The sequence below is a fragment of the Ciconia boyciana genome, chromosome 7, assembly GCF_034638445.1.
Source record: "Ciconia boyciana chromosome 7, ASM3463844v1, whole genome shotgun sequence".
Lineage (NCBI taxonomy): Eukaryota > Metazoa > Chordata > Aves > Ciconiiformes > Ciconiidae > Ciconia > Ciconia boyciana.
Window position 1 is genome coordinate 43,485,636 of NC_132940.1, and position 71,755 is coordinate 43,557,390.

Below are 71,755 nucleotides of genomic sequence, written 5' to 3' on the forward strand. Positions count from 1 at the left end.
CCAGCACCTACTCGTTACTCTCACAGGAAGACAGGTGACCCATATATGTCTCCCTGTTTTAGTTAATTTTGAAGGTAAAATTAATTGATCCTTATTACCAACACATACAAAATAATATATCATGTTTTACCGCATTGTGTATTTCAGGTTGTTTGCGTTATTAAAATAATCCAGTTTATTTTTATCATATTCCTTTGGCGGGTTGGGGGGGGGGTCAGGAGGTACCAGCATATTACTAAGTACATGGCCCTACAAAACAGCCTAGACTCTGCTGACTGCCCTTCCGCTTCAAGTCAATGGGTCAGATAGATGTGAAGGAACACTTTTAGGACGAAAGCAAGACTTGTCCAGTGCCATCAAGGCATAAAGTCCAGGAGATTTCAGAGCTGAGTCCTCCTGCCAGCTCCTCCTCCTGCTGCACTGCTGAGCCCTGGCACAGAGACACCTCCTTAGAGCAGCCATCCTCAAGGGGCTGCTGCTCCCACCCATGGGGAAGCCCTTTTAACTCTGTCTAGACCTTTGCCACCCATGCATTGCTATTCCCTGGGTTTATGTTGTGGCACCAGGCTGTCCCCCAGGTTCACCCTCCTGGCCACAGCTCAGGGTCTGAGTATCACCCTCCAGCTGAACCCCACAGCTAGACACAGCTGGGTCCAGGTTTCCATAGCCTGCCCACATCAACACCCCTAATGTTTCCATGGGGGAAATTGTGACAGATGGAGTGAGGGTGCACTTCACTCATAAGAGAGAAGTAAAAATATAGTTTATTGATACAGAATAGGGAGTTAACAAAGTTCAATGCGACAGTGTTTTAACAAGATTCGATGGCGAGGTACACTTGATTATTTACTGCATAGAGGACAGGGTCAGACAAAACTGTCAGGGAGACCCTCCCGTTGAGTCATGAGGTTCGGAAGGATCCCCTTGCTTTCTAAACTCCTTCTCAGAGAGGAGTCTAGGTGCGGCTAGATCCAGTCCTAGTCCCAGACTTGGTCAACGCTTTATATCTAAAGGATTATATATGCGCAATCAATCCTTTATATCACTTAGCTAAGATTTCAAAGTTTAGCATGCTATTAGTCACTTACCGAGGATCTGTTGCGGCAAGGAATCTCTCAACCTTGAGGAGTAACCTTGAGAGGCGTCCCTGCTCAAGGGGAGATCCTGGCGTGCAGCCCACTGCCGTGCAGGAGAGCTCAAAGGGCTCTTGGGCTGCTCACTATTTATGGGGATAAGATGATTGACCCATAGTCATATTTGCATGTCGACCACAGGTTTTAGTTTCTTCGGTGGGCGCATTGCACAATAGCCCTAGGCTATTGTGTTGTTATCATCTGTCTCCTGAATTCACTTTAAGCTGATGCAGCCATCGTGACCAGATGCATCCATTACAATCACCGCTGGTGGTTATCACCTAAGCAGGGTTACAGGAGATAAAGGTCGGGGGCGGGGGAAGCACACCGTCACAGAAATGCATTTGTCCTTCAGTCAGCAGCCTAGAAAAGGCTGGGGAGATGGGGAGTGGGTTGACCCCCTACATGTTATTCAAATGCTCCCTAGGACTGGGCTTTTTTCTTTCTAACTACTGAAAAATCTCCAAAACGGCCTCCAAGCTCTGCCCAGGCAATGCTCAGAGCGCTCCAGGAGAGTGTGGAGGAGTCTCCTCTGCCCACTTACGCAGTTTCCCCTGTGACCTACGTCTGCCTTCAGGGCACCCACGGCTGCTGCTCAATCTGCTGTTGTCACCTTTGGGATTGCAAGCTCAGGAGACATGAATTAATGGGACAAATCCTGAGGGGGTCAGAGTCTGGCTCCCATCAGCTGGGACTGTAACTGCTGCAGCCAACAACCAGCAAAAGCCATCAAAATTACTATAAAATACCACTGGGGCATGTTCTTAAACATGTTTCTAAAGGTCCTGACACTTACGGTGTGCTCACTGCCACACCGGTATCTCTCACATGTGCCCAGTTGGCAGTGACTGTCATTACCAGCTTGGGCTTTCCAGTGATGCTGATGAGCAGTGTTAGACACCTGGCTGTTTTACAGAGGATGAGCAGGCCCATAACATCTGTCACCTTTCTTGTAAAGACACTGAAAAGAAGCATGCTGGGTCCCTTCGCCCTGGGCTCACTGTCATGGGGTGCACGAGCACTGATGTGCCCCCTCGGAAAGGCCATCAGGCCCTGCACTGGTGCCTGCCTGGGGCATGCTCTGCAACCACACCGGAGGCTGCACAGGCTGCCATGCTCCCTGGGGGACCTTTCGCTGCCAGAAGGGCAATTTGCAACCATTATGGGTTTTACTTCAAAAATTATTTGTTTTCCCACGACTGAAAATATTAAATTTTAATTGCTAGTTTGTGTGAGGTGAGTGGGGGGAGCAAGACTGGGTGGAAAAAATGATGGTGAAGCATTGAGCTGATATGAGTAGAACAACAGAGGGCACCAGAGACTCGACCATCCCCGAAAGTAGGTGATAAATGAAGCACTTTTGGGGAACAAGAGTTCAGTTCTGTTTCAGTGCTCCCAAGCTGTTGACAGCAGGCTCCCAGCCAGCTGTGCCCTGCACGGAGCAGCACACTACACCGGCACCTGCAGCCCCGACAGATCTCCTCTCCTGCCAGGACGCCTGTGTCTACACTGCAACCTTTCTGAGTACTAAACCCACCTGACGGCCCCACAAGAAGCAGGTAATTTAATTCTTAACCAGGTCTTTTAATTCTTTAATTCTTAAGCAGGTAATTTAATTCTTAACCAGGTCTTTTAATTCTTCCCACACCAGTGTGTGGCAGTGTGCTCTGCTCAGTACTTCAGGGTGTGCTTTCTCACCTCTTAACTGAAGCACTAGCCAGGACTGCCTGCTTGTTAACATACAGGTCAATCCTCAGCTGTACACAGATGCCTCAGTTTCCTCCTGCTTTCACAGCTGTTATGCCTCACTGTTTTGCAGCCACATGTATCACTCAGAGGGGTCTTCACCCCTCGCTGCAGTTTCACACCAGTGCTTCTTACCATGCCTCTTCTGCGAGCGTGGAGACACCCAGCTCCAGGCACGCTGCGGCACGGGATCGTGGGAACAGCCACCAGCTCTGTGCTTACATGGGCGATTTGATGGGGCTGGGATGCCCAGCCCAGCCTGGAGGGCTCAGTTGCTCCTCGGGACAGTGCTATGCGTGCAGAGAGTGGCTTTTTCACTGCGGGATGACCGCAGTAGGCTGGCAGGGAACAGCTGCAGGGTAGGTGGTACCACAGCGCAGCCAAAGCCCTGTGAGCCTGAAAGCCCAAGAGAGCCAGGACACCGGCTGTATGTTAGTTCCTCCATAAATTCCACCCTAAAAATGACTGTATCCCTGTGGTTCAGTAATGCCATACCAGTTCTGGTGCTAGGGCAGGTGCTGCACTTTCCTCTGTGGTTGCCAGATCCATCTCCCAGTCTCGGACACTAAAAACAGTTCACTTAGTTCATGCAATCAGACATTTTCATGACAGTTTAGATGTTGATGCTTAGAAGCTGCTGACTTATACGGCAATGCATTTATAAGCGATTGTAAGAATCTGGGCATTTTCCTTTCCTGTCTCACTGTAAACACTTCTTTTATGAGCTGCAGACTAAGTCTGATTCATCCTCCGCAGCCTCCTTGCTGCTAGCGGATGCCCTGAAACATTTAAAGGAATACCAGGAGATAGTCTAAGTTTTTGGATTCGTGTTTTCTGCTCTAGCAGCATTTTGGCTTCCTATCTTTGAAGGTTGAGATCAGGCATGTGCTCACTTTCCTTTCTCTCTTTGGAGACCTGTTATCTGCTAGGGCTGGTGGTACCCATGCTGAGCCATTCCTCCCCAGCATCCCACAGCGAGAGGAGCAGGTTCATGTTTGGGGACAGCCTGCCCACAGCAGGCACCCACCCATCAACCTGCAGCAGCATTCCCACCACCCCCAGGAGTAAAGCTACCTGAACTACCTTATGGCTGGAAGGGCTTAAGTCCTGTGGAGGTTCGCATGCCTGGCAAGACCCAGAGCAAACCCATGGAGTGGCTTCGGCGGCAAAGCAAGGGCCTTGGAGGGCAAAGGGGGAATGCTACCCAGCTCTGCTTTGGGCTGCCCTAAAGCTAGTGGCTCTCTGATAACCACAGCAGCAGCAAAGATAAGGGACCACAAAAATTATCATTCTGCTTTGCAGACCCTTTGCTATTACCCAAACTGTGCAAACCAGGACTGGATGGAGGGCAAGGCAGGCTTAACACCCTGATACCTGCAAGCGAGGGTTGCCTCTATGTTTTTGTGTTAGCTGGTGGGGAGTGACAGTGTTACTTTGATGGCTGAGGGACAGACGGTGCTGAAGAGCCACGAGCCCCTGCAGGGGCTGCCTACATATGCAGTGCAGGGGTGCAAGGAGCCACAAAGCCATGAGAGCAGGGCCACTGCAGCAGGACCCAGCCCAGAGGACCTGTCCCCAAGCTCGGTCTCATGCCTGCACCCTTTCCTTGCAGACACTGCCCAACATGGGGAACTGCACTGAAGACAACTACACGCTGCAGAATGGCATTGTGCTATTTCAGCTTATCGTCTACGTCCCAGTGCTCTCTTTGGGGATCCCACTGAACATGATTGCCTTCTGGGTCTTCTGCTGCAAACTCAAGAGGTGGACCGAGACCAGGGTGTACATGATCAACCTCATGGTCGCAGACAGTTTCCTGCTTTTTGCCCTGCCTTTCCTGATATATTTTACCCAATACAACCATCCCATAGACAAGCTGTGTTTCACCATACAGAGCATCTATTTTACAAACATGCCTATGAGCATCTTTATCATCACCCTGATTGCAAATGATCGATACATTGCAATCAAGTTCCCTATAAAAGCAAAGATTCTTCGATCCCCACTGAAATCGGTTTCTATCTGTGGGTTTCTTTGGATAATACTGATACTTTATTCCTCGTTGCATCCAATATTTCATGAAGAAAAGGAACAATTCTGCCTTCAGAAACAATCTATTGAACCTCATTATTCATTGTTATTCTCCATTATCTTTTGGTATTTTATTCCCTTAGGGATTGTGATTTTTTGTTCAGTACAAGTCATCAAATGTCTCAAAAAGAAGATGGCCACAAGCCCTCATGAGACAAAGATGTTCCAGAAAGCAATCCACATTATTTCTGTGAATTTGTGTGTGTTCATCGTATGTTTTTCACCTTTCTACATCACACTGCTCTTGCGGTTTGCAGTGGATGTTGCTGGAGCTTGTTCTCTGCTCTCGGAAGTTAGAGCCTCTATTCATATCTGTGCATGCTTAGCAAATTCTAACTGCTGTTTGGATGCATTTTGCTATTACTTTGCAGCCAAGGAATTTCAGGAATTTCATTCGCTGTTCCCCACTTGTATATCAATGAGGTCCAAGATGAAACAAAGCCAAGAGTCACAGCCACCCATAGATCAAGTCATGACACAAACAAGGTGTAGTGCACTATAGGTGTTAAGAGCCACAGTGCTGCTGAAGTTTCGAGGCAGAGGGAATGGGACCGCCTACAGTATTTGCAATCATTGTAGGTATAGGCATACCTGCAAAAAGGGGCAACCCCCTCCAAGGGGTCTGATATTAACTTGAATTTTGTCCTTCTGTCCTCAGTGACTTTACTCCAGCTCTGACTATTGTCTTGGATCGTTGTATCACAACTTCAGGCATCTCCTGATCAAGAGGGAGAGCCATGTGATACGGAGAACAGATTATAAGGCCCTTGTTTCCGCCATGCGCTTATTTGTACATATCATGCAGCTAAACATAGGAAACTGAGCACCCTTACAGCAATACACAAATCCACTTCTAGTACAGGTATATATGGTCCCTTAAAAACAAGAAAAAGCCCCTGTACTACAATGCCAAACCTAACACATCTGTGCTGCTCACATCACAGAATTTGCCCGTACAGTGGTAGTTTCCTGACAACCTATATAATTTCGAAGCTTGCAGCTATCGCCAGGATGCAGCTAGTGCTGTGCAAGGAGTAAACTGCAAGAGTCAGACAGTGGCCTGAGACTATTGCCTCATTCCTGCCATATAAGACTTGTATTAGCTTGTGGCAATACCTTGGCATTTGTGAGACTAAAATCATTGTGGGTATAAATAAAATCATTACTGCATGGAAAAACTGAGCTACGCAAAGCATTGTGGACCACAGAACAGACCCTTAGCATTGTGCATATCAAATGTAAAGCTCTGAAGATCTGATCTCACCCAAGTGACTACCGTAAGCCCTGGTGACATGTTCATTGTTGCATTTAATGGGATCAAATCTTCAATGGATGTCTTGTCTGGTGAGAGGTGATCGCCTGAGTCATCGCAGCCTCACACTGCAGGAGTGTTGATGCCCAGAAAACAGCAGTGAGCGATATGAAGCAGATGCAGCCCTGATCCCTCCCTCACCATCCATGAACAGTTTTCAGGGGAGATTTGGTGAGAGTAGGGTGTGTAAGGCCCTTCTGCAGAGATAGGGCAGACCCACGGCTGACGGCTTCTCAGTATTGCCCTGTGTGATGCAGCATTCCTTTGGATTTTTGTTTTTTTCTCTTTCAGTTGCTTGGACAGTGCACAGTAGGCATTCAATAGCTCTCCTGCACCTCATTTTGAGACATTTAACTCTTTCCTTGCATTATACAGAGAGCCTTGATCTATCCTAGCTGGATCCCAGACCAGGCATCAGTTTTAATGTCTGGCTTTCCAGGTACCTAATTCCTCTATGATATCTGTGCTTGCTGACTATGCACCACATATCCTCCCACCCCACAAGGAACTGACAACAGAGCAGCTCAAAACAGTCAAGCCACAAAGGGAGGTCTTGGGGTACCAGAAGGAAGCCACCCATAGAGAAACCGGGGCTGAGAGGAGAGCCAGTGCCAGGGCATGACTACTTCGTGTTTATCTGCATATAAATTTCATCTAACATTTTACCACATAGTCACTTCAATAACTTAAAGTCAGCGTAGGAAACATTATAGACTTTTTGAAATGCGTGTGATAGCTGTATCTTGGTTGGCTTCAAGGTCCTTGACTTTCAGTGTTTTCTGACTTGTAAACCCCTAAAAAATTCCTCCAGGGAATGCAAATCCATATTCTGCTCATTTAAACCTACAGACAATTAACTTTCTTAGTGACAACTTACAGATAGTTCCCCTACAAGTGGCCTGTCACCTTCTAGTGTCTGCTGACCACATGCTGAAACCACTGTCTAGACATTGGCCAAACAACATAGGAACCGAATATTCCCACCACAGAAAGTACTCCCCATCCAGATGTTAGATCTACCTGCTTTGTGTCAAGACTTTGCAGAGGTCCCAGCATGACGGAAGCTGCAGTGAGCAACTGCGTCATAAAAATGGATGAAACTACTCAGGTCGTTCCGTTGATCATTTATGTCCCAATTTTCTTCTTTGATGTATTATTTAATGCTCTGGCATTACTGGTATTTCACTGCAAGCAGAGCAAAAGGGCTATGTGTGTACATGACCAGCTTAATCACTGCATGCTGTTTGGCCCTCATTCTGCCTTTTAAAGTCTCTTTTCAAAGACATGAAAAGATACAAGACACAAATAGTGCCTGAACTTAAAAACCATCTATTGCTTAAGGAGATGCATGAGTGTTGTCACCCTTGTAGCTGTCAACAAATACGCTGCAATTAACTATCTTCAGAGAGCAAGAGGCTTAGGGTCCCCATTAGCCCATTCTCCTTTATGGTGTGCTGTCGATCTTCATGACAGGCATCACTTACGTGTCCAGGCAAGTGATGTTCAGCAAGGAAAAAGACTTCTGTTTTCAGAAACAGTGCAAAGGGCCTTCAAAAACACTTTTGGCTCTGGGATCCCCTTCTGGGATTTTGCATCTCATTGGTTATAATGAATGCGTGTTCCAAACAGATTATTATGAAAATTTTTATTATTTTGAAAAAAGATGAAGGTTGATTCATATTAACCGGTTATCCTACTGTTAATCCAGAAAGCAAACAACTTACTTTTTTTGCAAAGCCAGTCATATTCATGTTAACATGGGGCACCTTGTCCAATTTACAATGGGCTCCAATTAGGTCGTCTACTCTGAAATACAAAACAGTAATGCTTTTGTGCATGTGGCCTCATGTATAAGCCTTATAGTATAGCAAATACTAACTGCTGTTGAGATGCCATTTGCTACTGTTTTGTAACCAAAGAATTTCAGAGCACTTTCTTCTTACCCAAGCCTATAGTTTTTAAATCAAGGAAGGATCACAGACAAGGCACTTCATTAAACTAAACAGCTGCCATGGTTTCACCCCAGCCAGCAGCTAAGCACCACACAGCCGCTTGCTTACTCCCTGTCAGTACCAAAATCAGTGCAACAGCTGTGCTAAAGAATGTATAGTTGGCATTCCTATACATAGCCAAGCTTACCGCATATAGAGCTGTGTGAAGTGAATGTTTTTTTCTTGCAGGAAGCAAACTGAGGTCTCCCACCATTCATGTTCTAAATTTAAAAAATTAAGTGTTCCTCTTTCTTATTGTAAAGTGGAAATTTGTTGACTTCACAATCCCTGTCATCATGAAGTAATATTTTTTTGTTGTTTGTGCTGAACACTACAAAAACAAAAAAGGAAACATTATTTTGCAAGTGAAATAAAGCTATCTCATAGTAATATATCTATAAATAAATATTCATTTATTACCATTATACATCAGAGTCGTCTATTATTAATGCTAAACCTATAACCTATACTGGAGAATGTGAGAGGAGACTTAGCTTCTATGATATAAGATCTGCCTTACAACAGCATATTTATAGTGCAACCCAAAGATGAGGAAGGAACTTTTTGACTACCTGAAAACATATGTACTACCTTGGACAAAAATTATTATCATCTGGTTTATGTGTCAAGTTACAATGATGTTTATGATGGGTTTCTGACACCTTTCTTCAGTCTGAACAAAACCTCAGCTCCCTGAGTGCTCCCAGTAAATGGAACAGATGAGTTATCAGCACCTGGGCCACAATGAACTACCAGCCATCATACAGCACTGGAATAGCAATCCATGAGGACAGCGACATGGTTATCCACAAATCTTTCCCATTTCCTAGCACAAAAGTCTGTAACGATAGTGGGGAGCAGCAGCCACAGTCCATCAGCAGCTCCAACAAGCAGGGCGGGACCACTGCATTCTGCTAACATTGCAGCAAGATATAATCTCTCTGCCCCTTAAAAGAAAAAGATGCTAACAATGGCTTAAACTTTAAATGAGCAAATTGATGCTGCAGCAAAATTTAGGCTTGAGAGAAGAAAAAAAAAAACCCACAAGGAAAAGCCTACAGAGTAGTCCAGAATCTTGCTTCTAAGTGAGTAGCCATCAGATTTAGCATTTTTGTCCCTTCTAAGCAGGGAAGGCAGGGGCTGGCATAAGACAGTATTTTGCTGTTTAGTGGCATTTGGGCAGGCCTGAAATGTGAGTTCTGACCAGAGGTTTGGGCTCCAGCAGCACTCCTCTCCCGGGAGCTGAAGGACACATATTGGGGAGTTCTGCATTTTAGCGAGACAGGTGCTACTTTCAGGTTTTGGAGGTATCTCCGCATTTTGGGTTTCTCAGTGCAGCGCAGTTGTTCCTATTGCGAGCATTGCCTGGCAGTCTCCAGGGGACTCTGCAAGCACCGAAGCAGCAGTAGGCAGCCGGGAAGCACAGGCTTTGCCATGCCCTCCCCGGTACATTTGCACAGAGGTACACGGCCGATCCCTTCAGTGTTGATGCTGAGGGAGTACAGAGAAGCCTATAGCACAGAGAGCCCTGCAAGTGCATTATCTGCCATGGCTCAGTTCATGTGTGGTGCTAAGGAAGGGGAAACAGTCTCAACAGCTAGGGTTGGTCATTGTCTGAGGTTGATGCAGTTAGCCTAACACTGACATTTCACAGGCGTTCCATGCTAAAGATAAGACTGACAATCCCATAGTTTTGGTCAAGATCTGCTGTTGCAACATCATGTCTTCCCGTGAGAAAGCCAGGAAAAACACCACACGGGGCAGAGGCACTGCAGAACCCAAATGCTGCAGGGTAGTGCAGTATCCTGTGTCCCCCTCGCATGTGTGGAGGGGGTACCAGTACCTCTCTCACCTTGCCAGAGGCCCTGTTCCACTGTGGTATGCCAGCAGTTGTAGCCAGAAGGGCACAGCCTCTGGGAGGCAGAGGAGACTGAGATCTTCACTGGCAGGGAAAGGAGGCAGGAGTCCATCAAACCTGAGCTGTCCTATTAGCAATCAGGAGCACAGGAAAACCTCATGATTTTCCTCACTTTCTATAGCTGGGAAACAACCTCAAGCAGGACATCAGGCAGAGCTTACAAGGGAAGGAAAAATGATTGTGCAGAACAGAAATAAGTCTTAGAGATCAAGAAGTGTAAAGATCAAACGGGTCTTAGCAAATTCTTCCCTTAGATATGAAAAGCTACCTATATACACAAATTACAAGCAAATAAGTGAGATCACCCAGTACTGCTGCTGATAAAAACCAATAAAATTGTCCAGGTACGTCCAGAAAAATACCTGATTACTTTGTCACAGCTTTCAGTAAGGATGAGGAACCCGAGAAGTCCAGTATTTTAAAGGAATTGGCACATGAAATCTCACGCCAGCAACAAGGCTTTTAAATAAGTCAGCCAAAATAGGATCAGGGGGCGGAGACCACCACACACAGACCCTTCTCTAGGATGGGGGAAGAAAGGGAAGAGTTGGCCAGTAGCAGCTCTACTATGTTCAGACCTGAAAAATGTGCAGTTTCACAACACAACTGAATAACATTAAACAAGAGGGAACAAATATAAAGGCAAAGGTTAAGTGGTGCTTCACCTTACAGGAGTATTTTGCCTCACTGGCTTCTTTCACTAAGAAAATCAATTCTCCAGCTAAGGTGTGGTAGACATTGGTGTCAGTAAAAGGTCCTTCGGAGCACACCGCAAGCAGTGATGCACTTTGTACAGGCACTGGTACTGAGCGGTCCCGTAGGCCTGCCGGAGAGCTGCCAGCAAGGAAGTGAGAAAACAGCACAAGTGTCACCTGTGCTGCGCCACGTGGTGACAGCACTCATGAGACCGAGAACTGCGGAGGCAGGGGAAAATACCAAGTGAGCATCATTGGTCCATGGCAGAGACGATAAAACCTGTGACTGGATGGACGAAGGGGGCCATAAAGCAGCTGCAAGAGCCTAGAGGGTGGCTGATGGGGAGCTGAGGTGGAGAGAAGAGAAGCATGAGGATCCTGACCCAGCGGTGTCCAGGAATCAGACAGGGACCCAAGAGCCCCACCAGGAGACATGTTAAGTTCTCCGCAGATATCACTTCATCATAGCTTTGCCTACTGGTAGTTGTGTTGAGTTGCTCTGACATATCCTGGTGAACCTGCTGAGCACAGCCAGCTGCTTTGTGCCTGGTGACACAGTTTGTCCCTCCCTTGAAGCCTCATCAGGCTGAAGGGAAACATAGCTGCCCTTGTCTGGCAACCACAGCACCAAGCTGTGGATGGGAAGCATCACACTGGAGAGATGCTGTGAGCTGAGCTCCCTCCAGGCTTGATTTTGACTGCTCATGGTTAATACCAGTGGTGATTGCCTTGACATAGACAATAGGAGTGTGTGGACAACACTTGAGGATGATGCAAAGTGTTTTCTGTACAGTGGTGAAACTATCACAACCCAGGAGCTGGATGACTTTGAAAACTAAAGTACTAACAAGGCCCACAACATGAAAATGATGGTGGTTGGGGATCAATGAGCTGGCTGTATTAATAGGTCAGTAACTACTTATAAGCATCCACAATAAAGGCAAAAGCAGTCCCTGGAAACTCAGGAGAAGTATCTAAGCTAAGCTCTATACTGACTATACACTGGCAAGGAATTAATCTCAAAGGCTGGTTCATAATGCAGACAGATGATGCAGAAATACTCCTGAAACTGTTCTAAGATGACCTGGAAAGCGTGAAGGGGAAATGTGTTTGCCCAAGACAGCAATTCAAGGTACTAACAGCGGGACCTTTAGAGCTTGTTGATCAACTTGTCTGAGCTCTTCTTGTGAATAGGTTGCAATGGACAGCCAAGGAGGAGCCGCTGGCCAGCAGGCGCCTGCAACCACAGAGCAGTCACAAAGTCAGCAGGTCACAGGGTCACGGTGCCACGTTTTCTCAGAATTACTTGCTGATGAGAACTATGGAAGATGAGAGAATTACCGTGATTCAGAGTGAAACTCAGTTATAATAATCACAAAACTGCAAACCACAGCCCTCACTGCTCCAACAGTTCTGTGCATGGGACTGGTCGCTCTCCAGGGCTGCTCTGTCCTGGGGCTCAGCAGTGTGACAGCAGGTGGCAGTTCCTGCTCCAGCCCCAGCAGGAGTAGCAGTCTAGAAGGCAGAGAGAAGACCTCAGGACCCTCCAGGGCAACAGGTCCCCTCCAAGCAATGTGCACAGCCTGTTGGGTGAGGAAGGTCAACAGGCATTGCCCTGTGAGACATCAGGCACTGGAAGGTAAATCAAAGGAAAAACCCAAAGCTGTTCCATCACCAGAGGAACTGCTGCAGGACTGCATGGCAGATGAGTGTTTCACCTCACTGCAGGGCTATTGGAGGCTCCTTAGTCAACAGGGGGTGGTATGAGCCATGCTAGTGGTGACAGAGGAAGCTCAACCCCGGGGAAATGCATTGAGGAGGGGCGGGGGTGCTTCCTCCACCAGCGTTGCTGCTGTCACAGCCACCAGCAAATGGTCATCGCAGGACACCTCGCTGGTCACATGCCAGGAGCACCCCTAGGAGAGCTCATCGTGCCTGCACGCCGCACTGCAGCTGCTCTGGAAGAACGTTCACTCTTTCCAAGGACAGCGAGCGAGCAGGTAATTCCTCCTGGCTATTTGCTGACCTGGTTATTTGAGCTCTGCAAGGCACTGCCTTTCCCCAGCCACGGTGGGACACCAAAATGGTGGTAGAAAAACTGAGAGAGGGCTGGAGCCTGTGTATTTTCAAAGGCTCATTTTGATATTGGCCACATTAGACATGTTTTGGATGCTTAAGGGCTGTCTCAGCCCTTGCTAGATCTCCCTGTTGTCTGTTATGATCTACCCTTATATCTTCTGGGCTCATAACTCATTCCTCATGTCCAAAGCACAGAGCTGCTGCAGTTATCGGCTGTAGCACATTCCCTCACCTCCGAAGAGGTCTCCCGGCATGATTCCCCAGCAGCATGATTTTCAAAGCTAGCCAAGAGCTGCAGATGCATGTAGATGCTGCAGCACTGCCCTATGGTTTGCTGACTCAGGATGCTTTCAAGCCCTGGGAACCTGTACCTGTGGAGCCATGTTCCCCTTGCAGGGAAAATCCAAAGACATCTCAGACCTCCCAGATCTTTTCTGTCCATGAACAGTTGCACCTGGAATATAATCCTGCATTAACTCCTCCAAAGCAGGAGGGCAAACAGCAATATTGCCCTGAGATCCATCTAGTGGGGGATAAAACCACCCACTAGACCAGATGCAGCTCATCTCTCTATTCCACGTGGCTGCTGGTCATATTTCTTGCCATGGCATTGGTGGGGTTTTTTGTCCTGGAATTGTGGCAGATTGCTCTAATACTTCTGAGATGAAAACCAACTTTCACGATCCTTGAAAAGCAGCATGCAGACCCCAGTACTCCGATTCTTGCTGTAGACCACTAGATGCTACCACTGAGTACAGGAATCAATGGCCACTAAAACTAATGAGAGATGTACTAATAATTGCTCTTATCAGTAATGAGAAGCGATGCAGAGACAGGTCAGGACTGAAGGAGAGGACAGCTGTCCTTCTGCTGCACATATTCCAGAGCATTTTGAGCTGTGAGGATGCTGGCTGGCTTCTCCTGAGCACCACTATAAGGGAAGGGATAGAGAGCTGGGTTTAGACATCCCCTTCCATTATCAGATGGTTGGAACAGCTTACATAACTCCTAGCTGCAGGAGACCTGCTGCTGCCTTATCCGAGTCTGGCCCAAAACAGAGGCCCAAGCATTTTCCCCTGCTGCTCTCTGCAAGCAGTCTTCCCCGCATGGGACCCAGCGAGAACCTGCGCTTTTCTCTCTTCCACAACTGATCAGTCTCATGTCCTGCTCCCTCCCCTTCCCACTAGGTACCCTACAGCCAGCTCTGCTCTGCAGTGTCACCTCCACAGTCTGGTTTTCACTGTTGGTAAAGCCCTGAACTATCTAAATTAATCACCAATTCAGTCAAGAATCTAGCTTGTAAAAGGTTTAATCTGCTTTTGCAGGAACTGTGCCTCTTAATACCCCCAAAATGAACCTCAGCAGCTGCAATATCACAGCCTATGAAAGCTTTCCACTGGTCCAGCTGTGTGTTTACATCCCAGTTTTGCTTTTGGGCATTTTGCTGAATGTGTTGGCACTGTGGGTGTTCTGCTGCAAACTCGGCAAATGGACAGAAACCAGAGTATACATGGTCAACTTGGCTGTGGCTGACTGCTTGCTGCTCTTTACTTTGCCTTTTAAAACTTTAACCCAGTTGCATCAGCTGAAGGTAGGTAGATGGTGCCTGGTTCTGGAAGGTGGCTATTTCATAAACCGCTTAATGAGCATCAGTATCATCACTATCGTAGCAGCTGATAGATACCTTGCAATCAAGTACCCTTTGAGAGCCAAGGTGCTGAGGTCACCGCTGAAGGCAGCTTTTGCCTCTGGATTTCTTTGGATAGTCATCATCTGTGTGATGACCCTCATTAAAAAGTTAGAGGACCGTGGACAAGATGAACTTTGCTTTGAAAAATCTTCCGTTAAGCCCTCAGTGATCACACTGTGTGCTATTATTATAGGGTTTTTCATACCATTGATCATCTTGAGTTATTGCTCCATACAAGTCATTGCAGAACTCCTGAGAAAGAAGAATGAAAACTGTCACAAGGAAAAGTTAATCAGGAAGGCCGTCTACATTGTGTCTGCAAACATGGCTGTGTTCATCATATGCTTTTTACCTCTTTACCTTGGGCATCTCCTTCGCTTTATAATGGACTCCATCGGCTCCAACTGCTCTGCAATACAAAGGGTTAATAATTTTGTTCACCTCGCCTCAGTCCTTGCAAGCACAAACTGCTGCCTGGATGCTATTTGTTACTACTTTGTCAACAAGGAATTTAAGGAAGCATCTCCCAAGCTAGCAAAGTCCAAATCTGAAGCCAGTGAAGAAGCTGAAATTCAGCTCCCATGCATAACACATTAGTGCAAAACACATACAGCACATGTTTTTTACTTGCTATGTTCAAGTTCAACTGGGACTCAATAGCCGGCTTTCACACTTTCTTTTTGTGTGAGTGGGATGGAAGGACTTTCTGCTAATGGGAAGGACTCAGACACATGAAAATTAGCCCTGATTCAGACAACCACAGCAGTCCAGATCCTGATGTAATGATCTAGGTTGCCACTGATAATTCCCTGTCTTATGCAAATTTGAGTAAAATGATAGCTTTCCCCTGCAAAAACTGTCTTACATTTTCCCAGAAAACCCAAAACAAGTACAGCTGGTGGTAAAGGGGATTTTTGTCCCTCCTCCTCACCTTGGATCAGTTTTTATGCAGCTGTAGCTGTGACAAAGAAACAGAGATTATTCCTAATATCCAAACAGAAAAAAAAAGTCAAAGGGAAACCACTGCAGAAAAAGGAGGATGTTCTTATAAGTCACAAATGTCCTGTTTTTAAGTTAGTAATAACATGCCATCACAGTAGCAGAGGCAGATTTAGCCTGCTTTAGACAAGTTTACAGCACCATTCATACTACATAACGGCTACAAAATGGTAATCAATTGCCATACAAGGTCAGAAGAAATTGCAATTGCTTGTACTGGGGAAAAACTTTACATCAAAAGCATTTGAGTCATATAGCATTGAAGCTACTACCCAAAGAGCTGGGGTGGTGCAATAGAATAAGAACTCTGTATTAGCGGTCTATTCAACCTTATAATGTAAAGGACTGTCTATGAAAGTGGCAGTGAGTTGTTCCAAAGCATCCAATATAAATAAAGTCGTGTTACTGGCACAGAGTGTAGTCTCTTAATGAATTAAATGGAAAAGGCAGGGGACTGGGTGGTACGGGACCTGTTCTGCTGTCTGTCCCCAAAAGGGACAGCTCATGTCCCTAGCTGTCCAAGCAAGGGACAGGGGGTATAAGCTGCAACGGAGACTGGGATTTTCAAAAGCAGAACAGTGCCTGCCACCCTGCGATGCACTTACCCACAAACAGCTAAGCAGGTAAAACCACTAACTAGCCCCTTTGTAATGATGCTCAGACAGCACCCACGTGCCCCAGGATGGGACATACCAGGCACATACCTCCACCCATGTTTCCTGACCCCAGGCTGGGCTTTCATCTGCCTGCATGTGCTGGGCCAAACCCTGCTGCCACCTCAGCAGCCTTACAGCCTCACTTCCAGCTTGGCCTTTGCATCTCCTCCTGCTCAAGGCACATGCCAAAAGGAAGAAACCCCTTAAAGAGAGACCTTGCTGCAGGCAACTGCTGAGCAGAGCCCTCCATCCACCTGCCCAGCAAAGCCCACGCCACATGCACAGGATAGTAGCAAAGCCCTGACAGCTTCTCAAGGGGACACAGGCTTCTCAAGGGGACATAGGCTTCTCACCGTGCTTGCCAGAGATTCAGGCAGAAATGGGAATATCTGCTCTGTTGTCACCAAAATCTGAGAGCAGGATCTGGCCTTTGTTCACTGCACAATGGGGAGGGGGAGTAGGAGAGGCTCTGGTTGCAAAGAAGACCTTTTAAGGAGATTGGTTTCTCCCCTGTTCTACCCCTACATTTTCTTTGAAAAGCTCAAAGCAGCAACAAATGACGCTGTGCATGCAGAGATGGATATCTCCTCGCAGCTCAGCCCAAGGTGTGGCACAGCCCTTACAGTGATTTCATGCTGCTCAGCCCAGCACAGCAGGGCTCACACTTTGCCTTCCCCAGCCCTGTGTGACAATGGGTGTCCGGCATCGCTGTAGTAACATATGCACCTTTGTGACTTTAATTTGATGGGCTACTCTCAAATAAGGCTAAACATACCTTTAAGATTTCCTCCCCGGTATGGGATTTGTGTGCTGACAGCACAGTGATTTGAAAGATTATCTGATTGCCAGTGTGTTTTTTCTACACCTCCAGTCTCACCAACATGGGTGAGAGCTCTTCAGAGGTGAAAGCTTTGCACAAACCAAACTGCTATTTTAGATGCACAGGAAAAAAATATTTTTCCTCCAGTAACCGCTAATTAAATGGGTGGAGGAGATACAGAGATGCCTACAAACAAAGCATTTCCGAGCAGATTCTGCTAAGCTGTCTCACTCCAAGTAATGCCCCTTCCTCTAGCAGCTGTTCACCCAGAAATACACACCGTGAACGCTTGGCCAAAGACAGCCAAACTTTCTCACCACAGAAACTTCACACCAAAGCCCCTGTACAGCAGTAAGTCCTCAGGTGCTTACTGGGTTTTGGAGAGGGAGGGAGCATCAGAGGGGCTGTGGAGGAGACAGTCACCCAGCTGTGCCAGGATGGTGCTGGGCAGGGCATGCAGGGATGGTCCTCACTGCCACAGCTGGCCTCCGCAGCAGCTCTGAGCAGGACTGCAGCTGCTCCTAATGACTGCTCAGGAGCAGCTGGCTAACAAGGGCAAAGAGGCAGGAAAGCATGTTTCACTCTCAGAAAAGATATGTGATAAACTATCCCTTTGACACAGGACCAAAACCTCTGTTCTTCACCATTTGAGCAGGGTCTATCCAAGTACAGGGCAGTCAGGGATTCAAATGTGCTGGGGCTGAAATATGTGGCACATAGGCCAAGAAACTCCTGCCAGCTCCCCAGCAAGAAAACTGGATTATGCTGTTCTGTTTACTCCTTTTTTTTTTTTTGCGCTTTTTCCACCTGGAGCTTTTGAGTTGATTTAGTAGAAGGAGAGTCCTCTAAGTTCATAACTCATCTGGCCAAGCTCTCCCACACCATACAGAGTAGAGCTGTATGCTCTTCTTCGGTAAGCTGAGGGAAGAGCTAAGGGATGAATTAAGCAGTGAGGAGAGGCAGCAGCAATCTACAGTAGTAGACATTTCTGGTGGACTCAGCAACCTCTGGGAGAGAAGTGGGGATCTGAGCACTTGACAACAAGATATGGATTCTTCCACCGCCGCCTGGAAGGCAGACAGCCCCCACCCCATGCACAGACAGACCATAACTATCCAGGTGGAGCAGGCCTTGCCTGCTTGCTTTGATCTTGCTGCAAAAACCTAGCTATCTCATAACATCTACCAAGCTTTTGAATATGTACAACTTAACCTTCTTAGCACAGGAGGAGCTCTGTCTTCCAGACTTCCCAGATTTCTCTGGAGCCAAGTCTGGACAACATCAACCTCACACTTTCCAAGTGATGAGGGTACATGTGTGAAGAGAGCTGGAACCTACACCTCGCAGGCTGGCCGAAGCAGGTATCTCCCACCATGCATGACCACATCCTGCCCTCATCAAGCCACACTGCCCTCCCAGCAGCTGCAGGACACAGGTAGGCACAAAACATCTTGCACTGGCATTTCCTACATTATATTAATTCTAATTTTACGAACTGACAACAGAGATGGACGCAGCCAGTTTGATACCCTTCACAAGCACTGAATGGACTTGCTACAAAAAACGGATCACTTGAAAGCACGAGTGGAGCTGCCGCAGTGCACTGGAGGTGGCTGCACAGGTGGGACACACACAGAGCGTAGGAACACATCCAAACCTCCCTCTAACTTTCATGCTGTTGCTTACAGAGGTCTGGTTATGTCTCACACCAGTTTTCTTGCTTGGGGCTCGCCATTTGCTGTTGCTGTCATATCTTAACTGAACCCTGCTGCCAAGTACTGAACCAGGGCAGCTGACCAAAAAATGATAGTTCATCTGAAATGTCAGCTGCGGGGGGAAAGTGTGAAAGCTGTCACCAAAAAACTGTGACATACTTCAAAGATGCTTTCATCGAAGACAGAAAAAGAGGGCACTTCTGGGGAAGTGAAAATCAGGGTGGTTCATTATCATTAGCTTGAGATGAAGCATTCCTATGTCTCTCAGTTTCTGCATGAAGGCTCAGAAACATCACTGAGTCACTCCAACAGGATAAGCTGTCCCGTGTGGGCACTGCACGCACCAGCTGGGGACAGAGTCTGACACCACGCACTCCTCATCCTCAAAGGTGCTAAAAGGCTGCAGCATCTGCAACCCTGTCCATCAGAAACCCTGGCAGCAGTCTGCCAGTAGCTTTATTAACTTCAAAACTCCCATTTCACTTTTGTCTGCTGACATTTTTCTGCCAAGATGAACACTTCATACTTCTGCCTTTCTGGCCTTGGCTTTCAAGCCAGGCTCGCTGCTTTGGTTTGGTAAAAATTTGGCACAGATATTTCAAGCCTCACTTTTATCAGCCTCAAAATTGCAACAGCAAGTCTGTCGGTCTCTTGCCCTTGGTGGGTGCCACAGCCCGCACTTTTTTAACCCTTGCCCTATGTTGCTACATAAAAATGGGCGCCAGAAACATCACACTTCTACTAGAAGTCACATTGCACTGACCAGGGACCAAAGGACCAGCTTTTCTCAGTGCCCCAGCAGAGAGACTCTGCATTATGTCTCCACCACAGAGATGTCACATTTCAGAAGGGTAGGACACCATCATGCACACCCCATGTGGGTCACAGCTCCTCTGCGTTGCCGCAGCTATTTTGCGACCTCCTTAAGCTAACACATTTACACTTCTGCCTGTCACAAAGGTTATTCAATATTTTCTTCCGAGAAGAGCCCCAGGTGATGGAAGGAAGGGGACTGCATAATCTATTCTGGTTTCGCAGCAGAGAGGCAGCAATGGACAATTGCTCGCTAGCCACTGCGGGCAGGGCAGCGCAGGCAGAAGAAGGTGAGGAATGAAGAGATTCTTGTTTAAGCTATAATTTAATGGTAAATTGGATCTTTTACTGCTGCTCACTTCCTTTCCTTGCTATTATTCTGGTGAATGGAAGAATATGCAGCTGATGTTCAATACTTTTGTATTATCCCAATGGCAACTGAGTAATTATGAAGAATTAAGCCCTTTATTTTATCACTTCAAGGCTGCTCCCTTTCATGTTCTGGGTACTGACCATATCAGACTTAAGCAGCATTTAACATGTCCCGAGCAGACCCTGGCAGTGCCACCCTGCGCTCAGGGGGCCAGAATGAGGTCTGTGCCTGGGAGGAGCACACCCGCCAGCCGTGGCCCTTCACCATCACTGGGATCTTTGCTCTCTGCCACTGCAGTTACACGTTTCCATCTCAAGTGACATGGCTGTATTCACAGTGTTTTAGCAATTTTAGAGAGGGGATAGGTTTTGGCTTCTGTTTTGTTTTTAAAGAAACAGAACTTTGAAAAATTTCAAAGGTGCAATAAACTGTGCAATGATAAAAGACATATCTGACTTTAATAACATACCTGGAATTTTTCTCTTTTACCAGCTGGCTGGACCCAAGTGGTGGATTTTGTCCCTTTTGGAACAGCAGGTGATATTTTCAGTAGGCAGAGAGCAGCGAGGCAGGATCTCACCTCCGGCCTCCTGGAGGGATGGTGGTCTGCAGCAGTCCCAGCTCTGGCAGAAGGGACAGGGGAGCTCAAATACAGCAGCACTGCTCTAGGTGTGAATGTTTGGGGTTTCTTTGTTTTGTTTTTTTTTTAAGATTCTTCTGTTCTAACCTCTCACATCAGGGACCTCAGAGCTATTTCAATCCCAGCAGGGAGGTCTCAGTAGAGGCAGATTCTTGACCAACTTCCTGGCTAGGTAAAGCACAATCTAGGAAACAGAGGCCCTGCCAAAAAGCTCCTTTGGAGGCAATGCACTCCCCTGCATCCAAGTGCTCACCTCCTGCTGGGCTGCCCAGGGCAGGGCCACCCCAGCACCCACCTCCCTGGACACCCGCTGCCTTCCCCCAGCAAAAGTGAAGTGGATCCCACCACCTGCCTGCCTGGGACAGGGATCCTAACCAGGCAGCATCCCCCACTGATTTTCAAAAGAATAAAATAGAATTTAAAAAAAAAAAAAAAAAAAAAGAGAGAGAGAAAAGGCCTCCCATGGAGATGAGAGCACAGCAGAAAAAGCACTCCATTTCAAAAAGGGGTTTCCCAGATTTTGCATTTAAAGGCATACCCCAGGTTCAGACTGTGCTGCTGGTGACAATTTATGTACACGATCATTGTGAAGCAGATTTGAGGTGACAATACTGAAACCAGTTACGAAATCCAGCATATTTCTGGGTTTTGGTTAATTCACATTGGCTTTATTTTTTGCCAGTAAACCCCAGGCTGATTTATTTCCACTGGTGTATTTCAACACTTTCCTCATCCTCATAAACACACAAATCCCTCACATCTTACTCCAGTTTCCCTTGAAACATTTCCCTATTTAACTTCTTAAAATGGTGGGATTTTTTTGGTAAAAGTGACCAAAGGAGGAATTGCTCTTCTGCTTTCAGATAAGGCTGTGTAAGCCAGGGGCTAAAGAGCATGCATCACTTTTGTGCTTGGCCAAGTTTCTTCAATTTCCAGCTGCACAAAGGCACAGCACATCAGTCGGCATATACAGAAGAGATAAATCACAAGAGCTTCTTTTTGTGCACTTAAAACCTCCCCCATAGTGCTGGCAAACGCCCCGATAGTGCGAAGGTTTCTGCCTGTGTCAGAGGAGCAACGGGGACACGCAGCTTCCTGGTGCAGAGCACACAACTGCAACAAAACAGCCCTTCTTTGCTCCATTGCTTTTGGCGCTGATGGTGCCGGTTTGCAAGCCCTGTCCCCAGCACAAGGATTGGCCTGTCCTCTCCCCCTGTGCAGTTTGTACCTGAATCTGCACTGGAGGCATCCCACAAACCTCTCCTCCATGGTGGGATGTGCAGGGGAGCTCTAGGAGTCTTTCAGGCCCATCTGTGATGCAAGAAGTGCCCTCCCTTGGCTCCAGGAGGTGTGCATATACCTCCCCTTCCTCCTCCAGACTCTCTGGCATGGGAATCCCCCACCCCAGCGCTCCTCCCCATGCCCAGCCTGCCCCAGGATCCTGCTGCAACTGGAAACTGCCTTTATGCCTCATATTGCTGTGACAAAGGAAAGAAATGGGGGTACAAGACCCACATGAAAAATCTAGCTTTAGAAATTGCTGTATTAGCAATTACCCTTTCCAGAGAGTGAACTGTGCTGTACAGCCCTGCTTTCTTTTTACCTCTTGGAGGCTTTCCTTCCTCAGGTGGCTCTTGTCCTCAGCAAAACCCAGTGCTTTGCAGGATCACCCAAAGTCTCTGACTGTCCAATGCCACCGCAGTATGCTGGGCTGGCCGGCCTGTGAACAGCCACACAGGATCCAGCTGCTCAGCAAAGCACCCAGCCTCCCCTGCCATCAGCTGCAAAAACAATAGGTTTCCCCTCCCCTGGGAAAGGCTGGACATGACCGCAGTGAGGTGATGAAAGAGGACAGGCTACCATGGCTGGAGGAGGCAGGGAAGGTCTCAGGCCTGCAGGGCAAGCTTTTTCCAGAAGCCTTGTGATATCCCCAACCCAGCCTGAGGGTACCCAATGCAGTTCTCTGTGAGGAAGCACATGCACCACAAGAATTTCCATAAACACAAGGAGAAGAGGTAAAGAAAGAAAAAAAAAGAAAAAAGAAAAAAACCAAACAAACAAAACCCCAAACAACACAGAAAACTAAAAAACCTCAACAACAAGCAAACTAACCAAACTACTGGCCATAGAAAAGGTGACTCGTGTGACAAATTCTTGGGTGTGCAGAGATATGGCCACCAAACAGGGAGGTAAGAGGTATGCCTTAGAAAACATGCCACTATTTCCACCAACCATTTGGACTCATCCTTTCCAGATCTTGGGCATTTTTTTTTTCCTCCTTTTTTTATTGTCATCTTCTCCTGTAAATGACCCCAGAAGCAGCTCAGCCTTTCCAGCAGTCATAGGGGCACATTCTGGTGGCCAGAGCTGGTTGCTGCCACTCTGAGTTATCCTGACCAGTGCTGAGCATCCAGCCCCAGTATGGGCCAGTCATCCTTGCCCAGGGCATTTTTTGGTGTGTTATCAACTACAGCAAAAATGATCTGATAGAAAAGAAGAAAAAGTTTCATGACTGAAAAGAAGAAAGCTAAGGGAGGAAGGTGAGTGGCTAGTAGACCCCAACCAGCAATACTCTTCCCCAAATGGAGCAATGATTATTCAAGGTCTGCTCTTCCAACCTGTCCGTGCAGGAGTGACAAGCCCAGCAGGAGAAAGTCCCTAGCCCCAGGAGCCAGGTCCTCCCCCTCTGCATCAGCATCCCTCACTAACCCATTTTATTACCAAGCTCCATAGATAACTTGGCACCGACCTGCAAAATGCAGGAGGAACCATCTTTCACCTTCCTCATCTGACCTTTTGCTTCTCCACCTTGTGCCAGAGTAGCCTGTCTCTGATCAGCAAAGCCTACACCATTAAATGATTTCTAGCAGATCTGACTCAGTAAGTGACCCATACAAGAGCAACAAACCCTAGATGTCAGTAACTTAGGGAAGGTCAATCGACCAGAAAGCTGTCACAAAAAAAAGGAAGGAAGAAGAAAATATTTGAAGATTCATTTTAAGACAACAGCTGAAGAAAAAGTCTCCATGAGTCATTCTCTATCATTTCTAAAATCCTGATTTGAGAAGAAACATTGTGAACAAAACCCTCAGTCTCCAGTTGAAAAGTAAATAACACATCAGTCAGTGTAGAGACAAAATACTCCCTTTTTCTGCTTTCTTCCCTGTGCTGGTGACAAAATGTAGCAGTGGGACATAAAGCATGTAAGGGGAACAGAAAGCAAGTAAGCATCTAGGAGAGACACAGAAATGGAGAAATGGCAGTGGCTGCGGCATGCAGGAGGGGAAAACAAAAGTTTCTGAATAAATTTAGTTCCTGATGCATTAGGCTTGTAAAACTAGACAAATTAGGAATTCCCCATGACTAATATTTCTGAGCAGAGAGCACGGGTAGTTTACTATATATATCTTTTTTTTTTTTTATAAACTGCTTTATTTTCTTAAACTCCTGATTCTAAGATGTTCTGTGTGAACCAGAAGGTTTAGTAAATATTCTCCAGATGGGAATTCCAGACTTAAAGTAGGCTTTTTTTTTTTTTGCAATACAGTGATTAATCTCTGTGCTAAGCTGCCTTTTGAAGTATCTGAAGGAGTTACATTCCCACACTTCTCTCGGGGTCTTTTGAAAACAACTGTCTTCAGTCACTGGTAGCTAGAGCTTCTTCCTTTGGCTCATATTTAACTCTGCTGCACAGTATTAGAGATTTCTGTGAGCCTCTGGGCTCCCCTATCAGTACAGAGGTCTTGTTTGTAGGCAGCCAGAGAAAAAGTGCAAGTGCATGAACTCACCACCTCTCCCCATGCACCATGAGGAAGATTCTCGCATGGAATCAGCCTCTTGCAGTACAGGTCATCTCCTCACAAGGTTTTTTGCAGTTGTAGTAAGGCTGGTAGGAAGCAGAAATCCAGCACGCTCCATGCTGTCCCAGTCCTTGCTGCAGCTGCAATGCTGTCTATCTGCAGCACCTGAGCCCAGAGAAGGCTGGATTTGCAGGGCCCTGGCACTACACCGCAAAGCTGGAAGACCATCCTTACTGTGGCAGGCTGGAAGCCTGCCAGATAGTTTCACAGGTTACTACAGCCTGTATTTTAGGAACCTCCTAAACCAGAGATTGCTTCTTTATGTAAAACGGCCCATTCAGGGGCTTTTCTGCCTTCCATGAGCACACAGAATCACTTTTTATACCTGTAAAATTATTTAAAAAATTAAAAATCTAACCACACCATCGACATTTAGCTTTCACAGCATAGACAGCACGTCCCTGTACCTGCCAGAGCTTGGTGCAGCATTGCACCAGGCAGAGCAAAAGGAGCCAACTGCAGCCAGCGCCCACCAGGTAAATCCTGAGCTGGATAATGCTCTGAATGGAAAACACCTGCACCCACCTAGAGCTGCCAAAGCTAAAGATTGCTCTGAAACTCCAAAAGGCCCAAGTTATGCTTATACTACAGGGCTGCACAGAAAGTGTCAAACCACTAGAGGGAAACCTGACCAAAATCTGCCACAAAATCTCCAGCACACCTGGGAGAGGAAGGGCAGAAAATCACCTTAGAAAACAGGACAAGGTGTTTTGGGCCAGACTTCTGCTGGGCTGCCCAAGGGAAAGTCCCTGGGAACTTACACCTTTGCTTGGATGTCTGCAAAGACATTTAAAAACAGTCATGCAGCAGTATGTCTAACATATCTGGAAGATAAAAATCACTTGAAAACTTATTTCCTAAATGCTTTTCCTCATCCCCCTTTAGCAGTTTTGTCCCTCCCACAGGTGTTTACGTAGGTAGCTTGGAGACCTCAGCTCACCTCAAAGCCAAGCAAATGGGATCTGGGGGGAGAAGGAAACCCAAGCTGGGGTTAAATGAAAGGGAGGGGGAAAAGAAACACGGGTGTGAGGCAAACCATCTATTAGTATCAGTTTTGATACTTTTGAAATGCATTCAGCTCCTCTGAAATGCCTTTATACTCATGCTCTCACTCTACTTGCTTCCATGGGTGATGGGATGGGAAGCAGGAACTAACCTTAACCAAGAAATGTCATTTTTCAGTGGAATTCTCATTCTGCTTCAGAGGGCTAATCTAAAAAAAGAGAACAATTCTCACAGACATGTTTCCACCCTTGGTGATAAGCAGGAAGATTCTAAGTCCCCAGTTCCCCATCCCTCTCTGGGGGCCGGCATTCACTGCAGGGGCAGCCCTCCTCCTGCAGCACTCCTGCTCATGGGGCAATTCTCCTTCTGGAGACATCCTCCTGGAAGGATGCAGCCATTTCCTCAGGGTAACACCTCTCCCATGTGCTATCATTACAACTGGCCACACACTTCCCCCTTTGTTGGGGGAAGAGAGGAAAACCTATGTGTTTGGCTTCTGGAAAAGCTTTGGTCTGTGATGAAAAACATCCTGCACATAGAAAAAGAAACACTGGAGTAGTTTTGGGAAGGCCTGGCATGTTGCTGTACCTCAAGAAAAGCCTCACAAAAATGGTACTTTCCTGTTACTGTCAGTCATATGGGCCATGTATGCTATTAGAGATATCAGGGATGTTGGAGTTATTGGAGATAAAGACTTTGAAGGTAATATTTTAACCTGGCTACTCTTCTCAGCTGAAACCACTGCAGCAAGCTGAAGTGATGCATGCAGCCCTCAGCTAGCACCTGTATCAGCAGCAGCTCGGGCCAGAGGCAACAGCACTGGCTCCAGAGGGCTGGGGCCACCAGATCCAGGAGGCTTTGGCCACAGGTGAGTACGATGAATTGCAAAAGTACCTGGCCCCAGGGTGTTTTGTGGCAAGCAACTTCACAAGATGAACCACTCAAACCAGCGAGGTGGTATCATATCCTTTGTATGTGCCTAAAGTGATACTGATAGGGTTAACACCCGACAATGCACTTCACACCTGCTTCCATCTCATAGTCCATAAGTTTTTTTTTTTTAAATAAGTAAATAAAAGAAGTCTTCTTTCTTGGCTTCACAAGTTAATAGGGGGAAATACTGGCAGTGATGTTTCCAAGCCTACCGAGACGATGGCTTGACCTGTGACACCCAAGACCCCAGACACCCACCTCAGCAAAGTGACAAGCCATGAGCCAGGACATGCATTTGACACCATGTGCAAGAACACAGCCCCAGACAGACAGCCGTCCTGCCTGGCCTCGGTCTGCCCACAGCCAGACACCCGCCGCCCCTGCCCACAGCAGAGCCTGGCCCCAGTGCACACAGCAGCCTGCACTTGCCCATAACCTAATGCAGCACGGCTCTCAGTGGAAAGCTTTCAGGTGAGCTACTAAAGTGCCTTTTCCACAGCGCTGCATCTCCAGCCCTGAGGCTTAGGCAGCTCTCAGCGCTGTAAACCAGTGACCCCTGCTGACAACAGCCCTGAGCCGGCATCGGCCCTCCACACGCTGCCAGCACCAATACAGCCTCTGCTGCTGCACCTTTCTCTTCCCAAACGCTCACCCCAGCTCTAAGCCTGGCTCTCCCACACGTTTGCCTAAGAGCTCTTGGGCCTACAACACTCCTTCATGTGGTCTAGATCTGAGGGTATAGCGAAGATGCTGCTCAAATACTAGAAACGCTAGATGATGGGGCAATACTTAAAAGTAATGCTCTGACCGCTGTTTACTTGCAATGCAAGCAGCACACTGGGGCAAGCTCTCATCATTAAATTTCAGTACAACAGAGCAGAATCTCACAGTGATTCTCCTAAACAGTAAAAATAAGACATTTCTTTTACTGATAAGCAGGTATCTTGTTGGTATCTATTTACTAGATTCTTTTCCATATCAGATAAAATAAACTGTGGACAACTAGAAGAGTGGCCTAGCCAACAATTAGTAGTAAGCCCCAGGTTTGTCATCTGTATTAACTGCAGATAGATGGCATTTCTACCCTTTTCTTTTACAGCACTAGTGATTTTGACAGCATAATGTAATATTTAAAAACATTTAGACATTGTTTAGTCAAATGATACAAAATTATATACAAATGATCTACCTTCTTTTGCCAGACAAAGCTCCATGCAATGGATATTACCTTTTGTAATATCAGAATTAGCAGGGAAACTTAGAATACCCTTTAGCCAACTCCTGAAAATTATAACATGAAATAAGATACAAGCTCCCTTACCTCAATTTCCAGCCAATAACCCAGAAAGGACTACTTCAGTGAAGCTTACTCTTGCCTACAGACGATGCATGGCAAAGAAGCATCTGAAGAAAATGACATTAATTCTTTTCACATCCTTTTTTCTTTTTTCCCCCTTTTTTGTAGCTCTTTGTTGCTGGGTTTCTTTTTATAGAGTGTAATAATGTATGGGGGAACTCCTAACTTTCAGTCAGCTGTGGCCACTGCTGAGATCAGGGAACAAATATATGCTAAATTAGCCATGGAGTAAAGCAATCTAGTGATTATACCACCTGGTAAAGGGCTAGTGTCAACTTGCAGAAAATAAGGAGGACTCATACCGAGGTAAGAGTTTATGCCACTCTGGGATTACATTGATTTGAACTCAAAGTGTGCAATCAGTTAGGGTCTTCTCTGCTCCCCTCAATGCTAACGCATATGTAGCTGCCACATTATCCAAGGTGATTTCTAAGTCACCTCAATCTTTTGCATGTGAAAGCACAGACTTGCAGAAAAGGCAGGAAGAGATCATCTAATGAAAGGCCAGCTCAAGTACACCCATGTTATAACTAGCAGAATTTTGTCTAACCTGCTTTTAGTGACACCTCACAGCAAGGGGTTTTTCTAGTTTCATGTATCTTCAGCATTAGAAAGGTTTATTTTAATTTACAGGCAGATCATTTCCAGCTGCAGTGTAAATCCATTATTTCTTTTCCCAGCTGCAGTGGATATAGCAAACTATTTATTCCCTTCCCCTTCATAGCTATCATTTATGTATTTGAAGACCTATTTATGCCATCCACACTTCAACATCTGTGCTCTAAATACACCCAGCTACTTCTGCACTTTAGATGTAGCTTGTTATGTTTGCTCCTGTTTTCTAGGCTCTCTCTTGGATTGAGCTGGGTTTTTTCTTTCTTTCTTTAATTTTTAAGAGAAGACCCAAGACTGAATATAGTTCTTCTAAAGCCTTAAACAATTAATAAACCCCATAATCATGTTGACTTTTTTCTACAACAGCATAATCTTCCATTTCATCTCCAGTCATACTCTATTTGCAATCTACTCTAAGCTCCAGATCCCCTTTTTCAGATCTGCAGCATATCAAGCTCACCCATATCTCACATTTGTGCTCACAACTATTCCTATGTATGTGCAAAACTTTGCATATGTCTTTATGCCCCATTGGATTATTTCTTTTCCAAACCAATTATCCAACTTGTCAACACCATTTGAAACACTTAATTTCACTTCCACTGGCTTGTAGATTCTCTAATTCCTGCAACAACAAATCATGTTGTAAATAGAGTTAAGTCTGAGGTTAGGAGACCGCAAACAGAGAAAGTAATTTTCATAACACTTATAATAATATAGGGAAATATAATTCTAAAAGAGTGTGTTCATACAGTCAAACTACAGCCATTTTCTTTGTACCATTACGAATCATTGTAGTCCCTATTAGTAGACAGCCTACACAAAAATCTGGAAATACTACTGCTCTCTCGTGCAAGAACACTGTTTTATGCACCAATTTCTCGACTGTAAGTTGTCAGAGATCTATGAAAGGCAGCACGAAGGTAAAGCCCCTTCCCACTGGCTGCAAAAGCTAGGCGTTTCTACCCACCACTGTGTGACATCAGGAAGACACCTCTGCAAGCCGCAAGCTATGCAAACACAAGCAATACTGCTGCGATGCTTCAGAATACCACAGCTGAGAGGCAACACAGTTTGGTTTTAAATTAACTTCAGTTTAAGACTTTTTTTTGTTAAACAATGGGGAACGACATGCATCGCAGAGAGGCAGCGTAATGTCACACCCAGGCACCCTGAGGCCTCTCAGGTGGCTCCTATTTCACCCCACACCTGACAGGATAACTCTGTCAGGGCTAAAGTGATGACCAAATTGTGTCTTTATGTTTAACTAGTGACTGATTAACACATCCCCCAGGCCAAAAGTGCCCTCTGCTGCTCTGCACTAGAGGAGGCCCTGAACCCTCTCCCACCATGGCCCCAGGCAGAGCTCTGTGGGGCTCCATCATGCTGGCCTTCTCTGGCAGCACTGCAGGCTGCAGCTTCATCCCATGGGAGCAGAGGGTCTGACCCTGAGAAGACCCCCAGCACCCATTCTGGCAGAGTGGCAAAGACCTGAGTTGTGACCGGACTCTGGCAGGCTGCAAGTCCCTGGCTCACTAGCTGAAGGCATCTCCAGGGAAGCTTTGCTCTTTCAAGCTGGGAGATGACACTCAGGCTGCGATCCGGGGTGTAAAGCCTTGCTGCTTGAGGAATACTGCAGATTTCAGGTGGAAATGGAGAAATAGCTGCACATCTGGCCAGTTGCCTTTGTATATCTAGGTGCTCCAGAACAATCCCAATTGGAGATTTAGGCTCAGTGAAATGATTTGCAAAGGAACTTCTTCCTCTGGCCTAGAAAATTTAAGTCCAGCATCACATCTAAAGCCCCTTTTTGCAAAGGCCAAACAGGTCACACTTGATGCATGCATATAAGGTAATCCCTGGGATCAGTGAGGAGTCCAAAAGCACAAGACTTCAAGGCAACAATCAATTAAATTCCTATGTGATAACCTATCTTCACAAGTTTCTCGGCCACCTCAGTACAATCCCTGTACAACTACCCTGGTCTTAGCAATCACCCTTCCCACCCAATGCAGGAAGAAATGGGGTTTATTCAGAACAGCCTATTATAACAGCACAATAGGTTTTTTAGTAGAGGCTGGCACTTGCACTCAGCTCACGTGCCCTTCATCCTACTCCAAACAGATAAGGCAGTCCCTTAGGACAATCCTGGTTTGTAGCATAAAAAACAGAGGCAGTCCTTCTTGAAGAAAGCTGGCTAGTCAGCATACATTCAGGGCCTTTATCTGACTCCTCAAAGGCCCCCATGCCCAGGACACTGCAGCACAACAAAACCCTACATAACATATGGCAAGACTCATCCCTGAAAGCAGCCACGCTGGTGTCTGACCTCCACACCTAGCACAGGCCAACACACCTCTAGCTGGATGCAAAGTGATAAAAGTGCATTTTTAAAGTACAGAGCATCCTGGCTGCCACAGAGACAGACAGACAGACACACACACACCCCTCACCTCTACAGGCAGGCTGGACCACTCTGGGCTTCAGATAATTGCTGGGTCTTTCAGAGGCTGTGTCCACAGAAATTCAAAAGTTGTCATCTCAGGCTGATATTTCAGTGACCTGGTAAGGTTACTTGCCAATACTTCTGTCCCTTAAGATTTTTTTTTAAATCTTATCTTTTCTCTTTGTCAAAAAAAAAAAAAAAAAGTCTGCATCTGATTGTGTGATAGTTTCTGCCATTCTAGCATTAGTTAATTTGAGAGGCTTTCATCTGTTTGAGGTTTTTCACTTTCCTGCAAATTGCTTTCTTGATCCCTTTCATGTTATGAGGCTTTTCTATAGAGGCTATTTATAGGAATGCACCTGTGCTAAAGTGAAGGGACCTTTTCAGCATTTCAAATAAATCTCTAGCACTTGGTTTGAAGTGGAAAGCTAGAAAGTTATCATTGTAAGTGGCATGAGCATACTCAAATGAAGTGCAGTTTTATTTCCAAAGCCATTCATTGACTCTAACTTGTGTGTAAAGACACTTGGCTATGGCAGGTAGCCTGAACAAAGACAACCATATCGACTCAGCTAGACTTACATTATACATCAGAAGGAAATCAGTATCTAGCCACCATTAGGCTCAAACACCACAACCTCTCTGCACACAAAGGAGGATGAATTTCCACACTCAGCAAAACAAGCCAGAGTGCCTTTCCCCCTTGGGAGCCAACTGGGCTGGCAGCACATTGCAGCATCCAAGACCCTGAGACCAAGACCCACCAGTTATATTTTAAATACTAACCATATGCTGATAGCAAGGGCAGATAACCTACATCAAAGAAGAAACAAGCTACAGCTGATTGAACTTACCTCCATTACTGTCCTCTTCAGATGTCAGATTCAAGGATAGCCAGTTCTCTCAAGGCACAGACCCCTTCTGCACTGGAATAAATAAATAAATTTGCTCAGTTGCCCTTTCCAAGGGAGAACAGACAAAGCCATGTTTTCACATAGAGACATTTTTTCAGCAGCATAAAACAGAGCTCTCCCTCTCAAAGGCTGACTGTGTTATTAAAATAAAAAGCAGTCAGCCAGGACAGATTAGGAGAAATGAGAACAAAATAAAGCTCATAAAGTAAGTGTGCATGCAACCCACATGTACAACGTAATGAATGTTAATAAGTCATTATGACATTGACACACAGAAAAATATATACACACACAAATATACACACACACACATATATTTTTTATATATATACACATATGGGGAGAGAGCGCACCACACAAAGGAAAAGTCAAGTTCCACCTTGATGCCTCTTATCCAACTTACAGACATAAACTACCCCAAGATGGCACTGTCGGGTAGCGTTTCCTCTACCAGCACCGGCAACCACTCAGAACTATGTCTTTGAAGTAATTGCAGGGATCCCTATAAAGATTTTCTTAAACATTCTTTCTTTTTTTTTTTTGTCCATCTCGCTAGCTCTTCCTGGGCACTTTCTATTTTTTAGCAGCACTCACTGCATCTCCACGTTAAGTTACTTAGTGATTCAAGTTGAGACTTTGGTACCCTGGGATCTGTCAGGACACATTATAGAAGCAGCGAGGTTGACAGCAATTCTCATACCCTCAGATCTAAGTGCCAAGATGAGGGCGCACAGGCTAGAGAGTCTGCACTGACAAGTGCACCCTGCCAGTAGACTTGGCTGTGATGGAGCAATTCATGCTATAGTCTGTAGAAACCTCAAGAAAAACACCAAGCTAAGCAAACATGCGAGCCATGGGCATGCTAACTGCCATCATCCAGGTGAGACAATACCAGTATGAGAAACAATCCCCAACTCATGTCTCAAATAGCCTTGTCCCTGGGACAGCAACATTCATTTTGGCTATACTGAGAGGGGCCAGAGCTGGTCCCGCTTCTCTGCAATCCTTTGAGACATCCTGGATCAGCCTTATTAATGCACAGCTGAATACACACTGGTCTGAAAACAATAAAAAGGTAGTGGCAACTTGTCAATACATAAGTTAAAATGGGAAAAACCCAGAGTGCAAAGATGACACGCATTAATTAAACAGGGCACATCTCAGATCTGGAAGATGTTACTTCTAGGCCAACCTGTGATTTTCACTGACTCTAATCCATTGCAGTTATAGGCTTGAGTGTGTAGGGCTTCCTGTCCAGAAATACCAGTCCCTACACTGGGGAAAGATAGATGAGGAAAGGTTAAAGGAAATGGAAAAAAGGCAGTTTCAACATAAGTCAGCTCTTTTTCAGTCCAAGCCATTCGACAGAAATGGGTCTTTCAGAAAGTCGTAGCACTGAGAGTGCATAAGCCCTGCAGATGAGGCAGCTCCCACCCCTTTATGCAGGGCCGTCTGAGTGAAGGTATAGGAATGACTGTGCAAGGCACAAGTGTGCAGTGCAGCTGCTGCTGCTTTCCTGCACTGGCGTCCCTCCACGCCAGACTGTAGTGATGGTTGTTGACTTCCATCAGTCCAGATGGAAGATGGTGATGGTCCAGTCAACAGTGCTCAGGTAATACTCGGTATGATGAAAATACAAAGGGAATAATTTTCATTATGTGTTTCATTACCGAATGCAATGCAAAGACTGAGAAAAAAAAGTTTTTCTAAGAAAAAAAAATAAATCTAGATACACCATTTATCACATTATTATGTTCTATGGTGTAGATGCGTGAGCATAGCATGACTCTCTGATCTGATCTGATCACTGCCTGTGTCAGGAAAAAGAATAGCGTGTAATAACCACACACTGCCCGCTGCAGTGGTGAGACAGAGCGGCAAAATATCTTATTTCACTGCAATATGATGTTATAACCCATAAGAGCCTGAGTGCTCAGGAGGCCTGTCAAGGAGCCATGTGGTCTCCCAGCTCAGGTCCCAGGTTTGTATCCACACGGCTGCTAACCATTAGTTCCTTTTACTGGATGATTGTGAAATTAGCTGGTGGTTTCCTTTGAAAACTTAGTTTTGTGCACACCTACCATTTCCTTTGGTAGTACCGCTGCTCAGTGAGCATGGTATGTTCATTAAACAAAAGCTTTTCTCTGTTTTAAGAGATCAACACAGCAGCCTCGCATTTTTCCCTTTACAGAGGGCTCCTCAAAAGATACAGTCTGTATATGTCCCATGGAAACACCTGTAAGAATTGCATGCATCTTGGTGGATGGCAACTGCTGTGGGCTATGCTTCACCAGCACCAGCCCAGCTATGCCAAGCAACCACAAACCTTCTTGACTCGCCACCTGGCACAGGTGGGGTCTGCTGGTGAATCTCATGGACCAGACTGCAAAGCACATTCATGCAGCAAGCTCTATATCTATTCTTACACAGTTTCACTAAAGCTGAGCTCCCAGCTTGACTGGCTGCTCCTTCCTACAAATACCCAAGAAAAGTTATAGCCTATTGGTACACCCACAACCAGAATTGCTTTTGGCCAGACGCAAGCTGCTCTGTCCTTGCCTTGGAGGAGGGATGGACTGGCCATGAAACGCATGTCCTCACTGGCACCTGGCTGACACTGGCCGTGTCTAACCAGCCTTTTTGGCTCTGGAAGACCAAACTGAACTATGGTGAATTAGATAATTTCAGCTCAGCTGTAGACTGTGGGTCTCTGAAGTTATGAAGAAGATGCCACCCTGCATGCTTGGTGTCCTGTTGGTGAACTTCTGAATCAGATACAGCTGAAGATATTCTGTACCTTAAAATACTACTCCCACGGTTCTGCTCACTCAACCATACTAGCATGAGACTAGCTGCTCACCAGACTGGCCAGTTCCTTTCCTCTCAACATACAACACTAAGAAACCTTTGTAAGGTTTCTCAAATGTAGTCAGAAACAAACCTAGACTCATAGCTGGCCAGCTCCAAGAACAACTGCACTTTTTGTTCTGTCCTGGGCTGCCTTTAAAGGTCTCTGCCTCATCTTGGAGAGGCTGAATGTGGCTGTTCCCCATAAAATACAGCATTTGCCAGGTTTCCTGATTTCCAGTTTTGCAGTCTCCTTCACCTGCTGCAAAAAAGTGGCTACATGAGAAAAACACAACCCTCCAGCCATCCAAAGTTCCCAACCGTGCAATTAAGATAGCTCACTGTAAGCCAGGCTCTGATTACTTCTGAAGGTGAGGAAAAGAGTACTGAGCAACCCAAAGCGCACTAGTGTGATGCCAAAGGCCTCCAGATAAAGAAAACACTGTTTGTATTCCAACCCAAGTACAAACAGCAATTTCTAAGTCACCAATGAAAATTGAGCTTGTTCTTTAATTTACCTGTTCTTTAGACAGAAAGAGCATCAAGGTATATCTTCGGGTAGCTGATAGCATCACGAGCTCTTTGTGTAGTTCTCCTTTCCAGGAGTGTGCTGCTGCTCAGCTGGGGTTAGATGAAGTCCCCAGCATCTCCCTTCTTAAAAGAAGGAGGCCAATCCCTTTTGTGGTAGCAAGCTGTGCTAGCCTGCTGAGAACAAGACAACTTGTTAGCTTAACTCACTTTGGCCATCCATTTTTTGAAACCTTTAAACACACACAAAAATATCAAAAACCAGTCACAGCACAACACAGAAGATAACTCAGAATCAGGTCTGGGCTGATAAGCCTTCATTTCCCCACTGCATCCAGCACTCTTCACAAGAGCAAAGACAGACAGTTTTTCACTCACCTCCTAGCTCTCTACTGGGCAATGTCTTTTCCTGACTCTTTTTGCTCTGGATGATTAAGTCTTGTTATCTGAGATGATATTTTATAGCTGTCTGGGAGAACAACAAGTCACACATGCCTTCAGAGTGGCACAGAAACACGTTGGACCCCGCCTTTGAAATTTGATTCATTTGCACTTGAGCATCCTAATTCTCTGTCTGAGACCAAACTTACTCCATTCTGGCCATTAAGTACAAGCAAACATATTTTAGACATTTGTGAAAGCTGAACTGCAAAGCTGCTTTGATATATTTTCCACTAAAAAAAGAACAGCAGAATTCATGATGCTGTAATGCAAATTAATGTGGTTTTGCACTGTATGAACATGTTTCCTCTGAAACAGATTCAAATTCCTTGAAAATTACAAGTGCTCCTTGCCGTTGCCTGACTTAGCAACTGCAGCACTTACTGCACCTAGAGGATAAAAGATGGAGAAAGCTCACCAACCTCTACAAAAAAACCCCAAACAAACAACCCACTCATCTTTGCCATAAGCATTATAAATTTTTTGCACATACACTTCCTTTTAGTTACTCAGAGTTTGGTTTAGGTTCTTCCAGACACTATTCATTTGTTAGCTGGAACACAATATTGGGAAAAGGATAAGGTTGATAAGATTGTTGCCTCTATGCAGGGCAAACAATATACATCCAGCACATTTCTGTGGTTAATTAAAAAACAAAACAAAACAAAACAAAACAAAACCTGAAATAAACAAAGCCCTTCTCCTTCCTGTTGAAAACCTCAGAGCCATGCAGCCACCTGGGTCCCTGGGATTCATCATTTAGCAAGTAGGAGTGCTGGGCGATAAAGGCACTAGGAGCACAAAGGACTCACCAAAATAATTCCTGCTGAGCATATTTATGTATAGCACCTGGTGGGAGAAATTGCAAAAGCAGTCACCAAAGAGAGGGGGGCAAACAAGCTCTAATTTCTCAGCCAATAATCTATCTGCAGATGTGGGAGTGAGTAATTCATAACTTGCCCTCATTAAATATGCTCTAGATAAAAGTTGTCCTAATTTAAACCAAAAAGGCCAACCTGCAAAAGAACAACTTATACGCACACCAACAAATTACATGCTTACCTACAAGCGATGAACCCACGCATATCACAAGCAAATTGCCAACTTAGCAAACATGCGGTTGATGTGTGCAGAAATGCTGATTTTTTGTTTAGCTCTGCTGCACCAAGTGATACTAAGTGGGAAGTTCACAGAGCCACAAGGAATGAACCTAGTGCTGGGAGTGAAGGCAGCACAAAGTATTAAAATTCATTTTTAAGCTAAGTCTGAAATATGATTGCAGTGAGAGGATTAAAGAAGCAACCCCACTTCAGCTGCAACATGACACAGAATAATTCATTCAAAGGTCACACATAATTGTAAGGTATTTGTTTTCTGCTAATATTTAGTTGCACTCTTAGATTTATTTTCGTGACTCCAGTTTCATTACAGTCCATTGCTGAGACTTGTAGCTAGCCCACAGCTCTGAGAAGACAGAAGTTGAAAAGCCCTTGAAACCTTCCAATTCCATAACGTGTTTCCCAAATGATATGAATCATGTTGGCTTCATTTCCTCTGCCATGTGATTTTCTTATGAGGTTTACCCAAACTTTGTTTGTGTTCTGCTTTTTTTTTTTTTGCTTCAAATCTCGTTTTTAGATGAGACAACTAGAAAAAAATGTGTTAAGAAATTGCAAGCTTTTTCTTCTCCAAGTCCTGTGCTACAAATGCTGGTGCTACTTTTTCTGCAGGAAGTGCAGAATTTCCCCAGAAAGACCAAATTACCTCCAAAGCCAGGTGGCAACTTGAAAAATGTCACTTAGAGCTTTTGGTTTTTTTCTGTATTTACTGCTGCAGCAAATGGTTGCGGTGTCTAAGGTAAAAGAGCAGTCCACAAGTCAGAAGAGTGGCTATCAGCACTAGCAAGCAAGTTTCATGCTTCAGCCAGAGGGCTTCCAGAGAGAGACTATTTGCACTCATCCGTATTAAGCGTCCATATGACATACACATATGAGCCCCTACTTAGGATTTTATTCTTCTGCCAGTTTTGTTGCTTGGAGATAAAATTATTATGTATGAGATTGTCACATTGTCATCAAATGGCAATTAACTTTTTTTCAGTAAATTATGTCCCTTTATGTAACCACGAACATCTGTTTGATGCCAGTCCCAACCAAGCCACAGCTAGCCAGGGCCTGAGGAGACCAGCGGCTTTGGGTTCTTTGCTATGTTCCACCCTTGTCTGCTATCTCCTGAAGACAGCAGTGGACAAATGCCCCCATATTCCTGCTGTTCACTCTTTGCAAGCACAATTACCTTTCCAAAAGGTGTACATTGCATGACACCTCCCAGAGCAGAGGAAGAGCTTCAGATTCCATCAGGAAAGTCCTGTTGATGGAAAAGCCTTGAAAGCTCATTTCAAGATAAGTGTGTCTTGGCTACTGTATGACACACACAAGGCACTAGTTTAGTGCTCCATGTACCTCACTCCTCTTACCAATAAGCATTTGTTTGCCGACTTGCAGTCATGAATCAAACACCTGAACTGGCTAAAACTGGCACATGCCCTTAAAATAGTGTAACAGCTGCATGCGTGTAAGTAGCTGTATCTTTCAGAAGCATCTGAGTGCTAAACTACTGATCACCAGCATGCAAATTGAGCAGAAACTGGGGGAAGAAGCCCTATTTCTATGACAGCCTCTCCTACAACTTTCCACTTCCCCATCTCCCCTCCAGCTCAAGGAATAATTGGAAATTTGGAGGTAGCCACCACAAGCCCGTAAAAGCTCTCAGCTGCTTCACACCAGGTAAAGTCCAGTCCAAAACCAACCCTGGCTTCAGAGACAAACTGCTCCCCTCCCCACATTCACTACTGACTAGAAACAGCTGAGGATTCAAGTCTTTACACTCTTTCACCTTCACTTGTCTATATAAAGAAATGCAGAGTGTGTTTTGAAATAGGGGAAAAAAAAAAAAGAGAGAAGAAAAAGAAGGATGTGGTTATGGCATTTGGTAAGAGTACTGGTAGGGTATGGTCTGTAAGCAAATGCTCTCATGCTCTATAGAACAACCTGGACTGAAGCAATGCTGCTGATCTGCTTGCTGGGGTTCAGGTAAAGTAATTCATATTTTAACTAATGACTTATTTTTTCAATAATTTAATAGCAGTGTTGATTGTAGAGCACTATTTTTAAGCTAGTTGGATGGTTATTTCTTATAAAGATCAAACAGTAAGATCAAACATGTAGTGTTGCTTAGCTTAGAGCAGAAAGATATATGCTTTAGTGATAAGCATAAATATATTCTGTTGCAAACAAAATACTTAGAATAAAATTATAAGAAATTATCCAACTACAGATTAAATACATGGCAGATGTGGACTTACTGTTCTTCATTGCACTAAGCCATCTTACTCTTCTCCTGTGCATCCACAAGATAATAATTTATATCTAACATGAATAGCGTTCTAGAAAATAGGTATAAACAAAGCCTGCTTCATAGCAGTAACATTACTTGGTTTGTATTGATTAGGAGAGTAATTATGGTAAATGCTGTAAAAGTCCTTGCTGAAGCAGTGACCTGAATTTTCCTCATTCCTCTTTTGTAGTATAGCTAGGTTAAGAACAATTGGTTTTCTGTGTTCTGTCATCTGATTATCATTTCCTTACTATTAAAGCTACACCTACACTTACAGTAAGTTATAGATTTGATGATGATGATGAAGCTCCTGCTAATGAAGCTTTCATTAATAAGAATATCCTTAATCTGTCATCCCCAATCTGTGCTAACATACAGAATTGTATGAATCTCAGCTAGAGCCAGATGAACTCAGATCTGAGCTACAAAGAGGAAACAATTCATGCATCCCACTGTGCTGCAAAAAAACTAGTGAAGCTAATACTGTAAAACCTTGCTGTTCCATTTCCTAGGTCAGTACACCTTTGCTGCTAGCTTAACCACAAGCTCCTGCTATCAGTAAACCCAAAACATTTAACTAGTCCATAGGAAGTGGAAAATCCTCACTCAGTAGGAGAAATTGAGAACAAATGGAGCAGTGATGACACAGGGTCTGGACCAGCTAAGACACGCTCCCTCAAGCAGTGTTAATTACAGGATCTTATGTTATCTTTTGGCTTCTAGAAGTTGTCTGAAACAATCCTAGGGCTGCAGGCGATTCCTTCAGAAAACTCGTGGAGGACGGAAGAATTTTATTCAGAAGACTGGAAAAGAGCAAACGTAGTGCCTGTCTCTTAAAGAAGGTGGAAAAGGAGGAGTTGGGAAATGGTAGATCACTAAGCCTCGCTTCAGTATTTGGAAAAATATTGGAATCACCCAGCAAAGAATCTTTTTGCAAGCACCCAGAAGAAAACACAGCAGTAAGTAATGATCTGCACAGATTCATCTGAGAATGACTGAAACAGAATTAATTTGACTTTCTTCTGTGACACACTTACAGCACTGGGAGATGGGGTGTAGGAGGGGAAAACAGGCTTCAAACACTATCTCTAAAGAAATTCTCATAAGCAAACAAAGGAAACATAATCTGTATGAAACTTCTACACGATTAGTAAGTACCCACTGAGATAGTAATCAGTCTCTGCCATACAGGAAAGATGTATTTGGTACAGTTCAGTATCTTTCAGATTCAGTATCATCAGTATTTTTATTAATAATTTGGACAATGCAGTAAAGGTGATGCTTATGAAATGACTGCCATGTTATTTGTCAATGAAAATTAATCTTCAAATAATTTTGGGCAAATATATTACTCAGTGTGAACTGTTTGGAAAAAATTCCCTGGGATTACTCAAGATGTGAAATTTAAATTTGAGGGGAGGCAAAATGATAAAAAATATCCAATTTTTGAGAATCAGGGACTCCATTTGAGTACTTGAAATTACCAGTTTAAAGGCTGGGTAACATTTTATTGAAATTAACCATTTTCAGGGGTAATGCTATATGTAATTTTGTACTACTTAATTCTAAAAAAAAGCATTAAGTGGAATAGAAACCCAGTAAAAGTAGAATCAAAACTCATACTTTTAAGAGACATCACAAGCAATTTTCTGATATATTCATATAGCACACAAAGTGCTGGATTAACAGGTGTTGTCACTCCCCTGAAATGTTTAATGTCATCTGACTTTTCCCCAGCTAAATGGATGGTCTTGATCACAGGACACACATGCTCACACAACAGCACAACACTCCTATTTCTTCTTACCTGTCCTGCCCTCAGGTGACAGCAGCGTCTGCCTACAATAATCCCTTGTACATGTGGCGCCAATGCATCTCCACCTTTAGTGGAATTACCTCACCTCTCATGTACCACAATCACATAATTTTCTAAGCAGCTGCTACACATTGCTGGCTCAGAGGGATTGACTTGACTCAATCTCAGATTGAATAACAAACCAAGGTTTTCTTTTGTTCTCATTTCTAACAGATAAATCCACTGATAACAATCAGATTTCCTTTTGCTATTTCCTAAGTTCACAAAGCTGTGACAGTCCCATTCATGCAGCTCAGTCCAGTTCTCTGGAAGCACCAGTCACATGTGGCCCCTGACCAACAGCACCTCCCCACAGGTCACACTCACTCCTACAATCACTGGGGTCACTGGGGGAAACACTGCCAAGGAGTAGCCTTGGTGAATTTGTGCATCCCCCTAGTAACCTGCATCCAGCCTGTTTGTAGTCCTCATCAACTTTCTTGCAATCATTTCCTCACCTACTTAACAGCCCTTGTTCTTACCCCTGGTTTTTCTAGTGCTCTTTAGTTATTTCTAGTACACCCTACTGAAATGCAAGTGCCTTCGATCTTCAGCCTTTCTCTTATCTGAAAAAGCAGACACTTCATCAAAGGTCTGGCAAGATCTGTCAAAGCCTTATTTAGTAGTTTTCTTTAAAAATCTGTATGAAGCTTTGACTCAACAGTTATAGAATTGCTTTAATCACATTTGACACTCTTTCCTTCAACAGATAGACTAGATTGATCCCTTTCCAGATACACTAATAACATACATAATTCATAACAATTACTGGGTTGGACCTTCAGCTTTATGTGCCTCTTCTTTCCATAGTCTGAGCTGGAAATAAACTGTTTTCCCTAATACGAGCCTGTTAAGCTCTGCATACATTCTGTGTTCAGATACAGTTATTCCCATTACCACTAATTGATTCCTGTAAGTCACCCCACCTCTGAACTCCAGCACAATACCAGCATCCCTATGAAAAGCAGAGGTATAAACGCAAGGCCATCTCCTCAGTTAATATTTAGCAGATCTACTTGTTCTCCATTTCTCTCTCTCTTTTTTATATTTTATTTTAGCCATGTAGACAAAAAATCTTTCACTAATTGTTTTTCAGTTTCTTTAGCAAAGTCCAGCTCCATTTGGTAGTGCTTATGAGCTACCTGTCACTTTTCGTCCTCCAAAGCAGAGATTCCCCTCTTGATCAAGTTCTTTTTAAAACCTCTTCACTTACTCCTAAAATTTCTTTTGAGCTACTTGGTTGACTGAGCTGGACTGGAAACTTTAACTACCAATTTCTTCTCCTTCATTAGGATTTTTTGTGATTTTGATTTAAAGAGATTATCAAAAAGCACTTTTAAGGCACAGTTTGTTAAAGCATAGGCATATTTTTAAGAACGGTGATAACACTTATTCCACACAAATTATACTTTTTTAAAGAACTGTATTATTAAGATGTCCTGCCTTCCATTTGCTAATCTTTACCAGATTATCTAAGATAATCAGTTAAAATTTAAAGTGCTTGCAAACCCAAAATTTAACCAATGCTGAAAGTTAAACACAAGCTAGAAAATGCACTTACTCATTTTGCACCTAGATAAAAGGTCAGTCTTCTTAAGCTGACCTTCTAGAAAACTGCATCAGATACAAGCACTATATGAAATTAAAATATCCATATAAATGCGGGTGTAGTAAAAGCACATCAGCAAAAGCTACTCGTGCATAGGGGATCATGGATATAAGAGTAAAATCCCAGCTATCAGTTTGACCTGCCTTAATATGGAACAATAATTTCATGAATTTCTGTGTAGCGAAGGAACCAAACATAAGTGTTATGGAAGTTTCAACAGATGTACAAGCTACTAGAGATAGCCAGTATATTTTAGAGTTTTTGAAAACATATGTTTGAATGGGTCAGTCTCTTCAATATCTGAATGGGATTATCTTAAAGGGCATGGTAGTCAGTGGATGCTGACTACCTGCCATTGAGAATCAGGCTCCTTTATAACAGATCAAGCCACTCAATTTGGAAATAGAAAGCTCTGTGCTTGAAATGAGGACTCACCTTCAGTAACAGCCAAAGACTGATCAAGTGTATAGCTCAAAACCAAAAAAGCCCAGAGCTGTGTTTGAAAGTATCTTGTTCTGATATATCAAGGCATTAACTGGGAATCTTACACATTTCCAACCTGTTCTCTCTGCCGTTTTAGGGGAGAAATGACCAACAGCAGCAGGGAATGCAATTTTACAGACATCGACAGATTAGCGAAGACCCTGCAGTTGGGGATCTCCGTCCCCACCTTCATTCTTGGGCTGGTTCTCAATGCCCTGGCCCTCTCCATGTTCTGCTGCTTTTGGAAGAAACAGACCAAAACCTCAGTTTACATGATCAATCTCGCACTTGCAGATGCCTTGCTGCTTCTCTCGCTCCCGCTCAAGCTCTACTACTCTATCAGAGAAGCGCCTGGACTCCTGTGCTCATTCATAGAATCTCTCTATTTTGTCAATATGTATGGCAGTATCTTCATCATTGTCTGCATTACTGTTGACAGATATATCTGCATAAGGCACCCGTTTGAAGGTCGAGCTAACCAATCCCCCAAATGGGCTATCTTGGTTTGCTGCTTCATCTGGGCAGTAGCTTGGCTTTGCAGCAGCCCAATGTATGTGTTTCACAAGAAAGATTATTTGAAATGCTTTTACAACATGTCAGAACAGGCATGGAGCACTCCCATCATTGTTTCTGTGGAAATCTTTGGATTCCTGATCCCACTTGCAGTGATGGTTTTCTGCTCTGCCCAAAACATCTGGATTCTTCTGAATCACAAAAGTCAAGCTAAAAAGAACGTAGAAGGCAGTGGCTCCTTAAGAGTCATTATCATCAACCTCGTGGTGTTTTTGGTGTGCTTCACACCCTTCCACCTTGCAATCTGCCTACAGTACCTGGTAAGACAGCATGTGATAGTGGACTGCAGTCTGAAACAAACCATCAGCCTCTTCATTCAGGTGGCAATGGCATTAGCCAACCTGAACTGCTGCCTGGATGCTATCTTTTATTACTTTGCTGCAAAAGAATTTTGTGAGAAAACACACCTGAAAAAGGTTATTGAACTATGTCCTGTCTTTAAGCCTCGTGCCACATGATGGGGCTGCCTGCAGTGGAAGAAAGCCTCTTCTTCAGCTCCCACTTGCCTCACAGGACACTGACAGCATTATCCCTGACACAGCAGTAAGGTCACCTTGGCCATGGCAGGGAGGGTGCAGGAGAGAGGAGGGCAATGTTTTTCCAGTGAATGTGAACCTGTTCCATATTTTTCTTCCCTTTAAACATGAAAGAAGAAAAATGATGGAAAAAAGAACCAGCATTAACAAAGTGACGGAGTGACACCAAAAGAAGCATTAGCCTTGATGGTAGCTACTAAATGTGAAAGAGGAAAACTACCCAGATCACTCAAATGCCACTTAAAATCAGTCTCTGTCATTGCTGCACCAGTTTTCCTTTTGCCAACGTGATCAGAAAGTTGCTGCTAAGGGCCAAACATAGAAATAACTATTTAAAACCTTCTTTCTAACTTAGAAGGTATCCGAGAGTTAAAAGGCAGTATCCAGCCCAAAGTCTGACTCTGCTCTTTCCTTCTGTAGATCTTACAGAGGTCACTGTTGGAGCTCATTTGCTTTGAACAGCTTGGCCACCCTGGGATAAGAGTGAATCCTCCTCCTGTAAGCATTATACACTGGTCAGGGCTGCTACACAGGACAGCAGCCCCTGCTCTTCCATGGAGGGCAGGCTGCCCAGTATACAACCCCAACGGAATATCCTAGGTACCAGCAATTCCTTGAGCAACAAACATTTCTGATTATCTCTGCTGAGGAATCAGCATGGTTTTCTCCTGCAATTTTTAAACTGTTTTTGCACATGAAAACCAAAAGAACCCCTTCAAATACAGCACTTAGTGAAAGACTGTATGTGATGAACTGTATTTCTACATCATTGTGTTTCTATCAAAGATATAACATGGCACATATATGAAATTCTTCTGCCCGTCTTCTCATTCTTTCTTGGAAGAGGGTAATTAGGAAGCAAGCCCGGCATCACAGAAAAATAGGGACCGCCTGTCTGATATACTCCTCACTCCCAGCTGGAAGACTGGACCAGGTCTATCCACCTCATTCCTTAGAGAAGTCCTTCTAGCCTGTGCTGTACACTTCACAAAACATCTCTGGACATGCCTCAACCCTTCTCAGTCAGCAGTTCTGGTATGTCACCACCCTTATGTCATTTGCAAGTTTGTCTCTGAGTCTAAACTAAAGGTTTCCTTGTTGCAATTTAAGCCTACCATTTCTTGTACCATTATGTTGCATGGTTCATGCTCTTAGCCAGAAGCACTTTCACATCGAGAAATCCATTTCTGTGCCTTTTAAAAACAGCTGTAAAAATGGTCTAAGATTGCTTGTAATCAAGTCTTCATTCTGGGGCAGATGTTCCCTTTATTCAAAATGTGAAAAGAAATTACCTTCTGTCTGGAGCAAATTAGAAAGAAAGGGGGCCAGTTTTGAAATACAATTTGCCGTCACTTGATTTGCATAGAAATGATTTATTGTGTAAGCAGGCAGCTGCACATGTCTAAGACGGGGCCTAATGTACAAGCATTTTAAAACTTGTTAGTGCTAAAACTATGACCACAGCTGAGGCACGCAAGGAGCTCAGAGGCAAAGAAAGGTTTTTATCAGCATCGCCATTATATGCAGAAGGGCAAGAGGAAAAGCTTTCCAAAACAGTAGGTTTTCAAAACATTTGCTACTGCCTTGATCATTCAGAAACTTGCAGCCTTTTCAGTATGAGTTAACCTTTCCTTTTTGCACCTTTCACGTTACTTTGCATATGAAATATGTGTGAGAAAGAACATATTCTACTAAATAAACCGTATATATGGTATATGATTTGAAAATACATTTTAATTCTCCAATCTGACAGCAGTGTATGATTCTTATCCACCTATTTCATCACAGACTCTTACCATTTTCTCCTTAAAACAGCTGCAAGACTTAGTTGGAGATTTTCCTTCCTAGGAACCACTTCAGGTTTATGGCAACCAAGAGCAACTGAATAAACAGTAATAAACAGAAAAAGTAAAAACAGGAAAGATGATCACACCCAGAAGTCTGGATAATTTAATAAATTTTCTGTGGAAACCCTCTCCATAAATTCTTGATAATCCCCTGCAAAATCCCCTACAATCTTTCCTCCAAAATGCTCTGAGCTCTTGCTTTTATGATTAGCTGATTATCTGAAAATTTACGTTACCATCGCTGCAATTCATGACTCTGCAAAAACACAGCACTTTAAGGTACAAAGTGTAACAGTAGCCGTTTTATTTAAAGTTTTTCATGCAGACGCAATGGGTGATGATAGAGCGCACACCTTCTGCAAGCCTGTGCACAACACTAAACTGGTGGTATGGCTAAGATGGCAGAGCCTCACTCCAGAGGCCACATAAACTCCAGGACAGAGGAGAAGAAGCCTCTTGAAGTGCAACAAGGAGAAACTTAGAGTACTGCACCCAAGCCAGGACAACCCTGTGGGCCAGCACAGGCTTTTCCCAGGGCTGACGTAGGTGTCCTCCCAAAAGGGCAATGGGGGGCACTGGGCTCGATACAAGCCAGTGGTGACTTGTCTGTGTAAATATGGCAAAATTGATACCAGGACTCACTAAAAATGGGGTCAGTGCAAAGAAAAAGGGAAAAAAAAGAAAAAAAAAAAAAAAGAAAGTTATTAACCTCCTCTACTCAAGCTGGTGAAGGTTCACTGGAATAGGATGTCCAGCTCTGGGCCTCCCAGTTCAAGAGAGATGGGGAGAAACCAGAGAGGTTCAAGCAGATGGTTTGCAGGATGGTTGGGGATCTTGGGCACAGGTCTGCAAGGAGAGGTCAAGGGAGCTGGACTGGTTTCATCCAGCATGCTGGAAGGCAGTGATGGAGATGATGGAGCCAAGCGCTGTCCAGTAGTTCCCAGCAATATAACAAGGAGTAACGGACCTTGGTTCAGGTTCAATATTGGGAAAAACTTCTTCACTAGGAGGACAATGCAGCACTGGAAGGCATTACCCAGAGAAGCTTTGTGATATCCTCTCACAGAGGTTTCCAAGACATAGCCAGACAAAGTCATGGCTGAACTGATCTAGTGTTGGAGAAGGAAACTGGCTCCAAGGTCCCTTTCTACTGCTCTGTGACTCTCAGCAAATGCAAGTTTGTTTATTTTTTTCTCCTCCAAGACAAAAAGCCACCTCTTAGTGCTGCTGATGTTATGGCACTGGTTGTCAACAGCTCTATTGCAAGCACAGACTGAGGAAACGCACTATCTGCCTAAAAATTACTAGGCAGCAGCAACTGCAACCCATCACACAAGGCTATGATATTTAAAGTCAGGACTAATGAAGCAGTACCTTTGTCTTCAACTCATTTACCACTAAGTACTTGGAAAAGATAACTTTCCAGTCTTCAAAGGAATAAATGCACATATGCAGTAGGCAGAGAGGAAAAGTGTGTAGGGACTTTCATATGTGTGGGTGGGGAAGAAGTTTGATCTGCCAGGGCTAGGGAGACAGCATTCATTCATGCCATGCTTGGCCAGTGGTAGAGTCCCAGCACGCTCAGGCAGGGAGAGACTTCCACTTACAGAAAGAAATCAATGTAATTTTCTCAATGAAGGAAACAGAAGTCAGTTTATGAAAATGAGCTCTAATAATGGGGAGTGGTGGGACCCGCTACCTACAACTGGTCTATAGACTCAGTCTGCTCATGTCATACATGGCAGCAAACTCAGAGCACAGAATCTGAAAGTTAAATTGAACTATTTTCTTCCCATTTATTGCCACCAGTGCCACTTCTTTGTTGGCCAAAAGTGATTTTATATATAACTCAATTTGTCTGAATTTTGCCTGTTATATACCTAAATGAGATCAGCCTGTTCTAAGCATACTTGAAATTTCTCAAAAAGAGAGAAAGACAGAAGATAGCCCAGCTGTGTTCATTTTACAGGGCTATTACAATAGCGAAGTCTTTTAGCACAAAAAGAGCAGATCTTTTGAGCAAGAAGGTGTCACTTTCAATTCACTGCTTTTCAAGATGAACTTACATTTAAATAATACACTTAAATTCTGTCTCTGACTTGCAGCTAAGATTACAGTTCTTTCTAAATCGGAATTTTACATACAGGCTTCTCTATGAAATTTACTGTTAACTCTGGAGAATCTCCCGTTAGTTGTATTTTTATACCAGGACAAAAGCAATGAAGAACCTCATGCAGATTGAGCAGGTGCTCAAAACAACAATCTTGTTGATGAATAAAACTGAAAAGCATTTGACATTTTAAAAACAACAACAAAAGCCATCCTGAGTCAGTACACAAGTTCACAATTTCTGTTTTCAGACTGCACAACAGAAGAGGTTTCTTCTCTCTTGATGTTATTCTTAATAGACAGAAAAACAGTAGGAACCTGAACGTGAATGCCTCACATACCCAGGTCTCCTCCCAGGCACTCAGTTGTACAGTAAAGTCAAAGAAGCATTGTCCTAGTGGGGAAAAAAAAAAAGGAAAAAAAGAAATCAAGTGCTAACCAAAACCACCCAAAATAATGCCTTTAAAAATTACATTTTCAGTTCTGCTCTCTTCTGTGAATTGAACAAAAATGGATGCAATTAACCACAGACCTTAAAGAGCAGATGTATTTAACCTTAATTTTTCTGGACAAGGCTGTTTCAGGACACCCAGGGCAGAATATTCACAAAAAGTTATTTTGGTTTTATCCAGTCAAGTTTCTCTAGCTGGGTCAAACCCCACAGGTCTTCACAACACAGGAGAGGGATGGCTGCTCTCGAGGGCATTTTTATCAATGGCAGATTACTCCACCAACATCCCACAACTACCATTTGTTCAATAGTGAATGTGATAACCAAGCTGTATTTGGTAGACTCGCACAGCAATTGAAAGACCGTAAAACATAAAAGTAGTTTGGACAAAAGGAAAAAAAACAAAACCCAACCAAAAATAAAAAAAAAAACCACACAGGGTTTGTTCCCCAAACTCTTTTCCTGTTCCTCTGCCTGGTGGTTTTTATAATCTTCCATTTCCCAGGCCTGCTTGAGCACTGAACTTCAGATCAGTCCCACTCCAATAACTTCTAATGCTATAAAAGTACCATCAGAATAATGCCAGACTGTTTGAAAAGTAATATTGCCCCAGAAGTCCCTTTGAAATAACATACCTAAATGATTTTTAAAAAAAAAAAATTATGTAAATTCAACTGGTTTAATAGCAAGTACAGGATCTAATATGGAAGTTCTTTTTATAGACTTCATAAAACTGCTTTTATGATACTACATGATTTATGAGCTGGAAGGCACCTGAGGGAGGATCCAAGCCTAGATCGAAGCACTGATAGTCTCCTGCCTTCTAGCAAGGGGCCATGGTGAGCACAGGTGGACACATGCCCTGTAGAGGCGGTCCAACATAATTTCATTATGATTAAATACATGTTAAAAAACATAAACCAGACAGTTTTTCCATGTGAGAATGATCAGCCAATGGCAAATGGCAGTAGCTCAGACAACCCCTTTATGGAGCCAGGAGGATGATGAGACCTTGGCTGCTGCTCACCAAAAGGGGAATTCAGCTTTCCCAAGGGGAACTGTCTTTACAAAGAGGGGCAGAAATGTGCTTCCCCTGAGCAAAGTGAAAAGAAACCTGCTTGTCTTTGTTATTTACACAACAGTACAAATGGAAAAGCTGGCTTGGTTAGACTTCAAATTAGTATGCTTGCTAAGCATGTAGAGAAACACAGAGACAAGCTACACACACGCTCTTTGCTCTGGCTGCTCTCCCAGCACTGCCAAAATATGGAGCATGGAGAGAACAGCTCAAAGGCTCAGTTACCGAAAGGGGTAGCAGCTTCTTCTCTTACTCTCTAGCTTGCCTTCTCTGTATGGGGGAAGGAAGGCACAGAGGAAGAGGAAAAGAGGATGCTGCAGCACGCAGTGGAAAGTGGTTATCGCAGAGGGTCAGCTGAGCCTGCTGCCATGGGTAGGATCTACCTGGGCAGCCCAAGGTGGCTTCAGTCTGAAGATGCAAACCGGGTCCTGGAATAAAAACCACAGGAGGCACAGAAAGCCCCTTCGACCTCTCTTCCTGCCCATGCCAAGATTTTGTGTATCCCCCCCAAGGTGTCCCCAAGCTGCCTGTGTGTGTGCCCACCCAGCACTGTCAAAAGTCGTGCCCTTTGCCACTGCATCTCACATCACGGCTCCCACCCGACCCTCGCACAGGAGACAGACCCTGCTTCCCAGGCAGGACATGGCAGGGCAGGACTGGGCACTGGGCACACCGTGTGGGGTCCATCTTGCTACTCAGCGGAGGTGGCCACTGTCACAGGGATGGGTGCTGAGATGGGTCTGCATAGGCTGGGCCTTCCTTCAGCTACAGTGACTGCTTTTGAAAACAGCTAAAACTATTTCTTCTGTAAAAGTGTGTGGGAGAGAGAAGAAAACAAAAACAAATACCACCTATTTTTTCAAAGTTAGGAAACATTAGTCTATGGAGAATATTAGGTGAGGGATCCTGTGCTGCTTCTAAACACATAATTGAACAAGTTTCTGTTGGCAAGAGAGCTATTTGCACTGGAGTATCACTCCTAGGAACTGCTTGCTGCAAAGTATCACTGTGTGATGAGCTTTTGCAGTTCTGTTACCTCAGAGCTTCAAAGCTCCAAAGAGATAAAACTCACCCCTTCAGCACGGACATGTCAAGTTCACACAAGCAATCCTCTGTTTATCTTTTTAACATCGGGCCAATACACAGACTAAAGCAAGTGTTAGCACAGAAGCACACCTTGCCAGACTAAGAATAGTTGTGTATATATAGCATCTTTCGTCTGAGGAAGTTAGAATGACTGAAGACGAGAGACACAATCCTCTGCTGCACAGGCTGCTCTCCACCTAGTGCCAGAAACATGGGAAGCAAAAAGGGTGAACCAGATGGGCAGTAGCCGAGCAGCCAGTGTAGCTCAGGTCCTGTGAGGTGATTCTGTGTCCCTGGAGTGGCACAATTCATTGCCTTTGGCCCTGTCAGAAATTTTGCTCTCATTTATTTAACTTTAAAATATCTAAAAAAATAAAAGAAATGTTGGCAGTGCTCACTGCAGCATACTGCATGGCAGAGGGATCACCAAAGCCAAACTCATGCAGGAACTATGGATTTTTAATTTACTTATTTTTTAAATCACTGCCATTTCTGCCTTGCCAACAGGTCAGAGGGATGGCACTGTTTTCCACAGCACTCATTGCTCCAAGGTGAGGACTCTTCCTCCCAGAAGTGAAGTCAGCCACCGCTGGACGGCACACACCCCAGTCAAACAGACCTGCAGTAAATCTGCTCTGGGGCGCCAGGATGTCATCTGTGTGGTCTTATCTATACTGTCTGACACACTTCACTGCAAAAAAACCCTTCACCCAGCATCTGGCACCTCCTCCACACCATACCCAGTTGCTTTTATACATGCTGCCTGTACTGAAGGTCACAGTGCTTGCTCATTTAAACCATGAGAGGCAGCGCCATGGGGAAGCAGGGCACACTTGCAGACCTTGTGGCAAGTCTCAAAGCTTGCCTGAGATGCAGGTGTTTTGAAGCAACCACGTCCTGCCACTTATCTCCTCCTCACCCCAGCTCGCCACTTCTGCAAGTCTTCTATTAGCCAGCGCTTTGGGCCCCAGCCCTGGACCCACATGCAGTGGCCAGCTTCCCATGGGGCAAGGAGCATCCCGCAGGCATGAGAGATCCTATCTCAGCTGACAGATGCTTCCACCATGGCAGCCCCCTCGCAGCCTGCTCCAGGGCACCCAGCTTGTGCCCAGAAGTGCTGCCAAGGGCAGGCTGCTGCTTGTGAGCCATTACATTTGTGGGGGGCTTGAAAAATCAGTTGTTTTCCCCTGCATTTACTGAAGCACAACAGCTTCAAGGACAGGTGGATTTCCACATTAAAAGAATAAGGGGAAAACTGCTTTTTTGTTCAGTTTTAAGGCCCTAGTCTACTGCTTCCTTTTTCATGTTTCCTGAGACCTGGCAAACTACACTTGTAAGTAAGTGAAAGACGTTGTTCCACAGTTAATCTTCATTCAGACCAAGGCTGCATTCACCTAGTTCAGTGCATGGGTAAAGTCCTGTTGCAGTTCTGGAAACTGCAAACAACAGCATTGATGCATACGATCACCGCATCAAGATCACAGACCAAAAACACTGTTCTGTTTCACGTAACACCAAGCACTAAGCTCAATAAAGCCAGTAAAATTATTACAGAAAGTATCACCTTCAAAACCTATTTCTCTTTAGGCTTTTGTAGTAGAAACACAAAGACATCCTGAGAATTAAATCTTTTTTTTAAAAGTAGACAGCATGATTCGTTTTGAGTCACAAACTTCTCTAAATGAATCTAAACCACATTTGCCTGATTTACATAGCAAAACCTTCTGTTCTTTCTCCTGGTTTGACTTCCAGTGCTGGAAATTCAGCTTGAGGAATTCAGCTGGATCATTTCTTATTTATACATCCCTGTCAAACAAATTCTGTGCTGGCTAAACTTTGTGAAGGTCCATTTCACTGCTGTTTTTTTTGGCAACGCACAAACATAAGAAGGGACCAAAGCCGATGCTAACAGCCAGAGCCTCGCTAGCAAGGATGCTGACAGCGTGTGAGAACAAGCACATGCTGCCCTTCCACGGTCATGCTGGAAAGCAAATGCGTGCTCCCTCTTACACCATTATTCATTTAAAGCACAGCCTAATGCTTCAAGTGTCATCACTTGCAGATTTCAGTCTAACTCAGTGGGAATTGCCCCTGTGTTGGCTCAATACTGCAGACAGGAGAAAAAGAGAAGCAAAAAAGTCCTACCATCAAATAAAAATATTCTAGTATCTCCTAACTGCACCAAGTACCAGGTCTAACTATGTAAAAAAGGTGTTCCGGTTGATCTTTAGGACAGAATTCACTATCACCACCTTTGGCCTGACTCCAGCAAACCAACCAGTGAGAATTCTCCCCTGTGAAAAGCTGACAAGATTTAACATATCATTTTTTAACAGAGAACATACATCGTGCTCTGTCTCCCAGCATCCAGTAGGTGGGAAATAGCAAGGAGACATTTCCTTACTTTCAGCATTTAGCTACATCTTGCCTCCAGCTTTCTGCCCTTGAAACACCCTTGGTCATGCAGCCATGATTTGGTTTTTCTGTCTCCTGCTTTTAAGCTGCTCTTGACTTTCTGCTGTATTCTTCCTACAATTTGACCCCTGTACAAATCAAGAAGTGTGACCAGAAAAATCCTTCATCCTGTTTGCACCCAGTCCATCCACTGATGGAAACCCTTTTCAATGCCAACACCAAATGTTTTTTAAAATTAATTAGAGCTCAGTGTGGCTGATACCATCGCCAATCTCTATCAATGCCAGAGTTAGCATCCGCACCAGGGACTCACCATCATCAGTCTAGTCTTCAGGTCTGTGTTTTTTCAGTTGTCACTAAAAAAGGAACAGTCAGCTGTTCCCCCAATTCTTTTGACTGGAAAGTGGAGAGTGCACCGACAAGCTTCAGTGAGATCTGTAAATGCCTAAAGATCAGAGATACATTAGCAGGAGGGACCTGAGCTTCAAAATCATTTCAGACTACTGTAATTTCTAAAGTCTTTTAAAAATAGTTGGTTTTTTTTCTAAGAGCCGGTGTCTACAGGGTTGGGCTTTTTGCTTTTTCTTACTGTAACTAGAACTCAGGAACCAAAAGACTAGCCCAAAGATGCACAGACATCACCTACCAAGATCAAAGGTGTCACTCAGCTTTTTAACCTAGCTGGACATGAAGTCACAGCCAAATTTTAGGCATCATCATTAAATGGGCAGGTTGTTTCTTTTCTGGCAGGCTGTCAGGAGCAGTGGGGCAGCACGTGGGAGCATCAAGTGGCCATACCCTCCCCATAGGGTGCATCCTGCTGCGCCTGTGTCAGGTGAGCGGAGTGGGCAGCCGTGGGGAGCCAGGCTCAGCCTGAGCCCCAGTGCCCCAGGAGGTCTGCAGGGATACAGCCAGGCCGGGGCTGGGGCTGTGCCCTGCAGTCAGGGCAGCACCAGCAAAGCAGGAGGCTGGGTGCAAGTGTCCCCCAACTCTGCCTCATGTTGCTCCTCCACAGCAGCCTGATTTTGGGTTACAGCTCGTCTCAGGCACCCACTGCCAAGCCCCGTTTGAAGAAGAGGTTTGGAGAAGAGGAAGAGGTTGCAGAGCCCCTTGGTGCACTCAAGGGCATGACAGTGACGCTCACAGCTGAGCCGTGGCCCTTTTAAACATGCCTGCTAGTGCATCACATACAGATGATGATGTCCATGACTCACCTCTGTGGCCAGAAATCTCTTTAACAGCAGGCTGTCATGAATTGTAAGGTATTCAAGTTTTTTCAAATTATTAAAGATTTCAACTCCACTCTTTTTCTGTGATGTGCTTGCATAGTTCTTTAACACAAGCATAGCCTGGAGAGCAGCACTAAAGTTGGGGCATGTTGAAAGGAAGTCCCTAAAGGACAGAGTGCATAACATACACCCACTGCATTGACAAGACCTGGCACACACTTCAAACCAATTTCTTTGCAAAGGTCAGTAAGTCAAAAAATACATATATTATAAAGCAATAAAAATAAACCACTGTCTGTTCCCCATCACCACAGGCAGCCGAGCTACCAACACACACTGGCAGAGCGATCTGAGGAGCACTTTCAGTCTCTCAGCAAGTGCAGAGTTTCCTATGGGACAAATGCTGGGCTAGCTATGCTCTTCAACCAAAATTTCTTTCATTTTTTAAGTGGCTGTACCATCTAGAGTACCAAATACACCACAGTCCTCCTCTAGGTCCTAAAGTAATACCAATTACTACAAATTTTAACATCCTGGGCAACATGTTTCTGTCCCTGAGCATAGCCTTGGCTGAAATGCAAACTCTCTTCCATTCCTGAGCCTTGCACCTAAAATTTCGCTCCTTAACCTTACATTTCAGTTCTCAAAACCGGTTTGTGGCTCAGTTACTTAAATTGAAGAAGGTTCCTTACCAAACTTTCCCACTTTGCTTGTCCTCTAACCTCCACCGAAGGTAGGAAGTTATCCCCCGGGCCAGGGAAAAGGAGAGCCATCCCTCCAGCATCTGCAGTGGTCACCCCAAGCAGCCATCCCCCTCCTCCTGCCCCACAGGGGTCCTCTGCCTTCTTCCACCTTGCGTTGCCCATTCAGGGAGTTGCCTGTCCACAGGGCTCTTTCCCCAGGCTTGACACTTGCTAGAAAGCCACAGCTGGGACTCTTCAGAGAATCCGCCCCAGATTTCCCTCAGCAGTGAGAAAAGGCTGCTTTTTCCTGTACATTGAAAGGCATAGGATTGAGTCACCTTTCTTCTCATTTCTGTGAGCTGGGAGACCTGAAGATCTTGTGTACGCCTGGGGGTGGAGAACTTGGTGCTAAGTAAAAAGTGAAGAACTGAGGGTAATGAAATGACTGGTGTGCAACATGAAAACAATAAGAACATGAAAACCCTGCCTGGGTTTCCTTCTTGCCGGGAGGTTCGCTGCACAGCACCCAGACCCTTGTCAATCACTCGTCCAGGTTTGCCTTCAGCAGCACAACACAGCCTGGGTGTCTCCTGTACCTTGATATAGGAAACGGACCTATCTGAAATGAATTGAAACACCTTTAAATACTGAAAACACCTTAAAACATAGGCAGAGAGATTTCTGAAGAGGAGATCACCCATCTCTGAGCATGGCCCACCAGGAGGAAGATGCAAGGTGGCAATATTTAGGCTCCTGCAGAGCCAACGCTGGGGGCCTGCCTGCTTTACCTGCCCTTCTGTTGGGCAGCAACTGGCCCTTGGACCCCCTGCAAGCTGGAGCGGGGCTAAAGGAAAGCTGTGCTTCCTCCATGGCCACGCACCACAGCAATGCATGACCTGGCTGTGAAAACTCAGCTGAATGAAAAACAAAACCCAGCACTCACATTTGCTCTGTGGTTCCAGTACATACAAAAAGAAGTGTCATGGTGTAACTAGCATCAAGTTAACAAATACAAATGGTTTTACAACAGCATCATGTACCTCTTTTTTTTCCTAGCCTATTGCTTATGTGTTGTTAGGACCAGGCTGTAAATCTCTGTCCTGCTGAGTAGCAGCTCCCTCTACCAGGGATCACTTGGACATTGGTGTGGAAGGTGCTATTGAGCAGAACAGTGGTGAGTCACAATTATATAATGCATCCATTTGTTTGTGAGGGAATTACAATTAAATTAGCATGCATGGGTTTTCCTCCAAACATAGATCATCTCCTCAATCCAGAATCATAAGCAAGAGTTCTCCTACACAGAAACAGTCAGTATTTCTTAGTTCAATAAACCAGGTCAGGTTAAAAGAAGAAGAAAGAAAGCACAAAAAATAGTTACTTTAGGATTGTTACTCTTTTTTCCTACTCGAGAGGAACAAATTTTAAACCACTAGGTATAGTTCCAGGAAGAAATTTGGCTGAAATGTGGCAGGCTATGTATATGCTATTAAACTGCAGTTTTAGAAGCTTGGACTCATCTTGATCTCAAATTTGATCTAACTTTTCACAAGTTTATGAGATACAGAAGGAATGGAAGAAACAATATTCTGGATCCTGGAACAATTTATTCAGAAGAACCATGTGTCAGCACTGCAAAACATGAACAAGCGTCAACTCTGCAAAAACTGAACTATGGTAGGAATATTTAAAAAATAAAATCCTGTAGTTAAAGAAAAAGATATTCTAACACTTTCTCCCCCTCCTCCCTTAATTCAGATCACAAGCCTGACTGCTGAATCAGCATCAAAGCTATAGCCCTACTTAGTTTAGCTTCAGTGGTTGTGGTTATTTACAAAGAAATGCTCAAAACCAGAGAAATTTTATGCTAAAATGCTTAAATACTTGACTTTAGAACTGCTTACCAGGAAAACAACAGGAAAAGGATGTGGCCTGATAAATGCCTGTAACAACTTCATCAGTGTTGTATTTATTCATGTACATTTGATTTCACTAAGAATTAATAAGTGTGAGAAGTCTGAAGTGTATGCATATCACAGTACAAAATTAGCAGTTAAATAAGCTCCATTTTCAGGCAGGAAGACAGACATTTTTAAACTCACAGCAAATGCTGTCTGCTAAAAGCCCTTTAAACCTTTCGCTGAAGGTGCAGAAAAAAGAAGCAAATGCTCAGAATGGTGCCGCCTCAGCCCCTGCATACCAACCCCTTGAGGAAAGCAAGAGATGGCCAGTGGAAAGAGGTGGGGGAGATGGCATGAAGGAGAGGGCATTAGCAGGAGCTCTCCCTTCGTTTGGTAGAAACCCAGGTTGTGGTGCCATGTGGGCCCCTTTCTATAGGGACTACATATCCAACTATGCGTACATACTATAGCATATACTTACATATAGATACAAAGGCTACCTTAGAGTACAGGTGGCATGAACCTCTCCCTGCCCTAGTTCTGCAGAGCAGGAACACCCTGCACACACCTGCAGTGAGGACAGATGGAAAAATGTAAAGAAAGCACATAAGGACAAAAAATCCCTCACAATTTCAGCTGAATCCCTGTAAAAAGGTGAAAAGGCCATCAAATCCCTTTCCTCCGTCTTTCCTCTCCCTCCCATTGTGTTCTCTCTCTCCCCATGAGTATGTGCACACAGACAGCAAGCAGAGGCCCCATCACTCCTGTCTGCATCAGCCTCCTGCAGCTCTAAGGGTTCTTAGAGAGAACAAATAGTAAAAAATTACCCTAAATTTGGCCTTACTGAACAATTAGGGGTGCAAGAAAGCATAATGGAAATATCAGCATAAGCAATAATATGGAAAGCCTATACTTGCAAGCATGATCGAAAACCACCACTTCCATAGAGCAAAAAAAATTCAAAAACACAACAAAAAAACCCAACCCACATTCTATTAAATTGCATTTCTTCTTGTCTTAAAGCCAAGAACTTAGTAGGATTCAATGGAACAACACAAAGATGCAAAACAACAGGTATTAGGAAGAACTGCTTCCTTTAAATCAGGTTATTTTACAGGTTATTTCTTGAGACAATGCTTGAACCTTTCTCTCCCCAAACTCTGCAGTATGAGGGGCTCAGAAGATCAAACATGCCACTTGCTGAGTGCTTTTCTGAACATACTTTTAAGTCTGTCAGTTATGTCATGTCCTGAATGTGGTTCAACAAATGCTCTTCTAAGGAAAATGTGACAGCAAAACTATTTTGTATGTATTGCCCCACAAACATTAAACCTTGCACATTCCTCATTTTATAGGTAAACCAACACTGAGGGGATTATTCACACTGTTGAACCACAGGGCTGCTGGTTGACCAGCTTGTTCAGGCACTTTGGTCCATTGCTTTGATTTACAACAAGCACTGGTGCCAGCCTGCAGGACGGGAAGCCAGCGACCACTGGACAAACTGCCTTGCAAAATCCCAGCCAACATGTGTGCCAGGGTCACTGGCTCCTGTCCCGACTGTCCCGCAGAAGAGCCCCTCTCTGCTCCATCCCATGAGGAGCTCTCCTTCAATCAGCCTTGATGTCAATGGGAAGATGTCCACAAGGTCATTGGCAGCCAAGAGGGCAAACCACATCCTGGGGTGCATCAAACACAGTATTACCAGCCGGTCAAAATAGGTGATTATCTCACTGTATTCAGCATTGGTGCAGCCTCACCTTGAATACTGTGTGCAGTTCTGGGCCCCACAATTTAAGAAGGATGTGAAGGTCCTTGAATATGTCCAGAGGAGGGCAACAAACCTGGTGACAGGGCTGGAAGGAATGTCCTATAAGGAGCGGCTAAGGACTTTGGGTTTGTCTAGTTTGGAGAAAAGGAGGCTGAGGGGCGACCTCATTGCTCTCTGCAGCTTCTGGAAGAAGGGAAGTGGAGAGAGAGGTGCCGATCTCTTCCTCCTGGTATCCAGCAATAGGACGCATGGGAATGGTTCAAAGCTGCACCAGGGGAGGGTTAGACTGGACATTAGGAAGCATTTCTTTACCGAGAGAGTGGTTAAACACTGGAACAGGCTTCCCAGAGAGGTGGTCAATGCCGCAAGCCTGTCAGCGTTTAAGAGGCATTTGGACAATGCCCTTAATAACATGCTTTAACTTTTGGTCAGCCCTGAAGTGGTCAGGGAGTTGGACTAGATGAGCGTTGTAGGTCCCTTCCAACTGAAACAGCCTATTCTATTCTATCAGTCAACGGCTTTTAAAGGGATTGGTGTTAAAAATAGCGCTGGAAATTCAGAGTTCCCTTTCTGCAGCCAAATGTAGTTATTGCATAGTAGCTCTTCTGAGAAGAGAGAGCAGCTCAGAAGCTAGCTCTTGCAAAGGTACCTAATGCCAAATGGTAACAATGACAAGGGACACAAAGCTATCAGAAGTCTTCCTCTTCCTCTGCCTTTCATCTGAACATGAAAGGAATGAGGGAATGGACTTCGTTCTGCATAAACTTCTCACTGTTAGCAACCAAAGCTATAAAAATCAGCGCCTCAGACAAAAAAAAACACACACTTAAAAAAATACTGTATCAAAGGTAAGCAAATTACAAATGTGTGAAAAGGAAACAAAAATGTACAGACTATTTTCTATGATTCGGAGACACGTGGGATGCCACACGCATGTTTCACATCAGAGAAAGCAAATGTTTAACACCACTGCTTAACAGTAGTCTAAAAACCATCAGCAGCTCTGCAATAGGCTGTAGCGTAACCAAACTGGTGTTTCAGCACCTGTGCCTGTCATGAGAAAAATTGTGCTGGCAAGGCAAGGAAGGCAAGGCACAAAAAGAAGAAAGCCTTCTGCTAAACGCACAAGAGACGCTTGGCCAAAGAAACCAAATATTTAGAAGTACAGATTCTTTCTCTAAGCTGTATCATCTTAAAAGGAGTAATAATAGAAAAAGAAATTATGATTTATGAGTGCTCAGAAAATTTCCATAATTTAGGTGAATAAATGATAAGTACTTCTGTACAAACACCATACCATGAACACACTTACAACAGTGCAAGATCTGCTTGAAGGCCACCACTTCCTGAGTTCAGCTACAGAAAAAAGAGGGGAGAGAAAGATATTCTTCTCTTAATCTTTGCTGCAATCTGCACAGAGTATAACTGCAGAGACACTATGCTTTTATCACATATACACAGCCTCACCCTAAATAAATGTTACTGAAATTAAATAGAAAGACTGAAAGATTCAAATGAATTAAGTGATTACATATATATGGAAAATTACATGAAATACATGTTGTCATATTCTTGATTACTTCTTTTGCATATTACTTCATAGTTTCAACACAGTTTCAAGACTTACCAACTGAGAAAAGTTAATTCTGAATATGAAAGGGCAGACATACAAATTATTTCTGAAGAATGTAGGACTTCTAGAAGGGGTGTGAACACGCAGACATGATTGATACAATGCTGTCTCTCCTGGGCTGCAGACAGGGAGCTAGGCACCAGGAAAGAACAGCCTAAAAATAGTGTGTTGGCATTGGGAGGGAGGTATCTGGATCTGGGAAACTGCACTCCACTGCAGGTGTCTTGTATCACCTTTGGAAAGTCCTTTTGCTTCTCTCTGCTTCGATTCCCCACATGTAAAATGGAAAAGATAACAGACCCTACCTACGCCACCAAAATGACACCAGAACAGTTATATTTAGGAGAGCATGGAAAATCCCAAACTTGACAATGTCATGCAGGCAAGCCTGCCATGGTGCATTGAGATGTCCTGCGTAGACACCCAAGTCACCCTAAAAGCGGTGTGGTTAGGCACAGCAAACACGACACCTCATCAGCATAATGCTTGAGAGCGCTAATATCTGATAAACAGGTTGTAAGGTTAGTGAAGCACCAAACTGACATGTCCACCTATGCATACAACAAGAGAAGGATCTTCATTAACAGCCAAATCCTCTGTGCACTCTACCTCTGGTGATAGCAAAGTTAAATCTTACTAGTACATCATGATGTAATAAACATGTGCATTGCTGCTGGCCTGTTAACGTTATAGTAGACCATGAGTTGACATTTGGTACAATAATGGTACGCACAGTTTACATAATGAAGTAACAGAGCAGAACATAGAGAAAGCAAAATTAATTTTAATAAAAAATAATTTTAAAAGTTTCCATTTTTTTCCCCCAAATAAGTCTTTTGGAAATGTATCATTTTGTAAAAATATTTCCTTTAAGGAATATGTTATCAATATAAATTCAGGGAAAAGTAGTGGTGCCAAACTCTGACTGCTGTCACTGCATTTCTAACTAATTCATCTTTTCATGCTAATTATCTAAACTCAGAGGTTTGCTGTCTTTCAATTTCTGCTACCTTAGGAAGACCAGAAACCATGATTCAGCTGGCAACCTACCTGCTTTTTCTGTTAAACAATTCTAACAAACAAACTACCTCTACTAAACACTGAAAAGTTTCAGTTGTAGTATCATACAATTTGTTTGGTGGGGGGTTTTTTAAGAAATGTTCCTGAAGCAGCAGTTGTTAGGAAATACAGTTCATCGATACCCAACTGGTTCCCTAAAATACTAAAGATACATGGATAAAATATTTTGGTATTTTCAGCAAAAAGATGCCAGAATTGTCTGCTAAATAGACATATGCATATCATGTTCAATGCATGGCATGTATGTGTAAGGCCTCAGTAGAAAAACAGTGGGATATGGGAGGAGGAAAGTCTGGAACCTAACTAAGGGAGCCTTTATGATCAAGCTTTCCTTATTTTATAAACTGCTTACTGCTGGAAGCACTATCAGCAATGGAAACACAGTTTCTTACGCCCTTCCCCTAAAGATCCACTGCTGGCTTCAGTCAAAGACAGGATGCCATATTAGATGCACTTTTTCTCTTGCCTAAAATGACTCTTACGTTCTTCTTCAGTTCATTATTTTCTCGTAATAACATTCAACAACCTTCCCTCCCTGCCATGAGTGCTGCTGTAAATATGCCTAACAATTTCTCACACACACACACGCTGTGCCATTGCACAGGCCCCAGAAACGAGGCAAGGAAAACTGACCTTTCCCATTAAGAAGTGGAGCCGTGAGCCATGTGGGGTCTGATCAAGACTCTCCCAGTCACCACAGGGTGCACCTCAGAAGGACGCAGTTCCTCGGCCACACGAGCAGCTGAGTTGGCTCGAAATGTGTATGAGTGCCTTTTGGAAAGGAGGTCCAGTTATGAAGTTACTTTCCTAAAGTTGTACGTGCACTTCAGCACTGTGAAAAATAAAATGAGATCTCCTTGATCATCTTTAGTAACTGATTTTTTTCCCCCACCTTGCAAAATTACAGCTGAAGTGCCTGTCTCATCATGCTGGGGGGGGGGGGGGGTCTTACGGTTTGCAGGTTTCTATGATCTGTTGGGAAATAGCTGATTTACGAAAATACTGTTTCAAGTCTTTCAAAGGTAATTATGAGTTGAAGACCAGTGTAGCTAGTGGTTTGAGTAGGGAAAAAAATATAAAAATACCTTAGAAGTGTCAAAATGACTCAGTCATTAGGCTGGAAAGAGGCATATGCTGTGATGTGGTATGTAGGGCCCTCAGCCAGCGTGCGTGAGCCCTGCTTGAACGCCCGCTCTGCAGAGTCGGGGAATAACTAAAAGTGCAAAATCTGCAACAGAAGAGACAGATCTCCAAGTTGTTGCCATTGGTGCTGCAGCTTGAGAGTTAGCAGAATAAGGATGTAGGGGAATTAATGCCTGAATTGCCTGGGCCTTAGATCAGAATGTAGTAGAAGATTTAGGAAAAAGAGTTTATTTTCCTTTGGGTTTATTCACATTTCACCAGTTTCAAATTTCACCAGTCTCAGAGCACCGACTCAGAAAATACCCACCCTGCTGACCTGGCCTCAGGAGTCCTGTGGAAGCATCCCCAGCTGATTTCTCTGTGGAAACTGAGACACATCTCTCAACAAACACTAGATCACTTCAAAACTAAACATACCAGGGCTCAAAGAGAGAAATCAGCTCACCTGCTCTCCCAAGCAGCAGATTTAGCTCCTCCGGCATTGAAAGGACCCTTCTCTGCAGGGACACTCTTGGCCCTGGTGCACAGCCAAGGTTTGCTGGTATCTCCCTCAAGCTGTAGGGTCCTTCCAGGGGACGCTAAACACTGGTGAGAAGGCCATCGCCTGGGGTCAGACCTCTGTACCGGCACAGCAGCTTCCTGGCTCTGGCCTCAGCCTCACCAGCAACCCACAGGCAGTACTCAAGGTCACTTCCTCTACAGAAAAGCTCCATTTCAGCTGTTTCTGTGCTTTGGCCCTCTCTGCCCACCACCATCAGAGCTTTTGGCTCTCCATTTTCTTATCACTCCTGGGCTGTCCACGGTGTGGATGGTGGAGCAAATGCAGAGGCTGGTGAAGACAAGGAGTCTAGTGTTCGGCTGGTGGAGGCAAGTTGTGGGATAAGCTGTCTGAGCTACAGGATAAGCTGTTCCTTCTGGTGATCAACCACAGACAGACACAGAGACATCACAGGGCTGAAGCTGTGTTTCTCATTTCCCCTGTAGCCACGAGATGGAGCAACTCAATAACAAACGCCTCTCCAGAGCCACCGGATTTAGGTGATGGGACATGTCATGCCAGTTCTGGCTCACCCAGAGGCTACAGGCAGCCCTGGTGGGATGCTGCAATGGCCCAAGGCGAGTATGTGGCCCAAGGTGAGTATGTGGCCCATGGCTCAGGGTGGGCAGGAGCAAGATCCAATAGCCTCCTGGCCCATGTCCCAGGTTGGATGCGGGGAGAGGTTGGTGTTCCTGGGTGCCACCCAGCAAGGCCTCGTAGCAGGACCAAGGACGTGCAACCCCAATCAAGCACACTCTAGCAGTAAAAGCTTCTCCGGGACCATCCCAAGGTTCCACACGTTGCTCTGTTGTGGCCTCTGTTGCCCAACGTCCTGCTGTTTCCTTCTGGCTGGCTTCCGAAGCATCCTCCCCAGCACAGAGCTAGAGCAGCCCTTCAAAAAAAAGAAAACCCAGGGGCCTGAGGACATGGGAGGGCAGGGGGGGAGGTGAATGAAACTGAAAAGTGGACAAGACTTGAAGGGCATCTGGGCAAAATCAAGGAAGAAAGCAAGGGGATCACAGCACTGGAAGCTCTGTCTTCTCAAGCAGCACAAATATTTTTCTTACTGCTGATGTAAATCTTTACTGATGTACATCTGATGTACATCTGATGTACATCTTTACTGATGTAAATCTTACTCTGATTTACATCAAGCAAAACCCACCATGTCTCCACTGCACAACCCTGTGTGGTGCAATGGTCACTGATTTAGCTCCTAAACTGGAAAGATGTCAGCAGCACCTGCCCCATACTGACACTCTTCCTGAGAGCCAGGACCAACAGCTGAAGAGCCAGGACTGTGGCACTGCTGTCTGCAATGCAGCCCAGTATCAGGGCACAGCAACAGACCAGCAGTGCCTTGGGATGGCTGGCACAGCCCGGCACTGCAAGGAGAAGGTTGTCCCCAAGGCCAAGCACAGGGAATCAGCAGAGCTTCACTGGTTGCCACCCAGGGATGTACGCATGGCCTGAAGGGGAGATCTGTGTGGCAGCGGCAATATGGGAAAGTCCTCAAGACTAGCAAAAAAATGCACGTGAAACAGCTCCTTTGTCAGGAAAAAGGAACAAGATGATGCATTCAGCATCTGAAATCGCACAAAGCAGCAGGTTCTTCACACACTGATGGCATCGGTGACACACACAGTGGTGCCAAGGACAGAGCAGAGTTTGCAGGGTGCATCCCTCTTCTTCCCAGTCTGCAAGAAAAGGGACAGTACACTTGGTCTTGAGGACTTAGTGAAGAGTCACATCCCATTAGTATAGAGTAGGGCCTGCGGAGAGAAAAGAAAGGTACCTTGGCTGCCCACAGCTTCCTCACCCCTGCATCACAAGTTAAGCTATTAATCAACAGTCTGAGAGTTCTTCATGGACTATCCCAGCCTTTCCATTACGCTGCTCGCTTGGTTTCATTTTCCCCTCACCATCAGCCCTCAGCGTCATCCTTTTTCACCCTTTCAATTTTGAAGGGAGAGGAGCCTTCACACCTTGTCCCAAGTCATTTGTACGCCCTGCATGCCTTCCTGGCCATTTCTCCTCAGATCCCTCCCTAAAAAACTCACGAGGATGTTTGCTGGGAAAAAAAGCAGACCAACCTCTGGTGGTGGCTAGACTATGGCATGCCAACTCTGGCATTGCTGCTTCCTCATCCTCCCCTTTCCAAAGCATCTTTCTCCAGACGTGTAGCCACATAGGGCTTTCTGCAGCAAGCACGCCCATGGAGGCATGCTTCTGGGCAGCCTCTGGCGAGGTGGGTAGCACTTAGGTGGCATGAGAATATGAGTATCAAAGAGAGAATGAGAGAGAAGAGAAAGTGCCAAGCGTGTGAGGGAAAAACGGGAAAAAATGGGGAAGAGAGAGCATCTGCTCTGAGCATTGGTGGCTGTATCAGGACTGGCATGTGCAACCGCTGGACTGGGGCAGGAGCACAGAGAGGACTCTGGCAAGCTGGGCTTACATCCCATGCTTACAGCACCCTCATTTCCCACCACCCAGGCTGGCTTGGACCCCAAACGCCTCTTCATGGTAGTGGAGCCTGCCTGTGTTGTGTGGGGTTTTTGGGTTTTATTTTTTTTAATATCCAAAATGCAGTCATGGTCACAAGACCACCACTGGATACAGAGAATTGAAACCTAGCTGAGGAATGCAATGAGGTATTGTTCACTCAGACCGTCTACCATGTTTCTTCCCCTTGGTGGTAGCTGGTTTTGTTTTTTTTTCCTTAAGTAGAGTCATTTCAACTAAAATACTATGGGGAAACCCAAGTACTATTTTTTCTCTCGTCTCCTATCTCCCATCTCTTTCACAGATGCACAGTTTGAATTCAGCCAATACAATCCTCAGTTCTGATATTTAAGGGGTAGGCAGAGGACCAAGCAAAACTACCCCTCTGGCCTTTCTTTCCCCCTTTGGTAAGAAGATTGCAAACACGCATACAATGGGCAAAAAAAATTTTTTTCCTCTCCCTCCCTGAACAAAATCAGCATGTGACAGTCTCCGTGGGTACATTCCCTGCTCCCTAGGAGTATAAACAGATTTAAGAGTAACTCTTGTCTTTTTTTAAAATACCAATTTGAAGTGAACATATCAGATCACAACTGAAAATCAATTATCTCTTTTTCCTTTTTGGTGTCATGAAAAGTAACAGAAACAATGACAGTGATAGCTCAGGATTTAGCTTAAAGCACATTTTGACAGCTAACACTCTACCCACAGACATTACATACAATCAGTAAAATCATGTCTTGTAGAAAAAAAAACAAAGCAGGGCCAGAATTTCTTTCTCTGTTACTGGAGACTGTTTTGAATGGGTGACTCAGAGAGGCTAGCCCCACAAAGCCATCTATTTACATCCTTAAATGAGCCCTGCGTGACATACTATGTACATAGTGTGTGTATGCAGACACAGCGTGGGAAGACCAATGTTGTAATGGAAATATGTGATGAAACAAAAAGCAGCAGCGCTTCATGCTTTCTGACATCCTGACCAGCAGTTACTTTGCATGCAGCTCACTCCACCACCTTAAAAGAAAACACGAGACTCAAGAATTCTGCAAGCTGAGAAGGAGAAAAAGTCAACAACGAGAGCTAGAGACAGCCCAAAGGTAAGACGACAAGATAGAATATTTCATTGTAGTGAAACCTTGACTTAAAAGCTTTCTTCTTGGTACAAGATCTGAAAACTAAGTATATTTTACATAACTTGTTTTGCTTATAGCATATCTACATATTTTTTTTTTATGAATTAACAGAGCTATCCTTTGCATTTATGCTTTAAATGATTTTTTTCTGTTTTGTTTAGAAATCTACACAACAGATTCTAATCTAAAATGCCTTTTTATCATAACTAAATTTTTCTAAAGTAAAAGTCTTGGTAAGAAGCTGAAATGTTACTTCTCTAGACCCAGAATTTCCTAGACACACTATTGTACCAAAAAAAAAAAACCCCACCAGAAAAAAAAGAACTGAAGAAAAAAGAAAAAAGGACTAATGAAATCTCCTACAGAGGCAATGAAGTAAAGGACTTTGTTGATATTTATTACTTTTTAGGAATTCCTTAATTAACTTTTCATCCCTTTGGCTCTCAGTCATGGGTTCCTTCCCAGCACTAGACTCACAGTGCTTCAACTCGATGAAGGGGACTCAGAAGGAGAGCAGCATGTTGGGCTGCCGAGCCTAGGCCACCCTCTTGTACCAGGCAGTATCTCTGCCCAGGTTGTCAGTGTAACCCCTCGTCTGCCACAGGCCACCTGAATCTGGAGGTTCAGGGACCCAACCCAGCTCCGAACAAACTCCCCAGCCCTGGGGCTTCGGGAGGGTTTAACTGCCAGGCAGTGAACAACCTGCAGCATAACAACGGGTGCTTCTCCCCTCCGTCCACTCAAATTCCCAAGCACTTCACAAACTCAGGCTTTCCTGTCCTTTTTTATTTGGGTGAGGGAATTTCATTATTTCCCCTCAAACTTGCCTCAGTCCCTCACAGACGGCAGCAGAGTAGGTGCTGCTGACAGGGTCGCTGCCCCCTGAACCATGTCCCCCCATGCCTTACAGGCAGCAGTGCTCTGCAAGGAAGGAGGCTGTTAAGTGCTTTACACAGCCAGCAGCACTGCCTACTGCGGGGACCCAAACAAAACCTGTACCTGCTACAGCAGGACAGAAGCTGCGGATGGATCCCTGCACCCGACCCCGCCAGAGGTATGCTCTCCTGCACTCACAGCCCTGCCAGCCCATTCTCCTTGTCAGGGTGGGTTTCTGGAGCTGGTTTTCTCATTTCTGTAATGTAAACTAGTAACTTACAGAATCATTTACCTGGCATCAGTGTGTCCTTAAGGAGCAAACAGCCAACCTGCTCTTGCTTCCTAACAATAATCACTAGTTTTTAAGTAAGAAATAGATTTCCTTTTGCCTGATCCTAATCACTCTCAAAGAGATCCTAATCTCTCAAATCACAGGGTGGGACAGCTTACTGCTGAAACACTGGGGGAGTGACTTGATCTGCAGAACAGGAACTTTTACTGCACAGTTGACGACTGGTTGACAAATCTGAAATGAAACAGCATCAAGATCAGTAACTCATGTAGGAAAGGCACTAGGTTGAAGCAATAACAATTACAGAACAGCAGACAAAAGTAATTCCTGGGCTTTGACAGAAAGATCTTTGAAAGGCTTTTACAGGTTACATTTGCTGTGACAGAACTGGCTGGAAGAAAGGACCAGGTATTCCTGTGCATTTGCATTTTTAAGCAATACCAGCTGAAACCAGCATTGCAGAAACCAACAAGAGCCTTCCCAGTCCTTATCAGGAGAGTCTGAAGGCAGGATCAAACGAGCACCCTTCCTCTAAAGAAGAGAATTACTTCATGACCCCTGCTCAGAGGGTGCCTACCTCGATGTTTTCAGCCCCATCTTTGCAGAGGACAAGCCAGCTGCATGTTTGCTGCAACCCCTGTGTCTACAAATTTATCCACTGTGGTAAGTCTGGCTGGTTTAGACAAAAGCTTGGGTTCTTAAATCTCATTCTTCTTCTGAAGACTTAACCTCTGCTAGAAATAGCCTGTTTGAAACTTCCTGCCTGCTGCTTTTGGCAAGCTTCCGAAAAAGGCTAGAGGTAACCACAGCCCCTCTTTGCCCAGTGATGGTGGAAGAGGGTGCAGAATGGCAACGACTGTTTGGGACCTTCACATTAATAAATATGGGGGACCCTCCTGCTCTTGGCTCCCCAAGGTCTCTTATGATAGCTTGATTCAGGAAATCTGATACAACTAGTCGCCTCTCCAAAATCCAAGTAACCCTAAATTCAGGGGCTGCTACCCTGGCTCTGCAAAGAGATTGCATCACTCCAAGGAGCTGGTGCAGTCACATCTATACTCTGCCTAGCCTAAATTATAGGGCAACACAGTTTGGAGTAACAGGTAGCAGTGCAGGTGAGGCTTGGATACCAGAAAGCCTTGCTCCTCCTTGAGGCACAACCTTGCCCTGTAATTCAGCACACAGCAGCCCAAGAGGAAAAAGCATCTTCAGGTCTGTGGACACAGAGATCTCATTAGCCTTTGTACCGGGTCTTAAATGTGATCTTCATCCTTCCCTGTGGTGAAGGTGATTTTCTTCTCTTCCAGCATACCTAGAGATATGAATGACACCCATGCCAAGAACAGTATCAGCACTGTGGTGGAACTGTTCCAGCTCATCATGTACACCCCCACATTTACCCTGGGATTGCTGTTCAATGTGATGGCTCTGTCATTCCTGTTTTTTAGGGTTAAAAAGCTGTCAGAATCTACAGTCTACATGATAGCCCTTATTTTCCTGGATACTTTGCTGCTCTTCACTCTTCCTTTTAAAATAATTTCCTACCACCTTCAGGACAGCTGGAACTTGGGGTCTGTGTTTTGCTCCACCTTGGAGAGTCTTTACTTTGTAAACATGTACGGCAGCATCCTCATCTCCCTCTGCATCTGTGTAGACCGGTACATTGCTATCCGGCACCCTTTCGCAGCTCCCACCCTGCGATCCACCAAGAAAGCTGCTATGATCTGTGCTGTCATCTGCCTGGGCACCTCGGCTGGGACAGTCTCTACTTTCCAACTGCATGGAGGGGGCCACATCTCGTCCTGCTTCCACAACTTCTCCAAGAGCACGTGGGAAAACGCAGGCCTGTTCAGCGCCTTGGAGACTACCTTCTTCGGTAGCATGGCAGCCATGACCTTCTGCACTGTTCAGACCGTCAGGTGTTTGAGAAACCGCAGAAAACCAGACAACCCCCAAACACACACCACCAGAGCAGAGACAATAGTCACAACAAACCTTGTGGCGTTTTTGGTCTGTTTCACCCCTTACCACATGGCATACTTTGTGTACTTTTTGGTGAAGAATAACATCATTCACACCAGTTTTCAGCAAGTGCTACGAGACATTGTTCAGGTCACCCTTTGCTGGGCAAACCTGAACTGCTGTCTTGATGGGGTGTGTTATTATTTCGTTTTAAAGGAGTCCTTGGAAGACCCATTACAAAACAGTGAAAAAACAGCCATGCGAAAACTTTGATCCACGTGCTGCATGTTAGTTACTTGGGATGATGTGTGGAGATGCTTTCATGGAAAGTGCAGGGTCCTGAACTACTTACCTAAGAAATTTACTTTAAATATTCAGATCTGAAAATATTTCATAACAAACAAAACTAAGTCCATTCCCAGGAGACTGCTCCTGATTTTTTTTACTTCCTTCCATAATGTTTTGTGTTAGCATTTACAGGTAAAAGGAAATGGAAATATTTCCTATAAATGGTGATGCATATCTCTTCGGATGTGATTCCTCTTTACTTTGAAAAAAAAAGTGTTCACTGATATGTAGTAGCATCTTTCAGCCTCCTTATCTATGTCGCACCTGCAAACCTCCCCAGGCCTTCAGTCACTAGAGACTTGGGCTGCTGAGAAACAGAGACTTAGAGCTTAAAAAAAGCTTATGACTAAATTCTCTTGCCTGCCCTGCCCTGATCACATATGCTTGTGCTCACATATGTGCACACCTGTCAAGCTTAGATTTGCACGTGCTATTTAAAAAAATAAAATGATTGTAACTCTAAATCCAAAGGCAGCTTTGGGTTAACAAGGGTATAGCAAGATCTCCATGCCATTCCTCCACTGGCTGACTTGCTCTGCAAGGTGCAATGCTTGTTTTAGCAACAGGTCTTGTGCCTACCACATTGCACGTCTAACTAGTATTGCCGCTAGCTCAAGTCCCCACATAGCTCAGATTAATTGACTATCCCAGTTCCAGGCTTCCTTATCACCAGCTCCTCTCCTGCACGCAGGCTTTTCACATATCTGTTCCTTCCTGCTTGGTTACAAACCTAGTTTCATGAACAGAGCCAAAACAAATAAGAGCATGAAATAAAAAGCCCGAGTCAACATAGTGGCAAACACATGAATCCAAAGGAACAACCTCCACTTTACTGGGGGATAAGAACAGCCTTGATCCCTAAAGCAGCAGCCAGCAACCTAGGATCCCAGGGGGAAAGCAACCTTTCAGACCTCGAGGCAAGCTGAGCACTACCACTTCCCAAACAAACAAGGCAATAAAAAATAATCCACCAGCAGGAGCCTAACATGCCAGTCAGTTAATTCTTATCAATGCTCACAGGCATCTAGATAAACTGAATGACAGCATGCTCCCAGCCTGGAGAGAGGCAGCTCACTGCTCTGGGGACCCCCGTTACTGCCCCTACTGCTACGCTGGTGGCCAGCTGCCACTTTCCTGAGTGATGAGGATGATGACGAGCAAAGCAATTAGTTTTCATATTCATGTTGAGCTGGATCCTTGCAGTATATCTTCTAGACAGGGATACTAATCCCAGCCTTTGAACTGTCTTTTCTCTATACACTTTTGAGAAGGATAAATGCACAAACCGTGTATTGATTTCTTCCTCGAGCCGGTGACTTTGCATGTGGAGACTCCAGTCTGTAAAAGTGAAATTTTTCTGAAGTTGCTACATCTATGTACAAGGTTGTACCAAAGAATTCCAGTTGCTGAGGAGGGAACACTGACCCAACATAGACGTGTGTGCTGGTGTTTACAGAATCCTTTTGGTGTTCAGGCGATGAACCGTGCTTCTGAGGATACAAGGGCTGTCATTTACACTAACCATGTCCTGGTTATGTCCAAGTGCATGAAAATAAAACCCACCAGGATATTCCAGCAAGAATTCCCTCTCCATATCAACTGCCAT

General features: G+C 44.7%; 4 protein-coding genes across 4 annotated transcripts; all 4 read left to right on the forward strand.

Moving 5' to 3' along the window:
- The first annotated feature begins 2,658 nt into the window (after positions 1–2,658).
- On the forward strand, positions 2,659–5,472 carry LOC140654774 (G-protein coupled receptor 35-like). The gene is made up of 2 exons (XM_072868487.1): positions 2,659–2,692; positions 4,492–5,472. Exon 2 carries the CDS (start codon positions 4,504–4,506, stop codon positions 5,470–5,472), a length of 969 nt encoding a protein of 322 aa, XP_072724588.1. The 5' UTR covers positions 2,659–2,692; positions 4,492–4,503.
- A 7,360-nt stretch (positions 5,473–12,832) lies between these two features.
- LOC140654826 (G-protein coupled receptor 35-like) lies at positions 12,833–15,797 on the forward strand. Its single transcript, XM_072868589.1, has 2 exons — positions 12,833–12,886; positions 14,291–15,797. Exon 2 carries the CDS (start codon positions 14,317–14,319, stop codon positions 15,250–15,252), a length of 936 nt encoding a protein of 311 aa, XP_072724690.1. The 5' UTR covers positions 12,833–12,886; positions 14,291–14,316; the 3' UTR covers positions 15,253–15,797.
- A 24,086-nt stretch (positions 15,798–39,883) lies between these two features.
- GPR55 (G protein-coupled receptor 55) lies at positions 39,884–43,991 on the forward strand. The gene is made up of 2 exons (XM_072868875.1): positions 39,884–39,972; positions 43,058–43,991. The coding sequence occupies exon 2, from the start codon at positions 43,065–43,067 to the stop codon at positions 43,989–43,991; it is 927 nt and encodes a 308-aa protein (XP_072724976.1). The 5' UTR covers positions 39,884–39,972; positions 43,058–43,064.
- A 25,162-nt stretch (positions 43,992–69,153) lies between these two features.
- LOC140654775 (G-protein coupled receptor 55-like) lies at positions 69,154–70,074 on the forward strand. Its single transcript, XM_072868488.1, has one exon. It carries the CDS (start codon positions 69,160–69,162, stop codon positions 70,072–70,074), a length of 915 nt encoding a protein of 304 aa, XP_072724589.1. The 5' UTR covers positions 69,154–69,159.
- The last annotated feature ends 1,681 nt before the right edge of the window (positions 70,075–71,755 follow it).

What these genes read in the sequence shown, in the direction of transcription:
- LOC140654774 (XM_072868487.1), top strand. Translation starts at nt 4,504, where the DNA reads ATGGGGAACTGCACTGAAGACAACTACACGCTGCAGAATGGCATTGTG.
- LOC140654826 (XM_072868589.1), top strand. Translation starts at nt 14,317, where the DNA reads ATGAACCTCAGCAGCTGCAATATCACAGCCTATGAAAGCTTTCCACTG.
- GPR55 (XM_072868875.1), top strand. Translation starts at nt 43,065, where the DNA reads ATGACCAACAGCAGCAGGGAATGCAATTTTACAGACATCGACAGATTA.
- LOC140654775 (XM_072868488.1), top strand. Translation starts at nt 69,160, where the DNA reads ATGAATGACACCCATGCCAAGAACAGTATCAGCACTGTGGTGGAACTG.